Source organism: Epinephelus lanceolatus, chromosome 17 (assembly GCF_041903045.1).
Source record: "Epinephelus lanceolatus isolate andai-2023 chromosome 17, ASM4190304v1, whole genome shotgun sequence".
NCBI lineage: Eukaryota > Metazoa > Chordata > Actinopteri > Perciformes > Serranidae > Epinephelus > Epinephelus lanceolatus.
This window is the reverse complement of record NC_135750.1, coordinates 14,668,794-14,740,882: the sequence shown is the minus strand read 5'-3', so window position 1 is coordinate 14,740,882 and position 72,089 is coordinate 14,668,794. Positions and strand designations below refer to the sequence as shown.

Genomic DNA, 72,089 nt, shown 5'->3' with positions numbered 1-72,089 from the left:
CAGGGATGTGGTCCTTGTGCCAGACAGAAGCTCGTCCACCCTAGAGGGTGGATCATAGGGAGTACCACCAGTTGGTCCAGGAGCTTTGCCTCCATGATGGCCATTTCTAGGCATATTTTAAGATGACTCAAGGGCAGTTTGACCTGCTGTCTATCGTCAGGCCGTACAGCTCTGGGTATCCAGCAACTGCTACCACCAGTTTCTCCTCCATTGTTTACCAACTGTAATCCTCTTGTAGTGACCACCACAGAAGGCCCGCCTTTCAAATCATCCAACTGGACAATGAGAAAACAGCAGAGATGACGTGGGGCACTTTTCCGCTCTGAGCTGACATTTTTTTCAACTCAAGGAGCTCAAAGCACTCCAGCAAGCGCAGAAATGTGAGGCGCATCGCAATGCAAAAACAACAAGCAAAAATCTTCAATCTCATTAAAAACAATTACAAAAAGCCACCTCCAGCTGCTAAAAAGCTTTTGTGTGATCGGGGCCTAAAGCATATAAACATGTTCTCGTAGAATCCTTAAATACAAGTATGAAGCTGGAAATGAAAATCTGGACCCCTTTGCATTCCAATTTCCAAGTTGCATTGCATCGAGCTGTCTGCACTTTAGGATGAAGTAAAAATTCATAGGGTTTAAAAGTGAGTTTATTACTGTTAAACCATTGGGACATTTGATTAAACAATCATACTTCTTAACACACAATATGGACTTTATTGCATTCAATATAGTTTGTGTTTGTGGACTGAATAAATATGTACAGAAAAATGTATTCAGTGCAAAATTTAAAATTATGTGGTGTCAGAGTCAGATAACAGAGATGATGAGAACATGATTCACGCAGATTCTCAGTGTCATCTTTGCACGGTCACTTCACAGTCCCCCTTTCCATGAAGAGCCCTCCACTCCTGCACAGTTACGCTGAATAATCATCAGTTTGTGTCCTTGTTACCAAATTACAAACAACACATGCTGGCAACGCTGTGAGGCTGTACTTAGGCTGAATGACTACACTAAAATGCTGGTGTTTAGCAGGTATAATGTTTGCCATGTTCATTATCCTAGTTTTATGTGTTAGCATGCTTACATTTGCTAATTGTCACTTAACACAAAGTACAGCTGAGGGGATGTCATTAGTTTCTATGGTATTCCTTATTATTCCCGAGAGGGACATGAACGTTTATACCAAATTACACAGTAAATCATCAAAGAATTGACAAGACATTTCACTAAAAGACCCCAAATGTCAAACTCTCGATGGCGCTGGGAAAAAGTCAGGGCATCACCAAAATTTTGTGCCAATACATGAGGTAGAGGTTAAGATATTTAATGAAAAGTTTATCTGCTGGCGGCCAATTAACTCATTTGGATTCATCCTCTGGAGACCATGAATGAACATCAGATTTCATGGCAATCCAATAAATAGCGGCTGATAAATTTCAGTCTGGGTTAAAGTGGTGGATCGACGGGGCATTGTAATGCCGTCAGGATGGCTGAAAAGTAAAATGATAAATGAAAATGTCACCGAAAAAGCCATTTGTAATAAGATCCAGAAGACAGGTCAGTAATATAAAATTACTAGTGGAACACAATAGTTCAACTGACATTTTATTGGAGCAGCACATAAAGCCAGTCACAGAGCACAATGCTGAGGAAATAAGGAGGGAGGAATTCAGTCAAGAAAATTTGGCTTTGGCCATCCAGAGGGTGGATGAGACCATTAGAATTGGCTCATGATCACTGTGATGAGTGATGAAGTGATGTTGGAGAGATGGAATCCTTGCTGATTGCTGATTGCTTCAATGCGTTCATCCCTAAAGCTCCATAATGACAAGAGAAGTGCACATTTTTATTAAAGTTTTATGTCTGTTATATCAGATATATGTTATGTATTTCTTTTTATAACCAAGCTCATTTCCAGGCTCAATCCCTTGATGGGAACACCTTGCACTTTGGATAATGACCTGACTCTTGCACAGGTTATTTTCTTTTCCAATTTCAAGTTTTTTATTATTAGTATGTTGCTTGTTGAGCTGAGTCAACGTCCATATCTGGTTGCTTCTCATTAGAAACAGCAGCGGAGAGCGAGCAGAGTGAAATAGTCCTGGTAATAGCTAGTGGTAGTGCTCTCCTCAGCAGATAACGTCCGCTGGGTCAGACTTCCTCAACAACGAACCCCTCATACATAAGAACACTGTAATTTTTTGCTGCCTTTACCCAGAAATGTTACTGCTTTTGTTCCCACTAGAGCCACAGTGAGAGATTTACAGCTACTTTTTCTAGATCTCGTTGTGGCAGTATGTACGTGGAAAATTGACTTCGGCTTTTGTTCCCACAAGACAGACAAAGAGGAAATTGCCTGAGCATTTACAAGTGATGGTGCATGTGGGAGAGGGGTTAATTGTCCATAGATGTTGGTGGTACTGTCTCTGTTTTTCAGCCTGTGATGAATAGAAATAACAGGAAATCCAGGAAGAGGCAAGAGAGTTTGCCGTGATAATGGACCTCTGTAAATGCAGAGTAAAGTAGAAGGTTGCCACTGACATGCTGAAAGCTCGGCATTCTAGTTAACAAAAAAGCATCCATTGTGACACAAGATCACATCATTTACATCGACCTTCATGTGTGATTGACATTATGCTCTTTTCAGTCAGCTCCCACGAGGACGGCAACACATGACTATTGATTGTATGGCTCATTATAGAAAAATACCTGAGGAGAATAAGTTGGTAAGAAGGATAACAGTAATAAGACAAGAAATCTGAGATCTACTGGGATAGAGATTACACTTCTGATAGCAGACGCCACCGGAACTGAGGTCAAAGACACCTTCACTGTGATGGAGATGATTTATTGTCCTTATTTCATTAAAGAGAAAAAAAGCAAGACGGCCAAGAGGATTGTGTGTGTTGAATAGTTTCCATTCCTTTATGCTTGTGGTAAAGTGCAATGTATTCAATCTTTAGAGGAAGTGTAAGTGGTTCAGTGCAGTTAGAGCGATAAAACCAGACTGTATCTCGAGTCCCTTGGCATATGAGAAGCTGAGCGCACAATGATGGCGGCAGACAGTTGGAGAAGAGTGAGAAGAGATGTGCAATTTGCATCACAATAAGGATACAATTACGAGTATGTCATTAGTCTTCTTTAAGGTGGAGAAGAAAGGGGAATAAATGAGACCAGCCGTTTATACAACATTTTACATTATGCTACTCCTTTCACATAATCCCCGTGTGTGTGTTTGATCATCATCGTTATTAACAGGCCTTTTAATGAGCTTCCATTTAACTTCAGTGTGTTGAGGATGGGTTTGAGTTCTGGACCAACTGAGGCAGGGACAAACACAGGTATGAAGTTTGAGGGTATTTAATGAAAAAGGCAGGCAAAAGACACAGGTGGTGGCGACAGGAGACAGGCCGGCTTGGGAGCTGGGAAGGCGTCCGAGCTTGCCAAAATATCCAGCTTCACACAGGAAAAAAGCGCTGGAGAGCAGAGGCACTGGTGGCTGACGCAGGCAGCGAGGCACACACTGAAAAAACACGAGAGAAACACTGGTAAGGAGCTGAGAAGTTTCTGACAGCGAAACTCTTCAAAATCACTGGAGAACAAACTGCAAAAACCGTGTGACACTATCGAACAGGACGGAATTATCTGGCACAGGAGTGGAGTCATGACCAGGCTTATGTGGAGGGTTGATTAGTGGAGATTGCAGCCAGGTGTGCCTCGTCTGCCGAATCTCAGGGAGAGAGAGGAAAACCAGCCACACCTGCCACACACACACACTGCAGGGAGAGTAAAACAGAATGGGGAGGGGAAGGAGAGAGATAGAAAAAAACCAAAACAAACCTAACACAAACCAAGACCACAACACAGTGTTTAATTACAGTGTACTTGTTATGTAAGTTATTGAATATTGAGGTACGGATTGCTAGTGGACACATTGGAGATATTTCTAGAAACGTGAATGTTTTAAGTAAGATTTTATTCAGTTTCATTCATTTTATGGATCCCACAATTTTGTATAATTTCTTGGAAGGGAAATGATTTTCTAAATTCATAGAAATGACCCTAAATTTCAGGAAATGACTATTTTATTTGATATTAAACACTGGGAAAATGAATACAGTGTCTGATACCCTTCAGAGTAATTAATTCCTATCAGCTGTCTTTTAGTCTGTGCAATGCAGGTCAGCTAACACGAAAAACATGACATTTGTCCTCTGGCATGCAAAAAACTCAACATAATTGGAGGATAAAGTTTCCAAATCAGAATCAGAAACACAACAATATTAAGAGTGCTGCTCCTCTAAGGTGCTGGCAGTTAAAAACCACATCCTCCATACATTCAACCATCCAGTCCACACAATGATAGGTAAGAAACTACACATAGTACATATGTGAATATTGCACTCATAGTGTAGTAATTATACCCATAAAAAAGATTCATCCTGTGTGTGTGTTCCAGTGTTAAATTAATTATTAATGAATATTCATTGTAGTTTAAAAGTAGCCTTTCTTTCAAATACATTTCTGTGGAATTAAATAAGTGCTAAGACAACAATTGTGTGCCTATTAAGATTGTTTTCTGGGAGTTTTCTTGGGATTTATATTCAGGAAATTAATGACATGTTTGACTGGAATATTGCAGATTTTCATTTACGAAATAATCAGTTTCAAAAGAATCCCCCACCAAATTAGATGGCCATAAATCTGGAGGAGAGACAAGTAAAATTCAAACTGAAGAGGCAGAGGCTGAGGTATGCTGACTTTTAGTCTCCAAAAAATTCCCATGATGCAACAGAGATTATTGCAGTAACATTTTTGTGAGTCAAGTTTTCTTTTAAAAAATTATTGCCCTAAACAGCTGTTAAAGGTTCTGTACACAACATTCAGAGCATCAATATAGCAGCAAATCACTATTTGGTATGTAAATATGTAGTGCAGTGTCATCGCTCAAGTTTCTTAGGTTCTTATGTTTTTTTTTTTTATTTCATTCATTCATGTTGTTTCCTGTTTTACTTTGAAACTCCTACCTCCTCTCATTTCAGTTCACTTCACTTCCTGCCCCTGTGTGTGTGTTTTCCCTCCCTGTTAATGACTTCACCTGTCTGATTGTCTGTCCCGCCCCGATTAGCCTCACCTGTGTCTCGTTATCCTTCCCCTCACCAGAGTGTTTAGTGTGTGTCTTGGAGGCCGTTTACACGTTGCCGGCTATTTTCATAAACGGACATTTCACCGTCTCCGTTTTCAAAAAGATCTTCGTTTACACTTACCCGTGTATATATACACAAGAGCATGCCAAACCTGTAGGTGGCAGTGTAACGAGAAGCTCAAGCCTTCCATGTATTCATTGTCACCATAGCAACATAGGTCGCACTTTTTACACAGGCGCAAGTTCTGGCGCATACTGTGACGTCGGCTGCCTATAACTCCGTTTATCTGCGTTTATCTCAGTTTACATGCAAACGCGCAACCGGAGTTTTCCAAAATCTCCACTCTGGCCGGAGTTTTTAGAAAGACTCGTTTTCAGAGGAGAAATCTCCGTTTGCGTGTAAACAAAGGGCACAAACGAAGGAAGATGTCTCCGTTTATCAAAATCACCGTGTACGTGTAAACGGCCTCTTGTTTTCTCTCAGTCTTAGCTCCTTGTGTGTCCTGTCTGTGTCCTTTTCTTGTTGTTTTTGGATTCAGCCTGTTTATTGACTCTGCCTCTGCCTCATCCCTCCTGGATTTGTTTGCCTCCTTCTGTGTACCAAATCTACCTTTTGACCAGTAGAGACTGTGTTACTTCTCCCAAACTATCTCCAGAGTTGTGCATTTGAGTCCACTCTCTCCTGGTTCACCAGTTGTTACAGTCCATTTTGTGTTGTAATTGTAATATATAGGCTAGCTAGGTCTTTGATGCTGCTCTGCACTGCACTCATACGGTGGTTACTGCTGATAATGGGATAATGGCGTCACAGAAGCATAGTACCCATCCTCCAGTTTTCCCCTAAGGTTAACAATGTTAGCTCTGTCAGTACTGTTGCCATTATCATCGCTGTTTATGGACTTAGCAACATTAGCTGCTCGCTGCCAGCTCAGCCTCCTCCATGTTAAGAACATAGACTGTAAAAATAATGGACCTAGCTCCTGTAAAGTCACCCATTTGTTTGTGACCCTGTTTGAACAAGAGGCTGGCACTGCTGAGGAGCGAGGGGTGGATCTGACTGTGAAGCTGAGGACACTTTCAGGAGACAGCCTGTCACTCAAAGCGGCCCCCCTTTAATTATACGCAACTTTGAGTCTTAACAAAATGTAAGTGGGTGAGTTGCATTAAAATTCTCCCCCTGTGCAGTTGTCCTGAAGGTGGAAATTAGCTAAAGAGATCAAAACCATTGTTAGTAACAGGCTGTACACATTTCTGCTGTGAAGTTGGGCATTTTAACATGGGGGTCTATGGGGACTGACTGGCTTCTGGAGCCAGCCAAGTGGCCGATAGTTTTTGGCACTTCCTTTTCGGCATCATTTTTCAGCTCCCGACTCTGAATCATTTCTTTGAATGTCACCTACAGCTCCTCTAAGACTTTAAGCAACTGTTACCACACACTGAGCATTAATCCACATAACAAGTAAACCTATCTCCATATGTACAATCGGCGGACTGCCCCTTTAAGACATTTGCCTGGTTATGAGCAAGACCAGTGTGTGTGTATCAGTGCATTTCCTCTGACATTTCAGCACCCCACCGAGAGACCTTGTCTGTAGAAAGTGGGTCGTTAATGCGAGCAGGGACTATGAAGGGTGCCGTCATTGATGGTATTAAAACTACTCTGTACAGTGCACTTTATGAAGAGCCCTTAAGCAAGGTGCTCAAGTGTTTAACTACTCCAAAGTCTGTGAAAGATGCTCTGGCAGGAAAGGCCACAAATATGAAGTGCATTGAAGGGTCACTTGTGCGGACTTGTATCTATATATATATAGGCTACTGTATGTGCATTCATGTGTGGCATTTAAGCATACATTCAGTGTAAATTCTTTTCCTACAGTTTTTTGTTTTTGCAGTCTGCCAGCAATCGCATCGATGCAGTTTTATCTCACTTTTGTGGAGCTCCATCTATGGTAAAATAATAGTCACAGGGGTATAATAATCAAACTCTGATAGCCAATCTTTTAGTGAGCAGACCTGGGAAATGCAAAGCAAAGCACTAGCAGGAGGAAAGGGCAATGAAATCAGGTGGATAGATGGGACTATTGCCTGACTGGATGGCTCCTGTGCCCCACAGTCCCGCTGAGTGATAGCCCAGTAAAAAATGGAGTCAGCGATACTTTCAGTGATTTAAACCAACTGCCTAATACGAAGCCCGTTCCCCACCACCGGGCGTCAGAGGTAGATAGAGAGAAGAAGTAAAAACAAACGACACCCAGTAGGGTTGTTAAAGCGATAGCTGGTTAGTCGACGGACAAACCGTGGTGGCTCATTGGTCAGCTGTCAAACTGCCGGCATTTGCTGCGTGGCTGGTTCAGCGGTGGCCAAAGTAATGAGGTGGATGGCAGCTTCACAGGACTCACTGGTCATTTGCTTACTGATGCGCCGCCTCGACCAACTGACTGGTTTGTTTTTCTGGCTTGCTTCCTGTCTGTTTTCTAGGGACAATCCATGACTTTAATTTTCCCACTGCCCACTTCTCACTCTCCCGCTGTGCTGTGAACCACATCAGCAAAATGCAATGTTCCTCTCGGTCAGATGATGAGAGCCGGTTAGCCATTCATCTAGGTGTGAAATAGCCTGAGGAAACTCCCGCTCTATGACAGCGCTGATCTGCCAGGGTATCAAAGCCTGAAAGACTTAAAATGGATTTAACACGGCTCTGAACATACAATCTCACTCCTTCTTGCTGTGTGGGGTTTCATAAAGGATTTATGTCTATTTGCTCGTAAAAAGTCATTATTTTCTCCATTGGCTACATGCTACGATTGGTGAGGAGCCTGTTCGCTCAAGGATTTGATTATGACCTGGGAAAATCCACAAGCAGTAGCAAAGATAAAACAAGACTCTGGCCTTTGGCTTTTTCCCCTGGAGCATTGACAAGAACAGCACTGTACTATACAAAGCAGATAACCACAAGCATGACTTTATCAAATGAATGGAAATCACATTTCCTGTAGGTACAGATACAGAGCTGAATCTCGTTCTTTATGTCATGCCTGTTGCAGAAAATGTGATATTCTGTGACGCTCAAACCCTTCAGAAACACATCTCAATGATGTACAAAACATGCACTTTTAGATATCAGATCATAAACATATATGTGAATGTGCAGAATCTTTGTTCACAGGCATCGTAATGAGATGATTAACCTTATTAGATATGTCTAATTTAAAGAAAACATGAACAGAATGTGCAGATTTGCATAAGTAAGCTAACAGCTGTTCCCCGTATTCGAAACAGCATGTTAACATTCTAATCCACACAGAGGACAGAAATGGACGACATCATCACATTTCTGCAGGATTTTTAAAAACAAAATGGTCTTTAATACTCTAATACAGACTCTCATTTTTTCTCCAAGACAAGACTTTGAAAAATGAGGTCATTTAACTCAGGTTTGCTTGATCAGCTTTGGTTTGGTTGATTCCCTACAGAGAAGGGCAGCCTCACAACATCACGTCTGAACGAGAGCACCGTCTCCTCAGGAGGAGGCGACATTCAATGCCACTTGATAGTAATCGCTGTGACAGGACTAATCATGCTGCCAACTCCAATAACATAATGCCTGGCTCCCTGACAGCCTCACACATGACAGGACGGAGTTGACAGCATGCACGCAGACATACATGCCACGAACGCGCCCACGCCTTTCTGAGACTGATGACGTTTACTCACAGTGTGTGAACACATTTAATCCACAATGACCTCACAGACTGTCTGGGTTGATGAAACTTTCCTCAGTGTTTGGAAATGACTTCATTTTATGTGACAAAAGAATAAAAGCTTCACTGCAATCAATGCAAACCGGTGTGATATAACAGAATAGTGTGGGCCCTCTTTTACTTCCCCTGGACACTTGGTAATATGTAGCACCATATGTCAAGCGAGCGGCCACTTGCTGAGCGAGGGGGCAGGGTCACAGAGGAGAGGAGGAGGACTGAAAATGAAACACCTGCTGTTAAACGGGCCCAAGAGTTGAGAATAATACCTGATGTGAAGCACTTAAAATGGTGAGGGATAAAGTGTGGGTGAGTCAATCTCATATTTAGCCTTTAAATATTTAATAGCAGAAAAAATGATGAAAGCTTACACCGATGCCCTTTCAATGTACATAACTGCTCCCTGACTCCCTCAGCCCTCTACCTGCCCATCTTACAGAAGTCCACTTGAGTTTCAAGCTGTTTTCATCAAAGTATTTCCCACGAGGGAAGGTGCCAAGGAAAAATCAATTACATTAAAAATCATTACACCTCCTTCACAGACAGAGCGGACATTTATCTTGCCAAACACATTTAGGTGTACTGGTTCCAGGGTCCTGGTATTGTGCATGCTGGCCCTCTGGTACGCTGCAGTGGGATAGTTAAATTGGAACAGAGCGGTCGTTAATGTTATTTGTTACACCTGTGCTTTCACTGCACCGACATCTCAATGCAATGCCAAATGCAGATACACACCCTGAGCTGACGCAGCACCTTTACAGCTGAAATATGGAGAACTGTCACAGTAGTAAGTCTTTGCATTACAGTGATCATTTGGTGGTAAATTTCTAGTTCGAGCAGGTAACAAGTGATTGATGGGGAAAAAGCTACAAACTCAAACTGATGGTTGCTGGATTTGAATAACGCCCACCCCTGCAAAGTTTATTTTGGGATGATATCCTCATATTTCATTTTTATTGTTCATTTGCACTACTCATCTTTGCGCAGTGTATAGAGAGGAAAAGCTGTTGTGTGTCTCAGGAAGACTCTCTTGTATATGAAGAAAGGACACACTGCAATGCAGATGATGCTTTATTCAGATGCAAGAACAAAAGGCATTCAGTGAGGCTCTGAATTACATTTTATTCCATAGACAATGCACTGATTAACAGTAAAATTATATGTTTTGTGTTACAGAGTGTCGTACATAAAGTAGAAATTATCGTCTGTACATTAGATTACAAGCAACGTCATTTCAAGACTAGAATACAGGTAATGAGCAAATTATGTATGTAAAAAAAAGAGTTTAATGGTGGCATGTGTGCAGATCATGGACAGCATGAAATTATACATTATGTATATTTTTAATTTCTAATCAAGAGAATATTCTGTATGGTACACCAAGTGTCGCCCACTGCACAATGACTCTTAATGGTACAAATGCCAAAAGTCACCTTTTGTGCCCGAGAATGTATCGTTATCTTCGTCTCATGATGGATAAACATCACTGGCAGGTTGCTACACCAGCCTCCACCATTCCCAGCCTACAAAGGTGACACTTGCCCCCTCAACATTTGTTTCCTGCACATAATGTGTTTCTTGTGAGATGAAACATTTTGTACATTTTGTCGCATGAGATACAGCATGTGACACTCGATGCCTCATGTAGCCAGACTCAGCTGCTGTTTCTGTAATATTTCAATCTCAATTTGGCCTTGTGTTTTTAAAGGAATACTTTTCCAGCAAAGTGATCATTTGTGTATCACTTACTCACCCCGTGCTGAGTTCAATTCATGAAAACCACTCAGCCTTTCTTGCACACCTCAGGTGAACGAAAAATACAAAAATGGATATAATTCTTGAGGAACTGAAATCATACAAGGGCACATTTAACAACAGCAAAACTATATTAGAGCATCCACTTACAAAAGCTGTGTCACAATTCAGGGGCTGCAGCCTTCGAAGGCTGCATTTGAAGACTGATAGTGTCACATTGGTGCAACCAAGGTTGTCCCATTTTGAAGGCTCCTTCAAATGTGGCTGAGAAATGCAGCCTTCTTTGCCAGAATTTGGAGGATGCAACGGATGAATCCTTTGTGACCCAGCCTATCCCAAGATGCACTGCGCACTTATATATTAAGTTAAGTTAACTAACAGTTGTTAACTAGCTAATGGTTAACTGTTAAACAGCTTTAACAATCTCAATTCACCACAGTCCATCAGCCTGAAATATATCAAATGGTGGTGTCTATGGCGGTGAATCATCTCCTCAAGTATTAAATAACATATATATCGTAACAAGGGTGGCGCTGTGGCGCAGTGGTTAGCACTGTCACCTCACAGCAAGAGGGTTCCCTCCAGCAGGGAGCCCTTCTATGCGTTTGCATGTTCTCCCTGTGTCAGCGTGGGTTTTCGCCGGGTACTCCAGCTTCCTCCCACAGTCCAAAGACATGCAGGTTAATTGGTGACTCTAAACTGTCCTTTTGAACTTCAGTTGTCGATTCAATTGAGCGGAGTTCAAACGCACACACTTGCCTAGGCGCACTACTCTTCTGTGGGTAAGGCTGTTTACCTACAAGTCTTTCAAATAGTACGGTTTTAGCAAACATGCATGTGTTAGGGACGTACTGAGCATACGACTGGATAAATGGAGAAACAGATATTTCGATATAGTTGTTGTTGTCAAAAGCGGACCCCTATGACTTTAATTCATCCAAAATTTTCTAAGGTTTTAGATCCTTCGTTCACCAGAGGCATGCAAGAGAAACAAAATTTTCTTCATGGATTCAACGTAACATGGGGTGACTGATTGATATACAAATGCTAATTTTGTGGGTGAAGTAACCTTTAAACATATTTTCTGTCATGGTGGCTGGTCGCCTGAAATACTGCAAATAATAACAGTCTATTGTATATTCTTTCAAAATTGACTGAAAGCAGCGATACCAAAAACAGACCGTCTGTATGTACAGAGTGACATCTTGATACACAAGTTTTAAGTCAAAACAAACAAACAAACAAACAAAAACAAAAACCCTACATGAAACAGATAAAGTTAAACTCTGCATTCATTTTGGAATTCACAATTTAAGCTTTTACACACATTGTTTTCCGGTTAATATCTCTTCAGTTCACGAGGCAGCTTCAATATGACAAATATTTAGAATCGCAATGACTTGCTGGTCCACCGTGATCATCAGAAATCATCTTCTGGCAAATTCATGGTTTCATGTTTATAAAAAAAGCAACAGGACACTTAAAGTATTTTACATGGGAGGGTAATACAATCATGTTCATCTTTACAGATCATTAAAAAAAATACTGGTACACAGAATATCGAGTAGAGCTACTGTAAAGGCAACTGGCAAGTATAGCATACAGCACGATACGTCAAGCACAAGCAATTCTAAAGATTACAACAGATGTACAATCCTGCTTGGCTCACTTGTTAACTTATTCAGAGGAGAAGTAACTCCAATAAAACCAATTGCTGTTATAATGGCTGTTACGCTGTGGTTAATCATATACTGGTAGACACACATGTTCACACTATATGCCACAATAGCACGCTCTGTGAGCTGCGCAAACAGGCTGCTGCCATCGCCTTTGCTGGTTTAGAGGATCCACAGTTCAGCACAAGGATCCAGTGTGATGCACACAGCTGGTTCTCACTCTGTACATTCAGAAGTTTGTCAGATTCAGCAGAGAGAACATAAGGCGCTCTACTGTATGTGTACTTAATGATAAAGTCCAGCAAAAGCGTAGAAAACAGCTTCACAGAGACAGAACAAAGATCGAAGAAGGAAATGAAAGGATGGAGACTGAAGGGGCAGTATATAAAACAAAGGGTTAGGTGAATGGAGAGGAGGGAGCACAGCTGTACGTCAACACAGTCAATTTTCCTGAAGTGACCAAAGCCAGCACGGTGCTGTGGAGATCAATCAATGAGAGCAGTGTTAATAGGGTGGACTCCATACAGAGGGTGGACAGGGAGCACCGTTTGTGCTGTAAATGACTTTGAATAACACCTCCTGTCCAGTGATGTCTTCATGTGGTGAGGGAGCCGCAGAGCCTCTCTCACAAGTCCAAAATCAGATCAGATTATTTACCGTCCAGTCAACTCCCATTAATCCACATTTCCTGGCACCTTACACTGTCCTCTTGCACGTACAAATAGAAAACATCAGGAGGAAAAGTGACTGACTGGACTGAAGTCATATTAACTCTGCAAACAAGACAAGTATCTGCGACAGGAGAACGGTTAGGAGAGGAGGTTTAGATCAATGAGGCAGCTTTGTCTGGAGCGTACAAAAAAAAAAAAACATTAGTGTGGTGTGTGGGCGGCTTTTATAGATTTTTATAGATCTGTCTGTCTTTGTTTACTGCACATGTTCAGTCTGTATAGTCTATCTTGTCATAGTAATGATAATAATAATAAAAACTAAATAAAAAATTCTATAAAGCTGTAATGCACAATTTAAAGCAACAGCTTCTTCAGTCAGGAGGGGCACTGTAATGATACTTGGTTTCTGTTTTAATCTGTCTTAAACCCATCTCTGTATGTGTTTCAGTAAGAGTAAAAGCCTTGCTCAGCCATGCAGTTAGTAACAGTTAGACTGCCCGGCAGGTGAACGGCCTGACCTGATGCAGCGCTGCAGTTAAGCTTGCGACACATCGTCAAAACAGTCTGTGCTATTGAGTCTCAGTCATGAGCCTGGATTGTTTGTGTGTATGAGTTGTTTGCGTTTGTGTGGTCAGAGCCCTGTGGTGACCTGCGTGACCTCTGAGTTGAGATCGTCGTTGGCAACGCCGCCACAACAGCGAGAGTCCACCGACGACCCCTCCAAGGCTAGTCATACCTGCAGAGAGGGGTTAAAAGCAGATAAAGTATATTTATGTTAGGTTGTATACAGTAGATGTACTTTTACATGAATGCCTGCTCACAGCCATACATCTGAAGTGAAGATTGAAAGCACTCTCATGTCTGTACAGTCAATCTGAAGCTACAATCTAAAGGCTAGGACACATGCTGCATTTTTAACCTGGAAAATGTGAGGTTGTGCACTGGATGCTACTCTTGTGTCTACTCTGTGCCAACTTTCAAGGTCGTAGAGGGAGGCTGCATCTGGAGTTACTAAGCAAACCATTACCAGCATCATTTCATAGTCTGTTTACTGGAAATCCTGAGTTGGAGCTGATCCTCTTTCAGGCGTAATTTTTGAAGTGTGCATTAGGCCTAAAGTGTTGTACATGGAGCAGATGTAAAGCTCTGAGTAGCCCTGCACTAAAATGATCCACTTCTTCTCCATATTTACCACAGACTGATATTTACAAGAGAAAGGGAAGAAAACACCCAGCTGTCATTGGTTGTTTGTTGTCAGATGACATGAGGTGCACGTTGCTGTGTCCCAAAAGCTGAACTTTGTTTATCTCAGCAGCCGTCACACTCTGGGAAACAGGCACATGGAAATGCTGCTCTTGCTTTTGAGCACGCCCTCCATACAGCTACATTGAAATCAATGGATTTGAAGATGTAAAAACATGGCATGTGTACGAGTCCTTAGCTTAACATAAGGACTGAAACAACTACCTTCAAGCATTTCTGAAGCTCACAAAAAAAGTGGTTCTATGGGAGGTTATGTGCCCGACTATTTCTTGGCTACTCCCTTGGCCAGGTCTCTCTTGTAAAAGAGATTTTCAATATTAATGGGACTTCCTGGTTAAATAAAGGTAAATAAATAAATAAAAAGTGACCTCTGTGCAGTCTCCACTGGAGACCTGGCAACCTTAGGCCCTGATCACATGTGTTTAAGCAGCATTTTGTAATTGTTTTTAATAAGAATGGAGCTTTTTGCTTGTGATTGTTGCGTCGCGATGCGCCTCGCATTTCAGCACCTCACTTTTCAGCACTGTAGGTGCCTGCATTTTTGCTGGAGTGCTCGGAACTCCTCAAGTTGAAAAAACCCGCTCCACCTCATCTCTTTTTTTGACATCTTTTTCCCTATTGTCCAATCGGATGATTTGGTGGTCATGACAACAAGTTTACAGCTGGTAAACAATGGAGGAGAAACTGGTGGTAGCGGTTGCTGGATAGCCGGAGCTATACGGCCTGATGATAGACAGCAGGTTGTCATACCGCCCTTGAGTCATCCTAAAATATGCCTGGAGACGGCCAGCATGGATTCGAAGCTCCTGGACCAACTGGTGGTACTCCCCATGATCCACCCTCTTTAACAGGCTACTCATGTACCCACACAGATCTCCTTTCCCTGTGGCAATACTAATTACTGTGAAAACGAAATGGTAGATTGATTACATGGGAAGGTTAGTGTAAGGACGTGATGGGGTGGTTGCTTGGCAACAATAAAAAGGTGCAGCAAGTTTTTTTTTTTTTACAAGTGGCATTTAATTAAAAAAAAAAAGGCAGTGCGGCACGCTTCGCATTTTGCCACCAAGCATAGTGTTGATCTTCTCATGTAACACTTACAAGAAAGCAAATTTTTTAAAATGTTGAACACTGACTGAATCTACCTGCTGATTGGACCTTTCTCCTGTGTTTGCACTGTGGTGTTCGCGCTGTGGGAGCTTGCGGCTGGTGGCTCCGGTCCGGGACGAGTTTTGCATCTCTAACACCGAGGGACTCGGGGTGCAGAACTCACGGAAACAACGCTTGAAGTTCTCATCCAGGTAGCCGTAAAGAACCGGGTTCAGACTACTGCAGGGGGCAAATACAAGGTCACAGTTTAACACTAGAAAATAAGCTTCCCCATAAACTCACCAACATCATTTTTACCTTCATATACAGTTGAACATGGGTTGTATAATTTACAAATCAACTTAGGTCATTATATAAAACCATGAACCAACAAATGCACATTCTCACAAAGTCAATACCATTTGCTCTTATCTGTAAAACACACAATTCTTATCAGTAGCTCCTGTTATCTGCGCTTTACTCGGCTTTAATGATTTATCTCCACTTATCAAACCCACATTTTTACTTTGAATATATTTGTCTGAGGCTAATGCGAGGTGTATACCTGTTGGTGTAGCCCAGGGCAATGCAGAAGTGCCAGGTGATAGTCTGCAGCGTGGAGCTGGGGATATTGATCAGAGCTGTGAGGATGACAAAGATGTGGATAGGCGTCCAGCACACAATGAAGACTGCAACCACCACCAGGACCATACGGGTGATCCGACGCAGGTTTCTGTCCTTCTCCTGTGTGAGTATGTGAAGGAGGTAAAACGTTTAATGTTGGGGGTTAAGTGGGAGTACGAGATGATTGATGGAGAAAAGAGGAGGATGCACAGAGAGGAAAGTGGGAGGAAGGCAAGGTAAGGGAAATGAAAATGATGAAGCAAGAAGTACAGAGGAGAGTGGAGGATGAGAGGAAGGATGGGGAGAAGATGGTTAGCGGGGGATGAGAGGAGAGGTAATGTAGGAGGATCAAAGGGTGGAGAGAAAAGAAAAAAGATGGAATGGGGGAAAAGTGGTGAGAAGAAGTGCAGAGGCAACTGAAGAGCTATGAGTAGGAGCACATCATATCTGCAACCACTTTGATTTTCCATCTGCATCTACTGTTAATACATCCACAGAACGTTCTGCAGCCAGCATCTGGTACATTTTCCAAAAATTACTGTTGTTGGTTCATTTTGTTTTATACTGCAATGAATTAAAACTGAGCCACAACCTCAGGCTTAAGTTGGTTTTCCCTAATTACTTTCTCTGGAGAGCAATGAGCGCACTGTTTTTGCATGCAGGCTCTGGCCAGCCTTGTCTTTTGCTTCATTGCTCTGAAAGATAAAATCAATTAGTTATTTTGTACATAGCGTAAACCATGTAGCTGCTAGACCCAAGCTGTTGAGATTTCACAAAATGTTCACTAATGCTTGTGTTCGAAAAGTCCAATTTGCATCTAATTAAAAGCCTCTGGCACAAAGTATACAACATACCTCACTATGTGCACTAATTCTTGCTCATGTTTGTATAAGATAAACAGATTTCTCTTAACCTGGGAGCCCGATAGCATGCGCACACTCTTCAGCCGGAGGATCATAAGGCCATAGCAGACGGTGATGATGAGGACAGGCATGATGAAGGCAAAGATGAAGACGCAGATCTTCAACAGGGTGTCCCAGTACCAGGAGGGGTGGGGGAATATCAGTTTGCAGTCAACGATGCTGGATTCTGTGCAGCATGAGGAGAGATATACGTTAACGAGTAAACAGAAGCACAAACATACATTACTTCTACACAAGCAATTTCACAAGTACTTATTTGTCCTAATTTTCTCCAGGATAAAGGAACAGCGTGTAAGATTTAGGAGGAATTAGTGGCTTCTAGTGGTGAGGACTGCAGATAGTAACCAGCTGAAACTTTCCTAGGTTATAATTCTTTTACCAGGGACCCAATTGACCTTTCGCCCCGCCTCTTTGTGATGGTCCGACAAGCTGTCAGAGTAAGCATTGAGCCCACGCTGTAACCAACTGCACTCCCTGAAGAAATATTATCATATTTTTGGAAAAATGAAACAGTAATTCCAGAGAGAAGCAGACAGAGGAGTCTACAGTCACCCTGACCTCCACTGCCAGACGGGCAGGGATCTCCGGAGGAAGTCAAACAACGTTCATCTGCGCACACTGCGATGACACACAGCTGGCTGAATATCAGTAAAGTTTCCCTGCTTCCCTTCACTGGTTCCTGTACAGCAGGCTTGGTCTGTTTTTTCACTGTTACAATCATTAAAAAGCAAAAGCAGCATGTGTATACATTCAGTAGGCTATATCTTCAGTAACTAGCTAGCTAACCCTACACTTTTCAGGGTTTGATTTTGGTTTTGGAACGAGGGAAGAAACGTTTATCTTTTTCCAACCTCTCCAGGGAACGAGTATCATTAATACACAACTGAAAATAAAGAAAATCTGAAACAACTGCATTAGAGTCAATGGAGCACAGCTGTGTTATTGTCGGAACCTGGTCTGAGCTGGCCTGATGCTACGTTATGATTGGCCAGTCTGTGTCGGAGGACAGGACTTAGCGAATGGTCAGTTATCCCGAGAGGTCTCTTTCTTTGATTTGAACCACTTAATACACTGAATCAAGAGGTTTCACATTGAAATCCTTTTTCCGATGCTACTCGTCGCAGAGGGGCTTTGATTTAGGGTGGCCAATGTGAAAACACAAATGGCCCTCTCTAGAGCCAGTGCTTGGTTTGTTCGTTCTGGGCTTCTGTAGAAACATGACGGTGCAACATGGCAGACTCTTAGGACAGAGACCCGGTCCCTACGTAGACACAAACGGCTCATTCTAAGGTAAAGTAAGGTAAAGTAAGGTAAGGTAAGGTAAGGTAAGGTAAGATTTCAGGTGATTTTACACCAGTGAAAACATACTTATTATATTATATTCCATTTCTGCTGATATATCCTCCTGAATCCTCCACACTGATCTGTAAAACTTTGACCATAAAGCATAACATTCCTGCTTGGAGTCTGACCATTTATTTAATTTCATCTCAATATTCCATCACCTCTTTGCCAAAATCTCTCATAAAGGCAGAAATGCCATTAAAAACACCACTGTCATGTGCCCTATGGCACTAAAGCAACAACATCTTTAAGCACCACACAGAGTTACAAATTCACTGAGTCAGTAAATCCCTCATTATGCTCTCTCTTCAAAACAGAGCAGGATCACACATTAGCATTTTCAGTGGCAGTTTTCCCTCCATTTCCTCTGCAATTACGCAGAGACACCATCAGAGAAGCCTGACTGCAGGTAGCCTCTTGACTATGTAGATGGTTATATTAGTTACCAGCCAGGCATATAGCATTACATGTTTCTTTTGTGCCATTACACAAAGGAACCTAAACAACTCTCATGGATTGTCTCCTTTTATAGATCCTGCCTGAGTATATTGCTCTTAAGGCTGGAACGCAGAGAATGAACTGAATGTGTTTTACTCCTGTTTTGTGCTTGTATTGCGAGACTTTGTCTGCTAAAAAAGCGCAGTCATGAATGGTTGCTACTTTTTGCACTTATTACTTTCTCTAACGGTTACAGCGGTGGAGGCCATGAACATGACAGGCAGCCCGATGGCCGAGGAGAGGATCCAGTTGCAGACGTTGACAATCTTGGCGTTACGCGGTGTCCTGAAGTCCAGCGCTTTGACTGGGTGGCACACAGCGACGTAGCGGTCGATGCTCATGGTGGTGAGCGTGAAGATGGAGGTGAACATGTTGTAGTAGTCGATGGACATCACCATCTTGCACAGTATGTCTCCAAACGGCCAAGTCCCCATCAGGTAGTTGACGCTCTGGAATGGCAGCGTGCTGGTGACCAAGGAGTCGGCCAGAGCCAGGTTGAAGATGTAGATGTTGGTGGCAGTCTTCATTTTGGTGTATCTGCAAAGAAAGCATACATTTATTATGAGACAACGGGTCCCTAGGCAAAGACATGTAAAACTTCCCCCTACAAAATGGTGACTGCATCATCTGTGGCTGTTTTGAGTGTCTCTTTGTAGTCATTTTGTGTCTCATTTAAAGTCATTTTAAGTGTCTTTGTGGTTGTCTTGTACGTCTTTGTTGTATATTTGTGATTATGAAGTCTTTCTGTAGTTATTTATGTGTCTCTTTGTATTTATTTTGAGCTTCTTGTCATCTCATTGGATCTCTTTGACGTCATTTTGTGTCCCTTTGTAGCTGTTTTGAGTCTCTTTGAAGTTATTTTGTGTCTCTTTGTGGTTGTTTTGAGTATCTCCGTGGGCTTTTGAGTGTTTTTAAAGTCATTTTGTGTCTCTCTGTATTTATTTAGAGTCTCTTGTCACCTTTTTGGATCTCTGTAGTCCTTTTGTGTCTCTTTGTAGCAATTTCGAGTCTTTGTTGTCATTTTGTGTCTCCTTGTAGTGTTTTCGAATATATTTTGAGTGTCACTTTGAGTCACTCTGTAGTCATTTTTAAATGTCTTTGTAGTAATTTCTCTTCGTAGTCATGTAGATTGTCTTTGTAGTCATATTTGTGGGTGCGGAAGGTGGGTACGGAGGGTACTACAGCACCCCCTATTGACAAGGGGTGGAACAACAAAGTCTGTAAACAGTGGGCTATTTTACCATCACTCATGGGGTATTTGAACCTTTGTTTTAAATTTTGAACACGATTATATGATGAAGTGCCTGTCAGAAAATAGAATATAAAAAGAGATTTAAAATGCAGGACTTTTATTAATACCTTCAATCTGACATGACAATGTCATCACGTCAGCTCAAAGTGCAAGAATCAAGGTCAGCTTATGGGTCAGCTAAACCTGGGGACATTTGCAGTAGTGAGAGCTGATTAATAGTGCGGACAGGGTGAACAGGTTGAGAAAGATCGGAACATTGCCAGGAAAGTTTTGGAGCTGCTTTTTAGATCCATAAAATATCTTGGGCATGAGGGACTTCCACTGCAGGGACATATGCATTGGGATGGAGGTTCATAGCAACATCATTCCAAAGGAAATATTAGAAATTTTGTCACATATAGTCCACAGAGAAGTTGTGTTTGTGGTGAGGGAGTGCACATTTTTTTGGCGTAACGGACCCACCGATGTAAGTAGCCTACGTCTGAGTAATTTTCCTGAAGGTCCTCAACCCAATTGCCAGAATAAACATGAATTTTATGTTTCTGGAAATGACGGATATGTAACATTTATACGTTAATACGTATAGGATATGTTGAAACTTCCTTACATTTCAACAATACTGTGGCTAACATGGCTATGTTTAGGCACAAAAAAACCCCACTTGGTTATGATTCGAAAAAGTTTTTGTTTTGGCTTAAAATACCTCTTTTGTTGGCACAATCATGGCTGGAAATACTACAGATATCTCATTAAAAAACACCAGGTTTTGTTGTTTGCTGCTCTCGAACAGTTGTCTGCTGTGGGCTCCTGCTGGCAGCCATCTCACCTAAGTGCATGCACATACATAGTTATGTGCGCACGTTTATGGCAGCACCCCTCAAGGAAAATATGTTTCTGTGTTCATGGTTGTTTTGTGACTCTTCAAGTCTCTGTGAAGGAGCAAAAGACACAATCTGAACAACGCTGAACCCCCTCAAACTCGGAAATATCCCTGGTACACTGGTCTGCAAATATGAATCAATAAATCATCATATTTATACACACAAATAAAAAGTGCAGTGAGGTCAATGTTGTCTTTTTGTCTCTGAACCACTGGAACAGCACGTACAACAATCTGGAAATCATCCAGACATTTGCAATGGAGATGTACCCTTTGAAGACATAAGAGACAACACTACAAGGACACAAGTAGAGTGCCAAGAAATTATTTAAATGTGTTGAGTTTGTGTTTGTACAGAGCACGCTTCAACCATTGATCTCCTGCCATTCGAGCAACATTTGCAGAATGTGAACGAACAGCTGAAATTATTCCATAACTCCAGGTGTGTTGCAATCGCAGCAGGAGGTGCCTCATGAGCTGGGCAGAGCATCATTTGCGATGTTTTGTGAATAATTCAGACCCCTCGCATCAGCTACCAGCTCATTTTGTAATGGCAAACTTCTGGTTTAATCAGTCCTAATGACTTTAAAGGAAGCTGTCCGCAGGAGTAAAGCCCCAGAGTCCTTGAGCTTTCAAATTCAATTCACTAAGAAACTATCTTCCTGAGTATGTTTACAGAACACACTGTGCACAAATGTTTGCTGAAATTTAAGTTTCAAATTATTCTAAAAAGTTTTGATAAACAGATACAAAAGTTAAACCTGAAAGGACAGATAAGTGTATCCCTGAGTCAACTTGCCTCTCAGTAGCTTTGAGTTACTATCCAAAAACAGGTGATCAAAGGATTTCAGTGATGGTGATGGTGGATAATTGGTCAAAGAAGAGACAGGTAGTTCAAAGAGAATAGAGGATAGGGTGGTTCATAAAAATAGCAGATAGAGCATGGATCCATTAGTACAGAGGATGATGATTATAGATGTCTCAACTGTTGAGAGGTTATGCCAACAAAGAAATATATGATATTCAATGTTTGCTATGTCAAAAAAATATAAAAGAATCTATCTTGTGCGTCATAACCCACAGCAGGAAGACCCCAAATGAAATGTGCAAGAAGCAACAAACAGAATCCAGTTATTTTACTTGTGATTAAAATGCTATTAAAGCTGACATCCATTATTCATGAGAAAACTGTAGTCAAAATGTGTTTTTTATGGATTAAAATGAAGTTTTAGCCACAGCCTGCAGCACACGACCACATCTGAATGCTTGTCAAGTCTAGGCGAAGTATGACATTTTAATCAAGCTGCTTTTGTTTTTCATAATGTTAAATGTGAGACAGATTGCTACTGCTGGATCCCCAATGAGGTCAATATGCCTGTGGGTTATTATGGAGCTCTGCAGAGAGCTAATCAACCTACAATGAAAATATTATGAAGCTATTCAGGAATTAGAGGATGCTACCTGTGAAAGGCACTTAAATTCTGCTTTCACTGATTAATTATGCACTTGTTTTCTCATCTAAGTGATAGTTAGACGAGAAGATTGATACCACTCTCCTGTCTGTTCATTAACCTCCTGAGACCCAAGCTGCTGTTTATTTTAGTGTGTAGTGAAGTATACTGTTTATTTCAGATCTTCAGAAGCTTATTTCAATGTTTGAACATTGCTGTTCGAAAGCGAAAGTGCAAACAATGCAACTTTTGTCCAAAGCTGTGTCTCAGTTCAGGGGCTGCATTTGATTGCGTCACATCGGTGCAACCAAGGCTGTCCCAGGCCGAGAAATGCAGCCTTCTTTGCCAGAATTTGGAGGATGCAACGGATGAATCCCTCTTGGCACAGCCTATCCCAAGATGCATTGCCCGCCGATGACGATTATACTAGTTAATTAGTTTAGTTTATTAGCGGAACTCCACCAGCTGGTGATGCATTGTGGGATTTATACTAGGCCAAATACCGCTCAGGTGCGGTCTTACCGTAAGTGTGGGTAAAGTACAAATCAAGCGCACTGCACTTTTGGTCATCGTAGAAATGGGATAGACTTGCGCACTTACACTAAGCACATGGATGCGCAGGTCAAGTGTCCAAGTGCGTAAGTGTGATCAAGCACGCATAATGGGACAGGCTCTCACTCCAAGTCCGAAGCGCACTCTGGCACAAAGCAGACCATTGGTAAATTCGGAGCGCTGCTGGAATGCACCGTTGAGCTCTTGGAGTAGCAAAGTGCACTCTGGGCACCCTGCCTGGGGAGACGGAGCAGCAGAGTGTCAAAGGGAGTGAATGTGTGATGAGCTTAACCGTTCATTAATTCATGTAAAAACAGAACGCTCCATTTCCTCGAACAACAGGGCTCTCCTTTTAGTGTAGAGCATCAGATTGCATTAACAAACACACCCATAATTGACGTTTTTACACTTTGGTTTTCGCAGGTGTGATATAAGATATCAATTAGAGAGTTTTAGAGATGCAGCTGACTGTTGGTTTATATCTATTCCTTTAATTCAATTTCCAAAGGCACAACAGTGATTACACTGTTACCCCACTTCTCAGTGTAAAGACTACTTAGACACATCCCTGTTGTAACATTATTGAATTAATCTGGATGTGCAAAGTGACAATGATACATCACCCCCCCCCCCGGCCTTCACTTTATTAAACCCCAGCTGTCATTCTACCTGCAAGGTAATTTACTCCTGTTCTGTTGCACCTCTCTCCTCAATAATCCTAAATCCTCTTAGCAACCAGAGATGACAGTGAGTTCATTAAATTCTGATTAACTTTAACACTGACAGCTCAGTGTGTTTGTTATTTCAGGCTTTATTTGAGCGGGGACCAACGAGACACCTCGAGATGCTGTAAAAGCTGTCACTCTACACTGAGTAGTGTTCTGGAGCTGGTGGTAATTTCCAACACCCCGTTATTGACTTTGAGCCTGTCGTTAACATGGCTGCAGATGACAGCTTGTGTTTCTCCTGTGTGTTGTGTGTCTGAGGCTTACACATGTCTGGCATGCTGTGTGGGGGTTAATGGCCTCATCTCCTCTAAATTAAGTGAATGAGGTGTTTTATTAATGAGTTTTAAGCCTCTAATTTATTCTACGCCCTTGAGTTTTTGTCACGCTGATGATCACCCATTTATTGTCACCATGCTTTGGTTATATAATATTACCAGACGTCTCTGCTGTCTTTATCATTTAGATTTCTCAAACCTGGTGTATTACTAAATATACAATAGGAATAAATATTCAGTGGAATTAACAATTCAAGAGGAACATGTTTTAGCTCACGTGTACATGTTCTTGTTAACATGTTATATCAGTGTTTCCAACATATTGCACACATATTATATTCCCAAAACCACTTCTGTTGCTAAAAACTACCTTGCATGACTCTTCCTTTGTTGAGAGGTCAGTTGAGTCAAATAGCACAGACAATTCACTCATTGACCCTTCCAACTGTGGTTATAGTTGCCATGTCAAGTGTAAAAGTGGAACATAGGCTGACAGGCTCTTTTCCACAGAGAATATAATGAGGACACAATGCTATGTGTAATTATCTCTCCTTCCATCAGTCAAACCTCTAAAGACCACGACCTCTACCTAACCTTAACCTCAAGTGCTTTGAGAGCCTAAACATAACTATAAAACATCATGCTTCGGTTGAAATGAGCGGATATTGAAGAAAAAAAAATGTATACGGGATTTTTCTAAAAATCAATGTACTGACTCATGCAAAATGACCCAGTAGAAATGTGTGGCGGTGTATTTATCTGTAGAAAATAGACCTGTAGCCAAGTCTGATTTGGCCTTTTAATACAAATATTCAGCTCTTTGTTCCTTTGTCCATACAGAGTTTGAGAGTTTGAGTGTGTTTTGGCAGGATGTTCAGGGTGACAATGACATTCATGTAATATAGTAAACAAGCCAAGTTGGCCCTCCAAGCTAATGCTAATGTGCTAACTACATTAACAACAGACTGGAAATGTTGAAATGTTTTTTGCTGGAACTAGATATCAAACAAAAGCCAGAGGCTGTTTTGTGTTATGTTGCTGTGAACTACAAATTCACCATTTCTATGCAGAAGGCAGACAATAAGGCTTTTTGTTGGTTTCTTGTGTTGTGTTTTTTTGTTGTGTTTTTATGTTTGGGGCTTTTGCTTATCTATTACAGACAGCTTGAGAGCAGGCTGACCAAATGTCCACTTTTCACGTCCTATCCGGGGCGTCCGGGGGGTGTTTGTAAATTGATGATAATGTCTGGTTTTCCTTGTGTGTGTGTGTGCGTGCGTAATCCCAGAGAGGCTGCCTTATCGGTGGATCTCCAACACTCACAACGAGGAAGCAGCAGACACCAGTGGCGAAGCATTATTCTAAGCTTCCAAGATGCTGAAGTGCAAGTGCAGCTTTATAGATGAACTGCAGAAAAAATTTACCAATTTACCGTCCCGACCCGGTCAGGATATATGGGAGGCTGAGTGCACTGTGTGCAAAGCTGGCACATATGATTCTGTGTTTAATCAAGATGCTGGGGACCTCAAAGTTGGATTTTCTAATACAGAAGAGGTATTATTTAGAACATTATTTCATATTATTTATTTGTCCAGTAAGACTTGAAAAGATAGCTATTATTTTACAAGTTGATTTTCTAATACAGAAGAGACATTATTTCTATCATTATTTCATTCCAGAGATTTTACATTTATTTTACATTTAGATTTATTTTAGTACAATTGAAACTTGTAAAAAGATTATTATTTTAGGCATAATAAAAGCAAGTTGAGTAACCTCTGAGAAGCCTATCTAAATTGTCTGTCTGTCTGTCTATTTTCTATCCATGCATATAAACTTTAAATATATTAAAATTATAAGGCATCTTTGAGTAAATTGCGAGTATCATTTAAGTAGGCTATCTCGTGGCTGGGACGAGTGTCCTCTTTTTGGAAATCAAAATATGGTCACCCTACTTGAGAGTGACAAGAAAGGGGGCAGAGAGAAGGGGGATGACATGCAGCAAAGGGCTACAGGTTGGAACTGAACCCCCAGGCTGCTGCAAGGACTCAGCACACTCCACCAGGTGGGCTAGAGGTCTCTCCAAGACAATATCATCCAAGAGCCTGGTCGGGCAAAGCCTCTCTTCACTCAGACTCACCTCGGGTCTGGGTCCACAGCTACCTGTTCCAGTACCAGTTAACCCTACCAAGGCCTGTACAGTAAAATCAGACACCAGACAACTGAGAGGGGCACGAGTATGGAGGTTACTGGCAGATCTGAATCAGTGTCTATGCTTCCCATCTGAGATTGCCTCCACTAACCTCAGATCAGACCTTGTGCTTTTCCTGTGGAGGAGGCCCACGAGCACTAGAGCCTTAAGTATGCCGAGCTGGCAGCTGATGCTAAGCAACACAGCTGGAAAGCAAAGGTTTGCCAAGTCGAAGTGGGCTGCAGAGGCTTCATATGCAAGTCAACTACCAGGCTGCTCAAATAAATGGGAATTTGAGGCCAAGCCCAGCGTCACACAATCAAAGCCCTCTCTTTGTGGCTATGGATTAAGAGGAAAGATGCCACTTCGGCCCCGAAATACTGCTAACAACAGCAGGGTACAACGGAGTGGGGGCGCACCTGGGACGCCAGGTGTTGCCGATGAGCCCTCTGGAGGTGTTGTGGGTCATCGAAACACCAGTGAAGGAGGGGACCCAACTGATGACCCCAGTCAAGCTTTTACCCTCCCTAAACTCTCAACCCCTCTCCCCCAACATGGCTCCAGCTCTAACCCGCAATTGCATGCATGCGCAACAACAATTGACCAGTTAAACTCCACCTCGATTAAAGTTAGGTAAGTTTTTCTCCTCATCAAAACGAGGGAGTAGGGGGAGGTAGAGTCTATGGCCCGGCCCAGCGGGGGAGGTCAGTCCAAACAGACGTCTCCCCTTGTCTCTGCCTTGTCTCTGCCTTGTCTCTGCCTTGTCTCTGCCTTCCCTATGCTCCTTCTTACTTTTCTGTCTACCTTTGCTCTTTCCTACTTTTCTATCCATCCAACCCTTTGGCTCCCACTCGGACCCCCAGACGGCACTATTACTCCCACTCATTGTCTCAAGTATGTGCATCAGGGATTGTTACATCTAGTCCTAAACTGTACAGTCCTAAACTCATTTTGCAGCTAAAATGAGGACCCTGCACACTGATTTTGCTGTGGTCGGGACGTCCTTGTGCACAGTGCACAGGTGAGGTTGCGTCTTTATAAAAAGGTGACTGTAAAAATTGTAACTGATAATTCCTGCATATACCTTTAAATATACATTTCTGGTGAATGCTTGGTAGATACATTTATTAAAAATGTTTTCTCATTATGTTGATGACAAATTAAATTCAGGTGGCATTACAGTTCATTCAAATGTATTTGTTGTAGCAGTATATAGAGATAATTTCCAGGATGGAAAAGAGAAGAGCTACCCACCTGCTGGTATTTCATCAAATTTAAAAACATCTTTATGAGCTGAGCATAGCTTGAATGATTATTGTGTTGTATTATTATATTCTACTGAGGAAATCTAATGCAATATTACTTATTAATTTCCATGCCTGCAGCAATCATTTGATAAGTATCATTCATAAGGAGGACACAAGCTTTATCTCTCACAGATGGTTTCTCATTTCAGAAGAAAAACCTGACAAGAAAATTGAAGCTGTGTTCTTTTCACATAAACAGAAGATAACAACATTGTCTCATTATATTTCAGCAAACAAACCACACATAAAAATGTTTACAGCAAATATTTAGCCTATTACTGACGGGAAGAAAGAGTGACAGTGAAGCCACAAAGAGACCAGACAGACATAACCATCTGCAAAGACTAAATCTTCATTACGCTGCCTGTGTGTGTAAACAACACTTGACATCAGAAATAGCTCAATCTGCCTCTAAACCACCTTGACTTGGCGTTTTCCTGGACCACTGATGCACAGAGGCGGCAGATAGATGTACCGTAATGGACCTTAAAATCACCCGAAACAGTCCATTCAGTGAAATCATGTATAATTCATGGCCCTCCATCAACCCATTAGCTGTGGTTCCCACCTGAGGGAGTGTGATGACTTCTCCTTCCTTCTGTTTTCCATCTTCATTTCTCCTTAAATGATAAAAAACTGATTTGATAATGACAGTTAATCATCCCTGAGATGATTCTGATGAGAAACTGGTGTTACAAATTCATCACACACAGTCCAAGTCAAAAAGAAACATCAGCCTTGTCCCACAGGCTATCATGATGCGTTATTAAAACACCAAATAATTTGACACATACAGTACAGGCCAAAAGTTTGGACACACCTTCTCATTCAATGTGTTTTCTTTATTTTCATGACTATTTACATTGTAGATTCTCACTGAAGGCATCAAAACTATGAATGAACACATGTGGAGTTATGTACTTAACAAAAAAAGGTGAAATAACTGAAAACATGTTTTATATTCTAGTTTCTTCAAAATAGCCACCCTTTGCTCTGATTACTGCTTTGCACACTCTTGGCATTCTCTCCATGAGCTTCAAGAGGTAGTCACCTGAAATGTTTTTCCAACAGTCCTGAAGGAGTTCCCAGAGGTGTTTAGCACTTGTTGGCCCCTTTGCCTTCACTCTGCGGTCCAGCTCACCCCAAACCATCTCGATTGGGTTCAGGTCCGGTGACTGTGGAGGCCAGGTCATCTGCCGCAGCACTCCATCACTCTCCTTCTTGGTCAAATAGCCCTTACACAGCCTGGAGGTGTGTTTGGGGTCATTGTCCTGTTGAAAAATAAATGATCGTCCAACTAAACGCAAACTGGATGGGATGGCATGTCGTTGCAGGATGCTGTGGTAGCCATGCTGGTTCAGTGTGCCTTCAATTTTGAATAAATCCCCAACAGTGTCACCAGCAAAACACCCCCACACCATCACACCTCCTCCTCCATGCTTCACAGTGGGAACCAGGCATGTGGAATCCATCCGTTCACCTTTTCTGCGTCTCACAAAGACACGGCGCTTGGAACCAAAGATCTCAAATTTGGACTCATCAGACCAAAGCACAGATTTCCACTGGTCTAATGTCCATTCCTTGTGTTTCTTGGCCCAAACAAATCTCTTCTGCTTGTTGCCTCTCCTTAGCAGTGGTTTCCTAGCAGCTATTTGACCATGAAGGCCTAATTCGCGCAGTCTCCTCTTAACAGTTGTTCTAGAGATGGGTCTGCTGCTAGAACTCTGTGTGGCATTCATCTGGTCTCTGATCTGAGCTGCTGTTAACTTGCCATTTCTGAGGCTGGTGACTCGGATGAACTTATCCTCAGAAGCAGAGGTGACTCTTGGTCTTCCTTTCCTGGGTCGGTCCTCATGTGTGCCAGTTTTCTTGTAGCGCTTGATGGTTTTTGCGACTCCACTTGGGGACACATTTAAAGTTTTTGCAATTTTCCGGACTGACTGACCTTCATTTCTTAAAGTAATGATGGCCACTCGTTTTTCTTTAGTTAGCTGATTGGTTCTTGCCATAATATGAATTTTAACAGTTGTCCAATAGGGCTGTCGGCTGTGTATTAACCTGACTTCTGCACAACACAACTGATGGACCCAACCCCACTGATAAAGCAAGAAATTCCACTAATTAACCCTGATAAGGCACACCTGTGAAGTGGAAACCATTTCAGGTGACTACCTCTTGAAGCTCATGGAGAGAATGCCAAGAGTGTGCAAAGCAGTAATCAGAGCAAAGGGTGGCTATTTTGAAGAAACTAGAATATAAAACATGTTTTCAGTTATTTCACCTTTTTTTGTTAAGTACATAACTCCACATGTGTTCATTCATAGTTTTGATGCCTTCAGTGAGAATCTACAATGTAAATAGTCATGAAAATAAAGAAAACGCATTGAATGAGAAGGTGTGTCCAAACTTTTGGCCTGTACTGTACACAGATACACAACTGTGTCAGTTAAACTGTGGTAATTCTCTCATCTGAATATATTTACATAAAAAAGTAGGCATTTTGGCAAAATTTTAATTATGATGACTTTGGTTTTACCCTTTCTTTGACTGAAGACCCTGAATAATCTTCTATGTGCGCTGTATGACAAATTACTGAAATGAAAATTACAATAACCTCTAGCATGGCTCCTTATGAGCCTCATCTGTTGCTGAATCTGTAATATGGAAACAGAGAAAAAGCTATTTATTTGTTCATTATTCTTTCCTATTTTGGGCACTCGTCATGTTTTGCAGAATGAAAATTTCAGTGGTGACGCATTTAGACTTTGGCATATTAAAGGAATTAGAATTTTGATGATGCTTTATTTAGCTGTGAGTAAATAAATGGTTTATAATCCAGCCATTTATTTTAATTTTTTCAAGCCTGCACAAAGCATTTAAAGAATATTTTATTCACAAGAAAAAGCTCCAGAGAATGAATTCTGTTATTTGTTGTGTTGACACTGTAAAAAACGAGAGGGGTTGTTGTTTTCATATGTTGTGGTGTTGCTATGTCTTACAACCCCTTTGGACCCGTGTAATTAATTTCATATTGTTGTGTTTTAGTACTTTGATGTTCCATTTTCACCTCGCCTGTGTTTACTCGGCACAAGTAAGGCGGACCCTTAGGATATGTTCAAAAGAGGTATATATTGATCTTGCACTTTTAGCTGCAAAAACATGTGTAACATTTAATTGGAAATCTGAATACCCACCTACGATACCTCAAGGGCTGAGCAACATCTTAGGTTACATCTACCCTGACATATATTCAATGTAAAAAAAAGACTTTGAAAATCTGGCTCCCACTTTGTTTTGGTTTCCTGTGCTGCTCTGACAGCAGTAAATAAGAAAGCAGTCCCAAGCTGTCCAGTTAGGAGGCAGGTTGGGATGGTGGACTGGTCACAAAACACAGGACTTTCCCCACACAGGACATTCAGAACAAAATGGAACAGGCAGGAGTGAGTCTCTCTCTTGACAGGATATTTAAAAATAGTAGGTTGTACATTCAGTTCATTGCAGGCAAGTGCAGGGACTTAATGTTGCCGTGGCCCACAGGAACGACGCTCGGTGACGCTTTTTTTTTTTCTCCAAGCGAGGATTAGAATATAAGCAGTTTACATAATCCCGTCAAAATGAATACAAACACTTGAAGATCCACTCATTTCTAAAAGTCTGTGTCATCCAAGAGAGACAATTAAAGTGGTGTTTGGCCTAATAATTGGGGAAAGTGAAAATTGGCACGTTCAATCTGAGAACGATGCAACGTCTTGCTACGGTTTGGGTTGAACAAGTCTTCTTCAAAACAAAGTGTAATGGGCTTATTGATAACCTACGCTTTCTTTCACTTGGAGGGTGTGTCACAAGTGTTACCCAATCAGCAGCTACATGTACATGACATGACACAATTAGGAGTGGTCTGTAATGTGATTTTAAGACATATGTCTCTTTTGCTATTATTACTAACGTATCAATGTGAAGTGGCACTTAAATAAACATTTCTACTCCACTCCAATCCAATAGATATATAATGGTAATTATTACAATATCATATCACAACAACAGGGATCAGCAGTAATGATAGACCTAATACTCGCCTTGAAGTTCATAATTGGATTATCCTTCATCTGAAATGTTTGCCTTGTCATCCTGAAAAGCAAGGCAAATATTGCATCACTGTAATTAGGATTATTGGGACTATAATTAGTTTCCACATACCCCTTCACTTGACTGGCATGTTCTCTGCTATTCTGGATAGCAAGGGAGGCGACTGTAACATTGAGCCTAGTATTAAGCACATATTTAAACCGATTTCTGGTTCTGGTGCTTGCATAACACAACAGGGTGTTCAACGTACCACCGTTTTCATTTAAATAAGGATTTTGCTGTGTTTTCTCGGGGCTGAATGTGCCACGGGTTTATATCAGTATGTCCTCTCAGCAGGGCACAAGCCCTGTTAAGATGTAGGAAGACAGGTAAAATAGTTGTGCAGTAAATGGCATTCAATTAAATCTGATGCACTTTTCATTATGTGTGCCTACAGGTCACAAGTTATGATGTCAGCAGTTACTGAGAAATCTTTTTGTACTGTAAGTCTCCAGCTTTCTTTAGTGCAGGGCTCAACAATAAGGATTGCCCGATTGCCCGGGGCAAGTAAAACTCACGGTCGGGCATGTAAACTAACAACTCACTTGCCCCATCGGGCAAGTTGCTAAAAATAGTAAAAGTTAATAACTAATTGATAAAATAAATGTATTTTAAAACGTGCTCTTCTGCTCTGATGCAGCGGTCTCTCTGCCTGAAGTCACAGGCACAGCTGTGTAACAATGTCCTGCCCACAGCCCCCATTGATATTATTTTGCGCGACGGACGCTTCATATAATAACAGAACAATATACTATTTATGGTGTTATGCCATCGTGTCATTTCTGTCTCTACATGGTCACGCATTAACAATTCTCCTCTGCTCTCTGTATCGCGCACGGCGGAGTTCCGCCACACACACAGGTGATCACGCTAGAGCGGCTTGGGCGCATTTTCCTGACCAAACCTGACCCTGAGCCCGGTGCAGTTTGTCAGCTGACAAAGTTATTGAAATGGACAGTGTGTAAATAACCAACAGACTGCTGTTATGCACAGACAAACACGCTGCTCGCACAGCAGCTCTCAGCACGGCACTCATGCTGAGCTTGTGTTGTCTTCAGGCATTGTCACGTAAATAACAACTTCCAACACTTAAATAGGTCATAGCACAAAACAGCAGCATGTCATGTGACTTTTTACTTTATTATATTCAATACAATTGTATGTTCCTAAATCTTGAGACACCTCATATGTAAGCTAGACAGACATTTCACCTGCTCATTACTGTGCACACATGTACTGTATGTACTTAGTCCTAAAGAGCCCTTCTGGTGCCAGTAGATACATAGAAACATCCCAGCAGGCTGTGCTTAGCAAGCATACAAAAAAGCTTCACGCATGTGAAAATTATTTTTCATGCATGTGCTTCACCTCTGCTGCTACAACTCCATCCTAGGGGAAACACTGCTGTGTGCGTTTTGTGCAACAGGTGGATGTGGTAGTCTACTGGTAGAGTAGAGAGAGAGCTAAGTAGCGTTGAAGTAGAGTAGAGCAGGGCAGAGAGATGGAAACAAAATATATTAAACCCGGTGTTAATACAGCAGAACTGGAGAGAGGGGTGAAAAATAAATAGAGGTGGGCATGGCTCAAGTAGGGCGCAAAATTATAGACAGAGAACGATTGACAAATTTTTCACTTTAAGCCCTGACACTGTCATTTTTGTGTAGGAATTAAGCTACAATACATGACATATGTTGTTTTAATTAATAAATACAGTGTGAATAAAGATTACATAACATAAAAATAACTGCAGTCTTTGTTATTTGATAGGCGCTTAAATTAAACAATTTTTATAGGTCAAGTAAAAACTGACTTTGGGCAAGTAGACCTCTGACCAACTTGCCCGACTGGGTAAGTGAAAAAAAACCTTAGCGTTGAACCCTGTAGTGTTTTTGTTTCTTTCTTCATCTTAATTGAGTTTTGTTAAACTGCTTTTTAGCCTCTATTTCAGTGATTTTTTTTGTTAATAAATGGCACCATTTTGCACGTACGCCAGCCAGATTTTAATTGTGGTATTTTGAGTAAACAGACCTTTTAAACACTGTTCACATACATATTTAGACTCTAAAACTCTCCACTGGTGCTCTCTGTGTCACTGGGATGACTCAAGCTACCCCCCCGCTGGTCAATAACAAAGAACGGACATTGGCCCAGTTATTTCTGGCTGGGATTAATGTCCGAGCCTTGAGTTTGATTACAGACAAAAATGAAACAGTGACAGACGTGAACGCGTGAACCGGAGAGAAAATACATTCTGCCCACACAGCATGTTCACGACTCATGAATATGGTATGCCGCATGCAGCCGCTCAAATGTGCCTGAAGTTGATAACTGTCTGTCTTCATGTGAGGCTCGTGCTCACCATGGCAACAACATTGACCAGACAGGGGAGGATGTGGCAGGCGTGATTATAATAACAGAGCATAACAACATAATGACGGTGACACGTGTGAAAATTGATATTTGTGCTAACATTGCTTGGATTCAATGTGGCAGCAACAAGAGGAACCTTTTACGTCTTTGTGGGCAAACAAAATACACGTGGCATGTACTTATTGTGTTGTTTTGGAGGTTTGGAAATCATTTGGACTTTTTTTTCTGTGTTCATACGTCCCCTCACTCCCACTAGCTGATTCAGTGTGATGGCTTCACACTGAATGTTAAACCTCTATGGAAATCTAATTCAGTGTAAGTTTAGTTAACGGCAAAATAATAAAACATAAAAGCAAAGTGATTATAAAAAACGAGCTGAGGCTATTAATTTATGTTAAGTGAGACAGAAAAAACACAAGGGGTTATAAAAATACTACAGGATTAAGATTTATTACAGTTTACAGCTAATGATCTGCTCATGGTTGCCTTTAAATAAACATTTCTGTGTTTTTGTTGCCTGGCGCTTTGTTGAATGTGTCAAATTCATAGTTTTGGAATGTTAACAGACTCCAATAACGTGGCTGGATGGTTAAAGCTACCCAGTAAACACCACTGTGAGCTCCTTGTTTCTATCTCTGCAGCAAGCCTGGAGTGAATCAACAGTTTTGTCACCGTATTTCAACAAATGTCAAGATGCTACACTCGTGGCCAACAGTTTGGAACAGAGGGTGATTAATTTTCATGGCTCTTGTTAACACAGCAAGATAAACATAATTCATCACCGATGCCGGCCGGCGTATGTGTGGCTCTGTGTATGATTCATGGGGTGCTGCTGGGTGTGGATAAACCATTAAGGTCTGGTTGGAGAAACAGAGGCTGCTCATGTGAACAGACATCTGTAAGCCTCCGGCTCTGACCAATAACACTGTCCATGCACTCTGCAGGGAGCGTGATGGATTAGGGTGCTCAGGGTGTGACTGTGTGCATGTCTGACTGCCGAGCATGTGTTTCTGAGATCTGAGCTCTACTGTATATATGTAGTATTCATGTTAGTGTACGATGTCCTCAATCACTGTTATAGAATTATTATTAAGATATTTATATTTGTAGATTGTATGGACAAAAAACTGGACCGCGCAATTTATGTTTGACTGATGTACTTCATTACATACCTGTCAATTTAAGGCACTCCATCACACTGATGATGATGTAAAATCCAATACTGCCATGAACAAGTCCTTCTCATTGATTAGTGACATTACCCACAATGACCTCATTCACCCAGAGATTTTAAAGGGATAGTCACCATGTTATAAACATCATGGCAAAATCTGAAGACAGCTTGCAAGTTTATATTGTCTTAATGCATATACTGTAGTATTAACATGCAACAACCGTCAGAAATCTTTTTTAACAGGAGTCTGTGAGGCTGTGATACTTATAGATCAGAAAACTGTTAGATCGATAAAAAGAAGAGTAGATAGACGGACAAATGGATAGGTAGGGGTGGGCGATATGGCCCTAAAATAATATCATGATATTTCAGGGTATTTTTGCGATAACAATATTCTTGATATTGAATATAGTAATCATAATAATATAGTGAAAAAAAATGTATATATATATATATATATATATATATATATATATATATACATTTTTTTTTCCACTAATTTGTCATACGGTCAAGTATATATATATATATACAGTACAGGCCAAAAGTTTGGACACACCTTCTCATTCAATGCGTTTTCTTTATTTTCATGACTATTTACATTGTAGATTCTCATTGAAGGCATCAAAACTATGAATGAACACATGTGGAGTTATGTACTTAACAAAAAAAGGTGAAATAACTGAAAACATGTTTTATATTCTAGTTTCTTCAAAATAGCCACCCTTTGCTCTGATTACTGCTTTGCACACTCTTGGCATTCTCTCCATGAGCTTCAAGAGGTAGTCACCTGAAATGGTTTCCACTTCACAGGTGTGCCTTATCAGGGTTAATTAGTGGAATTTCTTGCTTTATCAATGGGGTTGGGACCATCAGTTGTGTTGTGCAGAAGTCAGGTTAATACACAGCCGACAGCCCTATTGGACAACTGTTAAAATTCATATTATGGCAAGAACCAATCAGCTAACTAAAGAAAAACGAGTGGCCATCATTACTTTAAGAAATGAAGGTCAGTCAGTCCGGAAAATTGCAAAAACTTTAAATGTGTCCCCAAGTGGAGTCGCAAAAACCATCAAGCGCTACAAGAAAACTGGCACACATGAGGACCGACCCAGGAAAGGAAGACCAAGAGTCACCTCTGCTTCTGAGGATAAGTTCATCCGAGTCACCAGCCTCAGAAATGGCAAGTTAACAGCAGCTCAGATCAGAGACCAGATGAATGCCACACAGAGTTCTAGCAGCAGACCCATCTCTAGAACAACTGTTAAGAGGAGACTGCGCCAATCAGGCCTTCATGGTCAAATAGCTGCTAGGAAACCACTGCTAAGGAGAGGCAACAAGCAGAAGAGATTTGTTTGGGCCAAGAAACACAAGGAATGGACATTAGACCAGTGGAAATCTGTGCTTTGGTCTGATGAGTCCAAATTTGAGATCTTTGGTTCCAAGCGCCGTGTCTTTGTGAGACGCAGAAAAGGTGAACGGATGGATTCCACATGCCTGGTTCCCACTGTGAAGCATGGAGGAGGAGGTGTGATGGTGTGGGGGTGTTTTGCTGGTGACACTGTTGGGGATTTATTCAAAATTGAAGGCACACTGAACCAGCATGGCTACCACAGCATCCTGCAACGACATGCCATCCCATCCGGTTTGCGTTTAGTTGGACGATCATTTATTTTTCAACAGGACAATGACCCCAAACACACCTCCAGGCTGTGTAAGGGCTATTTGACCAAGAAGGAGAGTGATGGAGTGCTGCGGCAGATGACCTGGCCTCCACAGTCACTGGACCTGAACCCAGTCGAGATGGTTTGGGGTGAGCTGGACCGCAGAGTGAAGGCAAAGGGGCCAACAAGTGCTAAACACCTCTGGGAACTCCTTCAAGACTGTTGGAAAAACATTTCAGGTGACTACCTCTTGAAGCTCATGGAGAGAATGCCAAGAGTGTGCAAAGCAGTAATCAGAGCAAAGGGTGGCTATTTTGAAGAAACTAGAATATAAAACATGTTTTCAGTTATTTCACCTTTTTTTGTTAAGTACATAACTCCACATGTGTTCATTCATAGTTTTGATGCCTTCAGTGAGAATCTACAATGTAAATAGTCATGAAAATAAAGAAAACGCATTGAATGAGAAGGTGTGTCCAAACTTTTGGCCTGTACTGTATATATATATATATATATATATATATTAGGGAAAACAGAACTGCAACAAAATAAGTGATATAGTTTTACAGTTTGCTTCAAATACTCAGTAAAAACTAAATAAAAAAAAATCTTTAGTTTCTGAACAACAGTAACTCAGAGTGAGATTCAGATTCTGTATACAATATTAATAGTTCAACAAAATAAAATCTACCACAAATGACACATTTACACAGCTCCCTGGGATCTATGTATATAAATCTTTAAGCAAACTCCTAAATGACTGAGTTGTTTTTTTCCCACCTGGACCTTTATGCTCTGCCATTTCTCCTCTAATCATCACGCTGTAACCTGTGACAGGCTGTTATGATACCACAACTATCGCATAAAACATTCATGCAGTTTATTCCACAAGATGCTTCTCTTTTTGGAACCACCGCGGAGTCTGTAAGAATTTTGTTTTAAGCCATGCTTGTTGTTGCCATGGGTAACAGTATAACATCAATATGTCAACAAGTCAAAATATCAGGAGTATGACAATATGATTTTTTCATTTTTTCACCATGATTTTCGCCTTCGGCAATCTCAGAACACATCGGCTATCGTCTCATGAGCTCCTGTGGGTAATGGCCAATATTTAGGGAGATCAAAGACTTCCTCTTCCTTGTGGCGGCCATTTTGGCTTATCTCTATAAACAGATAACTGCGTATGAATGATACATTTAAAAAGCTAATATAAGGCTATATCGCCACCACACGATCACCAACAGCTTCCCTGATTGTGTTTCAGCCAATGACTTCTCCACATGACCTGTCGACCTGCTGCTCAAACTCGACTGGCCAATACGACTCCAGCTATAAATGGGAAACAGAACACCTCTGATACCAAAATCTTGTCCTGTTGCTGACAGATTGTGCATACATATATTTATTGAGATTACATTTTTTGGTATCTGTTTTATCTGCTGTGAATCCAGGCTCACTACGGCTGCCAACGGTTTGAAACTCACACTATTATTTTCGGTGAGGTATCCCTTTAAATGTAACTCTCAAGAGGGTCATTTAAGTTTCATTTAACATGACTATAAAAAAGGATCAGATTACTTATAGGATGCATAATTTAAACTAAAGTAGTTTATGTTTTATTAAAGACTTGATGTGATAAAATGCTTGATTAAATATGCATTACAGCTCTCGACAGTAAAACATTTCCCATAGAATGATTTGTCTGAGCCATACAGAATGTGAAGGCGTTAAAAGTTATCTCAGTGTTAAGGTCGACATTGGGTTTATTATGTTTTTGATGTATTAGGCGTATGGAAGATCCTGAGAGTGATGTCGCTGTGAAAAGAAAAAAAATAACTGGGAGTAAAATAAATAGCAGGAGGCATTAGCCGCTAGAGACAACGAATAAATAATTTCTCACTTGCGTCTACATGACAGTGGTTACTTATGGCTTTATTAGTGCTAATATGTTTGCAAACCATATTTCCCTTATGGCTCAAGCTGGATTGCAGTAATCCCCACTTATTGTTTTTTCTTTCACTCTTAGAAATCATCTCACTAAATGGAATGTATTAGAAAGGCACTGCTGGGACTATAATGCAGAGGAAACAGATCCCAATGCAGCCTTAAATGTTGGTAAATGGACACACAGATGTAGCACTTACACCCTGACACTGATATAAAGGCTCTCAGAAATGGTTTTAATGTATTACAATGACACTTTAACTGCTCACGGCAAGTTTAAGGCAACAAAAGGCTAATACTTGAATAGAGAAAAGAAGCAGTTAATATCAAAAAGTGATATTTGTTAAATTACCCCTGAATCAAATGATACGTGGTTATGTGAAAGACTTGCCAGCATAATACCCATCTTTGCAGCTCTTTGCAGCTTCCTCAAGGCTCAAATATTGACCAGTGAATATTGAAGTAACAGCCGTTTTTGACCACAGAGCTGCAAAGGAATTAACTAGGATTTAAAATGTATTCCCCTCTGAGTTTAGAGGTGGAGGAGAGTGACAAATCTGCAGAGGACAACCTGCAGAAGGCTGGATGGTTATTTATTTCTGCCGCCATAAGGTTTATTTGTCATGGTCCTAGGATTTTGTAGTGATTTGTTCCCTGTTTTGTTTTGTAGGTTACTCTCCTCGTGAGTTACGTCTTAAGGCCCATTTATGCTCCCTTTATGTATGAAAATGTATACGTCCGTTTCAAACGATGTTACCGTCACTGCCCACATACTTCCATGTGTCCCTTACGTTGGCATGGATGTTAACCAATATATAAGCTTTGTGGAAACGTGCAGAAATACGGACAAAATGAACGCAGAGCACGGACAGAAGGCTCCGTCCGTATCCGGATCCGTATTTAATGTTGAGCATAAATGGGCCTTTATTTTACTTCCTACCTTTGTCTGTTTCCTGCCTGTTTTCTTACACACCTGCTTTGTATCAGTCTCATTAGTCCTTCCCTGTTCCAGAGTTTTCCTTGCGCACCTGTCTTGTATTAAGTCTCCTTGCTTCGCCCCTTTTGTTACCTACCACACCTTCATTGGGCCTTTCTTAAACCAACCCCTCCACCCTCTCCCTACCTACTTCCATTTCATTTTGGTTCACCACATTGAGTGCCATCCCAACCCAACAAATGGAGTGTAGAAGTGTGTCATCAGCGAGCCTGAATCTATGCTGACTTACTATGTGCAATGCCGTACTGTGTTCATCATGGAAGACGCTCCATACAAACGTAAATTGCTCAAACTAGGGCAATCATTTACAGGCCAATTATCATACAGACATTAACAGCTTAAAGGTCACATTGTATTTAGGATAAAATATACCCTTCTCCAGTCGCTAGAAAACAGTCACGTTCAGATGATGTATGTGTTGTATATTTACAGGGACTGTTATAAAACCGAGCAGCTATTTATTTATCTATATATCATAGTACTGAGTTAGTCATCTGTAATGATAAAAGGATAATACACAGAAATCCGGGTGAACAACTGCAATATATACAGATCTATATGAGTGCTACAAATCCACTGAAGAACATAAAATCATAGAAAGTTTTATTTTTTTCCCCTGGTTATGAAGTTACAACATTTTCTCTTGCAAAGTAAAGTTTGTCCCAAAGCTTGCCACTGTATTTATTGCCTACACCTTGATGAAGGGTGCCTCACACTCTGCGACAAAGTGGGAATAGGTAGGGTGCGGTTTTGGAACGGCTTGTTGTCTCCAAGCCAATCCTTGAGTTTCCCTCTCTGCCTGTCCTCTCTAGCTGTGTCTTGTTCTTGTAATTAGCTATTTTAATGTATATAACCGAAAGGAAATATAGTACGTAGTTCTTTGGATCAAAATGCAGGTTTAGTTCCTAAGTTCTTTCCAAGAGTAATTTACCAAGGTTGAAAAACAGTGTGTTGCTGCTGTTCTCAGTTGTACAGTAAGCTGGCAGTTGCTTAGCCACACCAAGTAAATAATGATCCAATTACTGTGAGTTTGTTTTGGAGTCTTCCAGAAGAGAAGAGTGAAACATCCAAAGTAACTTCTCAAATCTCTCCTGCAACACGTTTCACTAAGCAGCTCTTCATTTGCGTGCGCAGTATGTTGGGAACATAGGCTTGGTTTAATGCATTACTTCCAGTGGAGGTTCATGTCGATGATGACTGATTTTTCAGTGCTATACTCATAAAATTGACTTGACATTAGCGGCTCCTTGAATGACAAGAGGAATAAAGAAAGCAAGGGACAAAAGCACATAATGGAGAATTTGGGTACAATAGAGTCGGGATATTTGAGGCAACATGTTGAGCGACTGGTAATGGGTTCTCATCACAGCCTGAAATCCAGTTTTGTAGAAATGATTCAGCACAAACACACAGAGATTCATGGCTTTTCAGTCATCAAACAGCACTTCCATGTCTGAGCTGGCCACTTCATTAAACACTTTCAATTTTTCATCATTACAAGAAGTGTGTGTTGTCATAGAAACTCAATGGGTGATAAAATTATTATTACGCTGAACCCTTGAAATGGGATTTTTGTGTGTTTGCCTGCCAGAAAGACACAGTTTAATGATAACTTCATCACTTCTGGCTCTATTTTAGAAGAGCCATCACAAAGACGAGCACAAAGCATGAGGTCATGTGTGCGAGCTCAGTGAGAGCGTAGCCAGGAACACCTAATATTTTCATTCATATAAGCACCAGCGATATGTGCAGGAGCGTTGGCTGAAGTGGAACAAAGATAGGAGGGCGTGGTGATCATTATCCTCTCTGCCAAAAATACTAAAGCGACAGGCAAAGCATATTTTTGGATCAAGAAAGTGGCAATATGTTGCGCTAGCTGCTTTAGTAAGCAAAGTGAGCTCTGCGTGAGTTCTTTCTCTTTATTGCACCCTCAATTTCTCTTTTTAGGTTTGCATTATCATCAGTTTATACGTCCCTATCTCCACTGCTCTAATTTAGTGCGTGTTTGCATAGGAACTTTATGCATCTATGTGTGTGACAATTGTGTGAGTGTGTATCAGTAAACCACCTGCCACTATGAGACCTCTCTGAAACTGACTCGACAAAGCACATTTCCTGAGCTGCATCTTGCACACACACCGAGAAACAGACGTGTAAACACACACATGAAACACAGAAACTGGCAAATCAATAATAGAAGTTGCTACACATCAAAACGTCAGTAAGACAAACAGCCTGGCTGAGCGTGTTTCAGGCTGTCAGACGGATTCTTGTTGTGACAGATGTGCTGCTGCACAAGCTGAGGGTCCACGCTCAGACGGTCAAAGTGATGCATTCCTATAAAACTCACACACTCTCCAACACACATTGTTGTGAGGAATTATGGACAGAATCATGCATGCAGAGTGACAAATGTACCGAAACATTGCAGGACAACATCCATCAACAGTGAGAGGTGACATATTGAACGCTCCTGATTGCTCTGACTGAAACTGACCCGAGGCGTTCAATATCCATGGACACACAAAGACAGTCACCAATGGGCTGAAGACTCTGCAGATGTACAGTTGATCTGCAGTCACTGTCAAAGGTCTGAGACTCTTCTACTATATGCACACATGGCTAATGAAAGAGGTGGTACAAACAAGGCCTGGTAATTGAAATTGTCCCCAGACATGAGCAGACACTAACACATTTCTCTTCTGTTTCTGTAGCTACTTCATGATCTTCTTCTTTACAGTGTAAAGGATCAAATTATTTTTCATTTGTGCTCTGTAACACATTCTCACATTAACTGCAGCCTTCAATCTGTGTGTTGACTTGTAATTTTTTTTAAGCACATATATTTTTCCCCAAACCGTTTAGTGCAGCAGCAGTTTGATGAATTATCTGTATGAAGCAAGTTTCACATCCCTGACAGTTGATCGCCATATTGTGGTGAAATCAAGCAGCAACCTCCAGGGCTGCTCCAGGGCAAAATCGAACGGCCACTTGAGGCTGGCTCCAACTTCACAGATCTCTCCAGCTTATTTTCCTGTTTATGACAACTGTTCAGGGTGAATTTTTATATAACTCACCTGTTCACATTTTAAAATGACTTAAAGTTACGCATAATTAAGGTTGTCACCGCTTTGAGTGACAGGCTGTCAGCTAGTTGACATCATGGTATATGAGTTGAATCCTCCCCTTGCTTCTCAGCCCAGGTGCTACAACAAAATATTGGCGTTGTGTGTGTCTGCAAACCATGAATACATAACATTTGCAAGTTTCATGGTAGATGGTGTGACGACTACATGAAACGTCTCTCAAGCTGACGACTGTCAGAGACGGACAAACAACAAAAGTGTTTTTTAGTGAGTCAGTTTTCAGCAGCTTTTCAGCTCCGAAATGTGGGTGTTTTTTTAGAGACCTGTCACTGTGTTTCCTGCATGGATTAAGCCATGAAAAGTGGTTGTATTTTACCTGGACATCACATTACTGCTTTTTCAGTGGGGATTGTGCCCCCAAAAACAGGTATTTTAAGCCAAAACATTGTCGTTTCCTAACAATAGCCGAGTGTTTTTTGTGCCTAAACCTAACCACACATTAACCACAGCGGTGTTGAAATGTTAAGTTTCTGTTAACATAAAGTTTTATTGCAACATAATAATGTGTACAGTATCTGTGGTTTGCAGAAGTAGAATGACTGTAGAAGTAGAATACGACTGGGATGCACTCCTCCACAGCTTCACCCTCTCATCCAGATATGGTCAATGTCATCTCGGTTGGTTCTTGCACCAGAAATCCAAGAAGGCGACAGCCAAACTCGAGGCTTCAAAACAGCAGTCCACAAACCAATGGGTGACGTCACAGTGGCTACGACCATTGTTACAACCCATTTTCATTCCAAAATCTGTTGAATACCACTGCTTTGTCAGTGAAGCCACCTTTCGTAGTGGTATGATACGCCAGCGTCAGTTTGTAACACAGCCGGACATAAGTTTTTGTAGTATTAAGATGCACCACTGGTCATATGAATGGCAACTGTCCCAGCAGTATGATCGGCAAATGGGTGGCATCAGTTCATAACGCTGCCAGACAGCACCTGTTGCAGCTGTATGCTACACCGCTGGATGGTGTCAGGTTGAAATGCTGCCAGTAACGATGTAATATAAGGAGCTGGAAAGTTGCTATTGACTATAGAGTGGGCGGGAGGAAGAGCCAACAAAGCCTGGACGAGCCCAGTATTTGCTTCCTGTCTGAATGTAGAGCCAACCATGTTTTTTCGAAACCTAACCATGTGCTTTTGTTGATGTCCTTCCGTTGGTAGCACTGTCCCAAATGTCAACAGCAGATACAGGAGGTTATCTAGCGCAGACGATGTGGACGTAAAAGGCCACTGACAAAATGGCAACAAAATAAATGGTATAAAAGGATTAAATTGAATCAAATTGTTGCTGTGCTTAAAAGACTTTATGTTATTGTTGTCTGATAATTAGTTGAGGAAAATAAAAAAGAAGAAACAAAAAAACAGTACATTAATTTTTTTAGGACACAGTTGTTCAACTCGCAGTGAAACCACAAACAACCCAAACTTGGCCTCATTAAGAGATGCTTGAATTTAGTTTGCAAAACACTTCAAACATCCTCCACATGGGAATAGCCAGATCACAATGACATAAATCACAAACATCACATGTATTCAACGACCACTGCATTGTGTTCTGCTCATGTGTTTGACAGTCGCTGCCCACTTCATTATGATTCACTCTGATAATGGTTTTCCATTACTGGAAATAGGATAAAAAGAAAAAGGGAACCAATTTAGGCCTAACCCAGATCCTCTGGGATGCTGGTAATAAAAACAGGGACCTCAAGAAGCGTCTATCATCTTGTTGCTCAGAAACATCATTGTTGATGTACAGAGGATCTTCTTAAAAGGCTCTCTCTGTACCCTTGGCTCCCGTTTGTTGTACACAGCAGTGAAAAGGTTTGGCTGCTCTCTGTGTGCGCCATCTTATACTTGAGAGGATGTCATCTTCTGACCTAGTTTGTTTACTTTGTTTGACCAATCATGGCATTTTGCAACAGCGGGCCATTCTTGTGGAAAACCATGTTTTTGAAAAGCCAAAAAGACGCACGGAAGGCTTCATACAGCTGCAAGTAGGGGGGTGTAACAACATCTTCAGATTGATTTGGAGAACAAATCTGCGATACCCTCTGGTGCTTTGAAATGCCAGCCTTGATGGAGAAGGACATGTTTAATTGTACCTGTCAGAGAGAATAAAGAGCAGAATCAGGGTAAGTGAGTGAGTCACTTTGTAATTGACAGATGGACAAAAGAGCTGAGAGCATCCATCAATCATCAAGCTTTTGTTCCCTTCTCTTCGGTTAGTCATCGCTCCTTCGATCTGTCTCTAATGTTTACGGTGTAGAACAGTGACTATCACTACGCTCCTCCGATAAATACCTTTTTTTGTTTCTCCCGTGATCTCTTCAGTCTCCATTGTCAAGGTCTGTCAACGGAGTGAGTGATGAGTGATCTTCTCTTAGACGTTTTGTCATATGAATTGAACTATGTCCATATAATTAGGTCCGGACATTGTTCTGAGTTTCCCCTTCACGCTTGTGGCACACGACAGGAGATTGCCCATATTAGATGTGTTCTCACCCACTTGAAAAACACTTTGATCAATTGATTTAAGCAAGTCCCAAATCTCATCATCTATCCAGTTAAGCCTAGTTCACATTACACAATTTTCACCGCGTTTTTGACGTCGCAGAGGATCTTGAGAGCCACCCTGGGTCAGAGGTGAGTTGGCAGATAGTCTGCCACGACGAGTCCTCATGTGTGAACAAGCCTACGAGCAAGTCGCCCCCTCGTCTGTGACTGGGACTGGATATCTGGCATGCTAGAAAACTGGAGAAGTGTGACACGACTGACAAAGAGCATCAGCCAATGACAGGCGGGACATGTCCCACGTCAGCACACAGGAGAGAAACACACGTTGCCAGGTATGAACACTCAAAAGATTACGATAGCCTCTGCGATGCAAAATCAGGGTGAAAAAGGTATAATGTGAACTAGGCTTTAGACATTTTTGTTGCCGTCCTCTTACCCTTCTTCTTCACCTTCGGATGTTTGTCCTCTTCCAATTTCAGGCAAGTTGCATGATAAAAACATCACCAACACGCCCACTTGCTGTGAATTAGCTGTTCTATTCACATAGGGGTAAATCGGACATTACACAGACTTTGTACGAGGGAGCTGTCACGATTAAGTCTGCTTAATGTCCGATCCAATGGTTCAGACATTTTCATTCTCACCTTCAGCTCCTCCGGGCAATGTCAAGATAATTTCAGGTTTGTTCAGGTTTGTGCCTGTGTGAAGGCTCTGTCTTTAGTCTTTGATCCTTTTGCAGAGTTCAACAGGACACTTCCTGTTGAATCCAGGTTGACAGTGCTCTAAATCTCCAGCAGTGTCCAGTGATGTTAAGAAGCTCATTACTCATGGACACACAGGAAGGACAGCCTAATTACCTCTCTGCACTGTCTACTCATAATTGTCTCTCTAACAAGAAATTAGACGCTGAACCACCCTGTTATTTGCAGATACACAAATTTAGAAAGAGGAGCACGCAGAATCCCCTCCTCCCTCCCTCTCACAGTGAGGTGTCAAAGTCCGATACTAATAATGATCATTAAAATTCAGGCAGCTTTTTGGGAAATGCACAAGTTGAGCAATTAATCTTCATTAGCCGCTGATCGTTTCATTGTTGCCGCGGGCAGGCCCTGAATCCATTTTTCCTGACTCGTTTTGTGCCTGGTGAGTTTGTCACTATTCTAAAGCAAACAAAATAATTGTGGCATAAATTCCACAGGCAAGCGGCAATTATCAAACTGTCCACTTGTCATTGGTTAGCAGAAATCAAGGCTGTAGCACACAATGGCTGCAAGGTCAGCGCTGTACAGCTGAAAACTGAGGTCAGAACGCCTGGCCTCAAATGTTTACAGCTTGTGAAGAGGTGAGAGAAGGATGTGCCAAGTACTGTGCACACACACAAAGGAATGCAACTCGAAAAAGACAGATGGTTATCTGGGTTGGTAGGAGGTTCAGGGCTGCTGGAAGCACAATGTCTGCTGTTTGTTCAGTCGGTGTACCATCACAGCTTTTCTCTGTATACCTGGAAAAAATCCATAGGATGGATGCTCCCACAATGAGTCAGTCACCCTGTGCTCACAGTCAAATGAGGAGAACGCACATCTATTATGCACGAGGATGCTCATGAATACACATGAAAGGTATATTGAAGTGAGCAAGGTCTATTCACAAGTCATCAAAGCGAGAATTAAGTCAGTGAGCGTTGAATCGTATGCATTTTTTCTTGCTCAGAAATACTATGCATGCTCGGTGAACAATTTGTGTGAATGAGAGGAGGGCCATTCTCTTTTATCCCATACACCTCCTGTTAGCTGTAGCTGATAATCGCAGTGTGTAAAGCAATTCTAGGAATTTAAATGCAGCGCCGCTAAAAAAAAAAGATTTTTAGTTTTGTATGAAGTGTGGCTGTTTCTCACAGTCATTGCTGTAATCATTTCTCCTGTCCATACTGGCCTTCAAAAGTATTTCACTGTAGAAAAGGTTGTCTTTTTATAAAACTGAGCTGCCTATATAAGAGAAAGATGCACACACTTTTGAAATTGGTGCTCTCAGAATGCACGGTGCTGAACCAGACCAACAAACACTCTCACTGGGAGGTGATGTAATGCAAGTTGCTTGTCCGAAAAGCAATATGGTGACCAGCTGGTAACAAACAATCTCATTTTACAGTTAAACAGTAAGTTAAAATATGTTTCTGAAAACCTTTTAGTTGAGGAATGGGCAACGCAGCAACAGTATCTTGGTTTATACAGTATATAATAAACACTTTCTTTTCACAAGCTCCAGCTAAACAGTGCACAAAAATGTTCCTGAAGACACTGTAGGTGAGGAAACAGGCCCTACAATGACAGTGTCTTGGTTCATACTTGATCAGCGCTGCCTAGCTTTACCATTTGGTCCGCTTCTATAGCCTCTGTGTGTGTTATTGTGGCTGGCATACAAAAATGAGGACGTGCAATCTGTAGTTCGAGCAAAAGCCCTAGAGCCAGCAAAAATCTGCAGGATGACGTGATGGCAGAGAGATCAGGGCGCTGGCAAGATGGAGGGAAGTTTACCACACTTCATTAACACATACTACCCACAGTTTTATGATGCAAAGCTGGTTGAAAAACGGAAAAAAAAAATCCCTTTAAAGATGTCCCTCTCTAGAGCGTGTCAGTGAAAGTGAAGGGGGCCAATGGAGGTACTTGTAAACTTACGTACCGTGTAAAATTGTGAACTTCAGCTGGAGTTAATATGAGGCTTCAACTAGTGATTATCTTCCAAAGTTGCAGTCTTTTTAGTATGCCTTTCCCTCTTTGTGCTTCCCTGGACCTTTTCTTGCTGAGTGGTGGCTGAAAGGAAATTGGTACAGAGGGGGAAGACTGATTGTCCAACTCAGACTGTTAACTTCAGCTGAACTTTAGAAGTCATTAATGCAAGGAACGATTTTGTCTTCCCATTACTTGCATTGAAATTGCTTTAGGAATGGGTGAGAGAAAGAATTACAGCGACCAATTCCTTTTCAGTGAATACTGTATATGGTTATGTCGCTATTATTTTAAGCTAGACCTTTAACATATCCTTTAAATTCACAAAGATTCAAAGCTTTTTTGTTTGCTTACAACTGATAAAGGCACTAGAAATGATTGTAAGAAAAGGCCATAAGATGTCTGGATTGTTGCCGAGCATTAACCCGGCTGTCGAGAGCACATCAAAAGGCTGCAGGTTAGTTGTTTGAATTTCAGCCCGAGACTATTTGTCATGTCGGGCAGCAGGAGCCACTAGAAACCCATTAGAGAGAAACATTAGCGAGGATCTATGACATTAGTCCTGTGAAGCAAATTGTGTTGACTCTCGTCATAACATCGTATTTCATGAGAGAGGGCTCAAACTCTCCCATGAACAGCAGGGACACAGATGTTTAAAAGAAACTTTGACATCAGAGAGCAGGGTTGTGGAACATTTCTGAAGAGGTAACAGAATTATGCACATTTGTTGTGCTGCTGCGTGCAGCACAGAGAAGCAGCAGTTAAGGGCATCCAGGTCAGTGGGTGCAGATGTTCAAAAGCCTCCCAAACATCCAAAGTTTCAGAAATGCTTTAGCTGCCGAATGTGACCTACCAGGTACAGCTGCTCATCTTGCTGGATGGCGGATGGAGGCAGGGGTTTGGGATGAGGTGGTGGAGTCATTTTGCACACACCAGGCTCAAAACGCCTCCCAGTGTTTCCATGGTAACAGGAAGCACTTTGCATATTCCTTGTGGAACCCAGTGGTCTGCTGTTCAACTGCAATTGATTTTTCCGACTGAGCGTGCAGATCTCTGGTTGTGGTTGTTTGCTCACAAGAAGTTTGCGGATGTGAGTGCGGAGCGAACAGACGAGGGACAGGGAGACATCGAGAGGACAGGGAGATAAAGAGTGAGGGGGAATTGTTTTATGGCTTTAAGGTTATCAGCACACAGACAGTAAGGGGGAAAACATCTCTCATCCACCGCTGTCTCTATTTAATCTAGCAAAAATGCATTCAAGGCCACAACTGTAAAGTGGGGACAGAGAGCTCAAGGCTACATTTCCATTTAACAGTAAATATCCACAGTGCATCATTAGCTAAATGGCTATTTACTCTCAATCTGCCGACAGAGAGAGAAAAGACCGAAAGACACACAGAGAAAAGCGAGAAGACAAAGAGGTTGATGAATGTTAATGACCCTGATGGACTGCGGTTCTCAGAGGAATGAGACACATCCTTCACCTTCTTCCTAATTCTCTTAAAGTTTCATTTAGTGAAAATCCACAAAACTTTTCCACAGCCACGCATGCCTGCACACATACACACACTGCTGGTCGAGTCAGTGCCATTTTCTTACTGTCATGAGAAGGCAGGGGACAGGAAACAGTCAAGGATGAGAGAGCTAAAGCTCAAGTAATGCCCTTCACATCTATCATCTGCTTTGTGAACAAACTACTTTGGAATACATAATGCGAGCTTGTATACCCACTCATACATCATAAACACTCTTGTATCCTTGCCAGACAGCTGCAGATAGGCCTACATCATGCCCTCAAAATGATGCTGGTGCACAACTCATACTTCAAAAGGTGATTTCACTTTCCTTTGCCCTGTGCTCTTCCTTCATTTTCCACTTAATGTTGTTGCTAAGTGCCAGTGGCAGGGGTGGAAGTAACCAATTACATTTACTCTTACTATAACAGTGTTTTTTTTCCTCAAGTAAATTGCTTGCTACATTTCAAGTCTTAATCTGTTAGAGTAAGAACAGGAATCACACGGACATTATAATAAAGCAGGTAACGGTGGAACAGAAGCTGCAGCAGAAAATAATTAGCTGCTGGTTTGTCTGCAAGAAGGCAGAGCTGTCGAGAGCTTCATATCCAGAGGGTTGACACTCGGCTCTTGGTTAAGGATGACATCATTATGGGTCAGGATTAGCATCACCTCTGCATCTCCTTTAATCATAATTTAATGCATCTCCCGCTGAGTGCACTACGTGTCTCAAAAACCCCACGATGCTGTGTGACCAACTGCCACATGCTGGGTCTGGCTAACATGCTAAATGCTAAGATGCTCATGGGAGATCCTCCTCATTCATCTTAAAACTTTGATGAGTGCAACAGGAAAGAGAGGCTACGTGGACTGGTTATAATGGCATGGAGACTGAGTGGTTGGTTATAGTGGGGCAGAGAGGCTGAGTGAACTGGTGATGCTTTTGAGGAGCACAGATGACGTTCAGACAGGTGAATACAACAATAAAGGTTGTGACTCATTGTACAGATAAGTGCATGTGTTGCCTAGTGATGTGTGCATGTGTGCTACGCAAAGCAAACTCTCTTTTTGCTTTAGTGTGAGTGTTTGTGAGCTGTGGAGTTTGTATTGTCTGTACATCTCTGTGTTGGCTGCCTTGGTGATGCTTAATTCTGCTGTTAAAGTGGCAGGTTATTTAATTTAGGCATCTTAATAATGCTTCTTGCGCCTGCTCTTTTTATTTCCTATGCTTCATTATGGTTTAATTAAGATTTTATTCAATTTTGTCCTGCTTTCTGGTTCATTCTAGAGAGGCAGCTCTGAAGAAGGTGGTTGAATATTTATTTTTTTAATTGATTCATTTGTATGCATAGGCTGCACATGCCTGTCTACAAAAAAAGGAATGTATTGTTCAATCTATAGACTGTATAAAAATAATGAACATAGCTACGATGACGTCACCTATTGGTTTGTGGACTCCCATTTTGAAAGTCTGGCATTTTAGCTGCTGCCATCTTGGATTGTTGGAGCCAGAAGTGACCATAATTGGAGGAGAGGGTGGAGCTGTGGAGGAGTCAGGGGTGGATCTGAGTCACAGACTGTGGTGATGCCTTGCAGATAGCCTGTCATTCAAAGCAGCCCCACCCTTACTTATGCATAACTTTAAGCCTTAATAAAATGTACACGGGTAAGTAACATATTTCTTTTCTGGAGATCCACAGTACTCACATGAGGCAGGGGAAAGGTTAAATTAGAATACAAAAAAAGAGAAACAAAACAGCAGGTCAGGTCCTTCCAAAATGATATCTTTTATGATCCACTAGCGACTCAATGTCCCATTTCTATTTCTTCTCATTGTATTCCTGTTATTACGTGTCAACACTGCAGAACATGGTCAAAATCTTATTAAGATCCAAACCAGCACAAACTTCAGATGTCTTTATGCACGACGTTGGTCACAGTCTCCTTTAGTCATGCGTACAAAACTGCCTTACAGCACCATATCTGGCGTAAAAAACCTTTGCCTGTATTCTAACACATAAATTAAGTATATATAAACATAACCTTAGCATAGTCCACTACCATACACTATTCAACATATACAGAAACGGTTGTGCAAACTTAAATAATAGCAGAAACTCTATGATATGTCATATTAACAAAGGCATTTTTACCAAATATGAATATGTGCTTAAGTGTCTCTTACAATTGTCATGAGCGAGGAAATTCACAATAAAGACCAAGACCATTTTTGTAACAGTCTGTAAACACGTTTATTTCTGCTGATTATCATGGCCATCTAGGGAATTTTTTAAGTTTTGGAGTCTGCCTCAAGAGGCCATTAGAGGAACTGCAGTTTCTGGCACTTGAGTGTTGGCTTCATTTTTCAGCTCTGAAAGTTGTTGCTTAGAGCATGTTGTCCCATGAGTCTGTACGCTTTGACATGTTAATGCACTTGATTTCGTAGCCTAAACATATTCTTTAATTCAACAGTTCTTTCGCATAACATCATCATCATCATCATCATCATATACCCTCCATTTAAAAATATAATGCAGCAATATTTACTCTCAATTTTACTTTTAATTGGGTAAAGCATATTACTGCTCTTCCCATCCGTGGCCCAAGGGTCAGATCTGCCAAAAGTAATTTGGGGCAGAAAACATCCTGCATAGATGCAGACAACATCCTGCATAGATGCGTGCGTTCTTTAGCAAAACAGATCTATTTGGGGAAGCACTCAGATTGAAGGGGTTGATGTGTGCACTCTGGCAAATGAGCATTCACTTGATGCTGCATTTGCCCTGGAAACAGTGGAGAAGCAAGGAGAGCTAGGTGTAACGAGGTAATGTTAATATATTACAGCAGCAATAGAGAGGTAAAAATCCAAATAAAAGGTATTCTCTTCTTTTACCACTCTAACTTATCTAACAAAGTGGTACATTTCAGTTTCAAAGCCATTTAAGTGCCTCTCTTCTAAGTTCAGTGCACCAAATCCTCCAATCGGCCACTCTTCACTGATTCTATCAGACGTTCAAAGTGGGTAATCACAAGGTGGAAAAATGAAGGTGGACCTCTCTTAGCTTTATCTCCATCCTCCTCAGCTTTCTCATCGCTCACCATCAGTCTCTCTCCCCTCAAGCCTCCACTCGTGTCCATCTTCTTTCCAAGTTCAACTCTCTCCTTTTTTGTTCTCATTCTCCTCTCCCAACTGCTTCATCTATAGACTTTTATTACCTGAGAAAAGCTCTTCTGGATTGACACAGCATCAGCTGGGGAGCATTTGACCAGCGTATAAATGTCTGATTTTCATGTGTAATGAAAGGCACCACCTGTGAAATCCACCTCAGTGAGCATAATAGGTGATTTTGAGTCTTAACACGAAAGCGTATTTACATTCTGAGTAATATCAATATCAGTGTGTGAAAATGGGAAATATGCAGCTTGTGTGTGAGTTATTTCTCCCTGCAAGATCCTCTAGTCAACTGGTTTCTCTTAGAAAAGAAGAAAAGTTAAACTCGGGTGTGACTGCAAGATTTCATTTGCGCACCACTCATCATCATCGCTTACTCCTTGTGACAGATTATTAAGGTGAATAAAAGTTCCTCCTGTGATGATATCTCAAGAGTATGACGTGTTTGAAACAAAGTTTTAAATATCAGTTAATGAGACGGTGGCATGAGAGCGGCCTACATTTGGGGAGGGAAAGCAATCTGAGACACACTGGAATGTGTGAGTTTTTAAAGCTGTTCTAAGTTTTATGGATCAATTTTGGCTCACCAGTATTCTCACCTTTCATGTAAAACCAGTAATGCTGTGGTTGATTTAAGACCTCTCACCTAATTTACATGAAAGGCAGAATAAACACAGAAATAAACAAGGAAACAAGAGACACTGGAGCCATTGTATGTGCAAAGACGGCAGCATCTGCCTGGATTCACGGTGCATAATGTTTTTGTTTAGCACTCGCATGGGAGTGATGTGCAGCATCTTTATTTTCCAGGTTGGTAATGGTACTGTGGATGAAAGAGGCGGATAGAAAGCGAGCGTGTGCTGTGTCTGTACATCCAACACATCCTCTGTTGTTATGGATATCGGCTGTTGCTGTGTGGAAACCCTTCCCTCTCCATCCCCTCGCTCGGCTCGCTCTTTGCGCGCTGCTGGAGGGAACCTGCTGCGCGGTTGGAGGCACTTTACGCACGAACGGCAGCTGAGCTGGCAGCACTGTCAACACCGCATTCACGTGGTCTCCCTCGGCCTCATGCGCACACTCTCACACACACTTTAATGTGCAAAATGGTTAATGGAGGCAACAGGTTGCCGTAGAGTCATTTTATACTTAGAAAAAGATCTTCTTAAAAGGTTTAATTGTGCGCAACACAGCTGAGAAAACACATCCACGCATATTATGTTTTTACAAGTGCTTACCTTACGATGATATACATGACCAGCACGTTTCCAACCAACCCCACCACGCACACGATGGAGTAGAGAGCGGTGATAACAATCGCTATGATAACCGGGTTGGCGTCGTCCTCTATGATGCCGGTCAGTCCGCGTTCCCTGTGGCATGGCGCCTCCGTGAAGCTCGTGGTGTTGTTGCCGTCGCTGAAGTTCCCACAGAAGCTGCTGTTGGTGTAAATCACGGGGATCTGGCTCCCGTAATTCGCGTCCGAGCCGTTGCTTCCGCTCTCCATGGTCCTCGTTCAGTATGTGCGGTAAGGTGCTGCGCGCGTCTCTCGCCTCCCCCTCCGATGTCCGTCGGCGGACTCGGTGCGTGTGATGCCCCGCTGGGTGCCTGTCTGTTGTTTGCCTGGAGAAGCGCTGCGTTTCCGGCGCGGGACGGACCGCCGGTGAATGTCACCGTGTTGAAGAATGTGGCCGCGTGTGATGAGGGTTCACACCAGCCTGCGCGAGACTCAGTTCACTAGGGACCCCCCCCCCCCGCGCACGGAACAGAAGCGACGACGTGAAAATGAGTTTGTTCGCTCTTCATTCCTCCCTCGGTTCCTTCCTCCCATCACACTTCCTTTCCTTCCTTTCACTCACATTTGTATATTCCATCATTTTCATTCCCTCCCTTCCTTTATTTATGCTTCTTTCCTTCCTCTCTCCCTTCCCACCTTTTCTAATATTTCCTTTCCTTCCAGCCTTCTTTGCTTGCTTTCTGCCTTCCATCCTTTCTACCTTTCTGGCACCTTTCCTTTCTCACTCCCTTCTTCCCTGTCCTTTCCCCCTTTCTCTTGTCTGTGTTCATCCCTTCCTCATTTTGCTTCCTTTCTCACTCATTTCCTATACTTCCACCTTTTGTTTACTTGTTCCTCTTTATTTCTTCACCATCTCTTTTCAGTAATTCCATCCTCCACTTCTCTCATCTTTGTTCATCCCATCTGTTTCCTTCCTTTTCTCCTTTTTCACCTACCTTCCATTGTCTCTGCCTTCCTTGCACCTTTCCTTCTTCACTCCCATCTTTCTTGTCTTTCCACACCTTTCCCTTATCTATGTTCATCCCTTCTTCCTTTTGCTTCCTTTCTCCCTCCTTTCCTACAGATCCACTCTTATTCACTCCTTCCTTTTTCCTTCCTTCCATCTTTAATTCATTTCTTGTTCCTCTCTTTATTTCCTTCCCATCTGGCTTCTTTTCAATACTTCCATCCTCCATTTCTCTCATCTTTGTTCATCCCATCCTTTTCTCATTCTTTTTCTCTTCCCTTTCTCGCTTCCTACCTTCCATCCTCTCTACCTTTCTTGCATTATTCCTTCCTTACTCGCTGATTATCCCTTCCTCCTTTTCGCCTACTCTTTCCTTTCCTTTATGCACATTTGTTTATTTCTTCATTTCCTCTTTCTCGTTTTTCCTTCCTTCCTTCCTTCCTCCCATTTCCCCTTTTGTTCATCTTTTTTCCTCCCTTCCTTCAAGCCTTCCTTGCTTGCTTCCTACCTTCCATCCTCTCTGCCTTTGCTGCATCTTTCCCTCCCTACTCCCTTCTTTCCTTAAACCCCACTTTCTCACATCTCTGTTTATCCCTTTCTCCTCTTGCTTCCTTTCGCTCACTCTTTCCTATACTTCCTTTCCTTGCTTTCTTACACATTTATTTCTTCATTTTCTTTTTCCCTTCCTTTCTTCCCTACTTGCCCCTTTCCTTCCATCCTCCCTTTTCCCATTTGCTCATCTTTGGTCCTTCCTTCCGTCCACCCTTCCTTGCTTGAAACCTGCCTTTCATCCTTTCAGCCTGTCCTGTATCTTTCCTTCCTCACTCCCTTCTTTCCTGTCCTCCCCCCTTTCTCTCATTTGTGTTCATCCTTTCCTCCTTTTGCTTCCTTTCTCCTTCCACTCCTTCCTTTTCTCCTTCTTTTTCTCCCCCCTTTCTTGCTTCCTACCTTCCATCCTCTCTACCTTTCTTGCATCTTTCCTTCCTTCCCTTTTACCCCTCCTTCCTTTTGCTTATTTTCATCCACTTATACTTCCTTTCCTTGCTTTCTTGCACATTTGTTTATTTCTTCATTTTCTCTTCCCCTTCCTTCTTTGCTTTCTTGCTTCTTTCCTTCCATCCTCCCTTTCCCCTTTTGCTCATCTTTGTTCCTCCCTTCCTTCTACTCTTCCTTGCTTGCTTCCTACCTTTCATCCTTTCTACCTGTCTTGCATCTTTCCTTGCTCAATCCCTTCTTTCCTGTCCTTCCACACAGTTACTCCTTTCGCTTCCTTTCTCTGTCCTTCCTTCTTTCCTTTCTTCCACATTTAATTCCTTTCTTGTTCCTACTTTCATCCAGCATGTCTCTCATCTTTGTTCCTTCCATTTGTGTTTCTATATTCCCCTTTCCTTTTATTTTAACTTAATCTTCCGTGTTCCTTTCTTTATTTCCTGGGTTCCTCCTGCAGTTGTTGGTTCTGACTGGGGGGTTTAGTTTGTTTATTTGCATGAATAGTTTTACGAGGTGGTTTATATTAACAACACCTCTCTCTCTCTCTCTCTCTCTCTCTCTCTCTCTCTCTCTCCCTCTCTCTCTCTCACACACACACACACACACACACACACACAGATACACCATCTCTATCTAAAGAAACATCAGATAAAATGTACCATCAGCTTCTCCGTGAAGAGACAATGTGCTGGAAGCCATACTTCACCTATCACTACATCTTCTACCCAATATAGCAGCCAACAGCACAGTAATAATACAAGAGCATGTAAAAACAACTAAGGACAGTAATGGATGGTGAGGAGGAGTCATGGGATTATCTGTCAAGTTGTCCATGCATGTACATGTAGCGCTTTGATGAGTCTCCTCACTCCTGATTCCTGTTTTCTGTGCTGTATTCTAATCAGTGAAGCTGAGCGAGGGAATGTAGCACAGTGTAATCCAATAGGGATTGATTTTAATCAAGATAATGTCCCTGCTTGTCTCATTACAGTTTCACAGAGGCATGAAATGGGCAAAGATCATTGACTGAACGTGCTGGAGGCCTGCTTTGTGTAAAACGGTTCAGCATGAGCATAACTAGTACTCAAAGTCATTATTATAAGTTTCTTTTTCCAGTTGCCTTAATTAACAAAATCCACACAATAAAAAAAACTCGTTAGCTAATTGTATCAGCGAGTTGGCTGATGAAACCTGAGGAGCAGCAGGAATGGAGGGAGCTTTCTTTCTTGTTGCTGATAAGGAGCGAGAATCATTTTAAATGCATGCAGATGTTTTCAAATACCCGACGGCAGAGTTTCATTTAGTTGAGATGTGACATTACTTTGCCACCGCTGCACTGCTGTTTGGTTTTCACATAAAGAAATGTTGCCTTCAGCTCTGAGCTTGATATTTTACCTAGTAGATTTACTTCAGTGGTTTATGCCTGAGCAGTCTTTTAAATAAGGTCAACTTCCAGCTGAGCTGATAGGCGTATGATTCATCAGTCTGAGACCATGAGGTGTTACAATCCCTGTTAGTACAAACGGCGCAGATGGTCGTTAAATTTCAAGGATAGGTGTAGATTTTTCAAGTCTATCTCTGGACAAGAGGGAATTTCATTCTAAGAAGACTGTACTTTGGTAAAAACCCGCTTCAGTTGTCTGCCTCTCCGGCTCATATCAGCTCTAGCTCATGCTTTAGGGGGCATTTTTGCATTGACTAAGTGAGTCACTTTAGGGAAAGCGATAGCCAGTCGGAAGAAAATGTTGGCAGTGAACATTTCTGCAAACTCTGAATATGTAACATTTGTATGTTTCAAAAACAGATATTTTTTAGCAACATGGCACCACATTTCCAGCCACAATTATAGCACCAAAATTGGATGTTTTTTTAACAAGACATTGCAGCATTTCCAGCCCGATCATGCAAAAAAAAAGAGTATTCTTTTGCAAAACATCATGGCATTCCCAGTGCTATTGTGATACCAAACCACGTGTGTTTTAGCAAGAAAGGGCAACATTTCTAGAAGTGCCTGTGGTGACAAAGCCAGGTATTTTAAGTCAAAACATTATCTTTGTCCATGCCCTAAAAAAGATATTTTTAGGGCATTTTTGCCTTTAATTGATAGGATGGTGAAGTGTGAAAGAGAGAGGGAGTGACATGCAGCAAAGGGCCACAGGCTGGAGTCGAACCTGGGCCGCTGCTGCAACAGCCTTGTACATGGGGCGTCTGCTCTATACACTAAGCTACCGATGCCCCAGTGGTGTTTTGTGTCTGAACATAACCACATGTTCCTCACAGCATTTCAGGAGGAATTCAGCAGGAATTCAGACTAATGTGCAATAACAATAATTAAAGTATAAAACAAGGACTAGGAAAAAAAAGGACACAAATTAAAGATCAGAAAAAAATATAAGTATTAAAATGTCAAAGTGCCTGTGTCTCGTATGCTGTGTTGATTTTATAAGCAGATGTTTTTAGGGGAACTCTTGTATTTAAGTAAACCTAGCTGAACAGAAATAATCACAGCACTGTGTCAGAGCCACCATAAAGAGGAGGAATAGTTACAGAAACCAATAACTCCTTTAAAGCACATATGGGAATGTGAGTGTTGTTCTAAGACACATAAAATTCTAAGTTTCTGCCTTTTCTAAAATAAATTATAAAAATGAATTCCTCCTGCGCTGTGAAGTCTTTGAATAAACAGTTATTTATGCACACGTAGGTACAGAGATACTTGACAAAGCCATTAAGGGAGAGAAGCTGTAGGTGCTGGACGCTTTATAATTCACACATTTTGTAATTTCTTAGTTATTGCTCTGAACTGCTGCCGCCACCTTTGTGTATCTCGAGTGAAGTGGTTGGAGGTATAGGGGCTTTATTCTGTTGCCATAGTGAGGATGAGCATTACATTTCACAGAAGCAACACCTTCACAGGCTCCACAGGTGAGTTGTGGGTTTATGTTTTTGTGTGTGTGTGTGTGTGTGTGTGTGTGTGTGTGTGTATCTGTAACACAACAGTTGCTAAGCCTGCAGGTAGAAACTGGATAGGTTTCCCTCAGTGACACTCACAAGTCTAATGCATTTCAGGTTGAACTGAAAATCCAGACCTGTCCCCAAGGAGTCAGATTCAACACTCCAAGAGGGTACAGAGAGGGGTAATGACCATGAATCACATTGTGTCTCTGTGACTTTTGTTGCATGATGTTCCCCATCTCTCTCTCTGTGGTGAAAAACAAAAACACTTCAAGTTCGTGGTCAGTTTTAAAACCATACAAAAAGATTTACAGAAGCACGATGATAAATATTAGCTGCCATAGGTGAAATACAGCCACTCACTTGTAAATGCTCCCATGAATTTATATTTTTAATTAAAATCAAGGTGACCTTATATGGTAATTAAAAACATGTATTCATGGGAGGATTTACTAGTGTGCAGATCTTTTTTACAGTTTTGAAATCATCCAACCGTGAGCTCTCACACAAGGACAAACACTCTGTACACACAAGCACAAAGCTGTTATTAGCTTATTGAGCAAACCTCTGCACCCTGTTTACACCTGGTATTAACAAGGGTCTTGGTTAAATGGAATTGCTCAGCTCTAGTGTTGTAGTACTCAAGATCGGTCTTGGTCTCGAGACCATTTTTTGAGGGTCTTGGTCTCGTCTCGGAATCAAGGGCATTTTTAGTCAGTCTTGTCTCGGGTTTTTTGAACGAGACCGGTCGAGACCACCACTGATGCTTTTTGTCCATGCTTTACTGATAAGAGTGAAAAAGACCATCTCAAAAACAGCTAATAACTTCAAATCATTGGTATAGCATAAAGATTTCCCCCAGCTGCAGCTGCTACCTGCCCGGTGTCAGTGTGAGTGACTGACACGCCCCCTTCACACAGAGGATGGAGACGGCAGGAGGAGAGGCTGTGTGAAGTCTAAGATTTGTTTCATTGTGCTCTGCAACAACAGAGCAGATATTGTTTTTGTTGTTATATTTATTTAAAAGCAAACTTAAATACAAAAAACTCACATTTTGATGTTTTGTTATGATTTTCCTTTGATATAAATTGTCTTGGTCTTGTCTCGGTCTCGGTAATGTCTTGGTCTCGGTTGGTGCGGTCTTGACTACAACACTACTCAGCTCTAAAGTACAGGTGTGAATGCACTTGATGCATCCTCAAAGCGTCTTAAGATCCGATCGCTCAGACCATAATCAGAGGTGGTCTTGGCTGCATGTGGCCACATTCTTTCAGCAACGTGTGCGCTAAAGTGTCCTGGGCCACACTGAAGGATGGCTGTACCATTTTGCCCGTGCACCAAGGTCTTTGCAAACTTCCACTTTATTAGAAGTGCACTAGTACTGTTCGTCGTCGTCTTCTTCCGCTTAAAACTTCAGGCAGGCCAGGCACAGGCAGTACATTGCTGCCTTCCACAGGTTAAAACAACAACGCATTTGGCTGACATACAGAAATGATGTACATGCTTATTTGCATATCCGATCACAAGTGGTGACTCAAGACGCGTTTGGAGACACAGCCCATTCTCATTCTTAAATCTTACGAATAGGAATAGGTATACTGCTGCTTTGTCAGTGATTTCAGTGTCAGACACCTGATGCCGAAAGCCGCAATGTAATATAAGGAGATGAAAAGTATAGGGCAGGTAAAAGGGGTGAAGATGGGTCTAACAAACCCTGGACTTTCACATGGGAGCCTTCGCATATGAATGTACAGCCAAACCATGATTTTCCAAACCTCATCACATACTTTTGTAGACATCTTTGGTTGCCATGTGCTTTTGTTGCCTAAACCTAACCGGCGTTGGGAGTGGGCTTCCTGAAATGTCAGCAGCAGATGCAGAAGGCATCTGGCACGTGTAAGGTAACTGACAAGGCGATGATGTGTGATGACCAGGGATGGGGACGTGTTGGGAGACACATTCTAATGCCAGGTGTGAACAGACAGACTGTGTGATGTCCACTTGGGATCCAATCAGCCAAAACACGTTAACACCAGGTGTAAACAGAGCCTGTGTTGTCAGTGCATTGGCTTGCAAAGACTTGATTCTTTCAGTGTGTCACAGTCTGCTCTGTATCCTGATGCCTTTTGATTTTTTTAGGAAGACTGGACTAAGTTGTATGGGTAATAGACTATAGACTCATTTAAGTTGCCTATACTAGTAAGTCAGCTTTCACTCTGTGGGGTTATTAAGATATTAAGAGGACTGTGTTTTCTGGGTTTTTGGTTTTCTGCTTACTGTGTTCAACCCCTCCCGTGCTCCTGTGCTACCTTTCCTTCATTAACCCCCTTTCCCTCACCTGCCCTGCATCAGCCTCATTAGACCTTCCCTGCACTTTTTTTCCCCATCCAATCAGCTCCCTGCCTGAGCACCTAATTCCCCTCACCTGAGCTTCTCCACCTGCACTTCATTCTCTCATCAGACTGCTAAGTCCTGGTTTTCAGTTCAGACTTTTGTCTTTGTAGAAAATCACATATGACTCTTCCATGTTCTTGGATTGTAAAGTATAGATTGTGAGGTTTCACAGAATCGAGCAACAAATAACTAAACCTGGCAAGAGTATTGGAAAATACTCAGCGAGGCACAGCCGTCCTGTGACTGGTGTCTGTTACCAAACACAGAAACAGACGCATGCATCACCGATTTGCCAGAAGTAGTCTGCCAACTGCCTCACAGTGCTTTGCCAAAGATCTTCTTATGATACTCAGACTCATATCTGTTTATACAAGACAAATATTTATTCATTCTAGCTGGCTATGCGTATTTGTCACATTGTATTTGATGAAATATGTTTTATCCGGGGGAGTTTACGCAACCGTCTTGAGGCACGAGGCATGTAAATCTGCACACTGCATGGTTATTGTAATGTTATCTCCAGTGACTCGTGTTTTGCATCCAAAACAAAGACTCAAACTGAAGTGTGTTTGTTCTAAGCAAGTAGAGATCATCGCCGCTGATGTTTAGACAGTAGAAGATTCTCCCTTTGTGTCAGGAACAGGATCAGTAGCGGAAGAGACAAGTGTTTAAAATGCAGAAGACAAAGAACAAAACAACAGAAATTCTTCACAACAACTCCAAATACCAATTAGCAGCTTTTGTCGTCTGTAAAAAGAAAAAGTCTGGCAATCAGCATCGTGCTTGATATCCGAAGAAAACGGAGCTCTCATCTGAGCCCAAACTGTGGGTGTATTAGTCAGAAAATTAAAAAAAGGCGATTTATTTAGTAGGTCAAGAGGAACAGAGTCGAGAAATATGATTGCATCTGACAAACAGCACTGATGCAGAGGGACAGTGGTCATAAGTTAACCAGCCAGCATGAATGAATCAGATGTTTTTCAACCAAAAGAACCAAACAGAAAGAAAGGGAACAAAAACTGCAACTATTTCCTGCATATTCATTTCTGTTAGTATAACAATTAACACAGTATGATTGCATTGGTTATCATGCCTTTTAATGGTACTGTAGTCTGACTCACGAGATGTAGAGTGTAAATATAATCCTGACAGTGACCAGCATTCTCCCTCCTTTCTGCCCTCTGCTTGTACCTGTATTTAAAATCCCCTTCACTACAGGAAATAACAATAACCTGCGAAATGATGTGTTGAAAATGTCAAGTTCTAACAAACATTTGGGTCGTGCAATAAGCCATGCCTGCTTTGTTCTTTCTGTGAATTGCTGCAAAGATCTACAACTTGTGAACGCACCTTGGAAAAGCCCAGACTCCATCTTGCCGGACACTAATGTCTGATGTTGATCCATTTTTTCGACACGGGCAGTTGGAGTTGATTTGCTGCATATTTTTAACCTGGCAGCGGTATGCGCCAGTGACACTGACTGCACTAATGTACCGATCTGTTCCAAGTGACACAAGCTTTTGTGATATTGTTGCTGTAGTCAACAGCGTGGGTGACTTTAGTCTGGCTGTGCACCACTGGTCTTATTTTCTGGTCATAGAAAACACAGCGACTTCTCTTCTTCAGATACAGTTGTCATAATGGTCCAGTGAGCTCCTCCAGAGCTAAAGCACAGTCATGGTTCATCTCTGGGGCACCTATTATCAAATCATGTTTGTCTTAATTATCATCAAAAGTTGAGTCACACAGTGACATACATCTGTGAGGCCTACTGTTTTTGTGGGGCCATTTTAATGACAGTGCTCGCCTCCCTTCATTCAAATGTTCCACCGAAACAAGTTGACCCCGACATTCTGCAAAAGCACAGTGGCTGCATCCTTGGCTTAGCACCACCCATGACCACTGTGATTAGTTTAAAGCCATACAAACAAGCCAGAGCATTTTACCCTATATCAGAATGATAATGAGTGCCTCGAGACCTTTCTATAGTGCTGACACAGGGTTGGGGAGATAGGTCTGGTGACACAAGACTAATGGTTTTGTAGTTTATCTTAATGATGAGAGATGCTGTTGAAGCTGCTGTGTTATTAATGTCTTAATTCAACTTAAATTCGCATTTATTTTTAATAATAGACACCTGACACTTTGACAGATAAGGTTGCATTTTTCCTTACTGCAAATAGCACTGCAGTATCTGTCAGTGTTGTTCAAATCTACTGCAGGAAAATACTGGCTTTAAATGAAAATATTAGTGCTGTCAAAGTTAATGTGTTAATATCAAGTCAATGCAAATTCCTTTTAATGCCACAATTTTTTTTTGACGTGCAATCAAAGCATGTACCTTCTGTAATTACGACCCTCAGCCCACTCAGTAGTTTGGGAAATCACGAAGCAGTGCAGCAGTAACAACGTGGATGGCAAGCAGAAACAAACTCTGTGAGCAGAAATGGATTAAGAGACAAGTTCAGTTTCAAAGCCCGGCCAGATGGCTCTCTCAACAACATCAAAGTTATTTACATTTACTGTCAATGGGAATTGAGTTGCCACTGGAGTACATTGAGCTGCTTAAAAAACATGGGATGTATAACTAACCTTTACAAGTGTAAAGCTGGACATTACATTGTGCTAGTGTTACTAAGGAGGTCAGTATGTCTATCTGTTGTTGCTTGTTGGGCTCGAGTCTGCCATGGTGTCCTTTCAGCATATGTGTTAAGCATGCAGTACCTTCAAGGTTATTGTGGAGAATATTCTGGACAGTGTTTGTCATTATTCTGGATTGTTGCAACATACATTTGTTGGGTATCGGCAGTCTCCTCCCTCTTCCCTTATGTCCCTCTCCCCTGTCTGTGTTCGCCTCTCCCTTGCTGCAGGACGTGGCTGGCCACTCTCCCTCTCCTGTTTGTCCCTGCCTTCTCTGCCTCCACTGCACACCTGCCGTCAATCAGCCTATCAAGAACTCACCTGCCTGCTCACTATAAAGACTCCAGTTCAACTTCCAGTATTCGTCAAATTGTCCATTCCCCATAGTGTAACTACTCAGACTCTAAAGAACCTCTGTGAATGCTTTTGCTGCCTGTTTTTGCCATTTTGTTGGCTCTTTTCCCTGACTGCTGTCTCCTGTGCTTCAGAGGGATATTTCAGGTAGGAGGTTCAACATACTGAGTCTAACCCTGAACTCTGAGTTGATTTACCCTGAGATGGGAAACTCTGAGTTACCGGTTCCAGAACAGCTGATCTGAGTTAGTTCAGTCAACTCTGAGTATGTTCACTCTGAGTTAAGCCGACAATACAAAGCCATCATCAATGGAGCTCTGACTCCACGATTCACCATGGCAACAGGTAAATAAAAGACAGCGCCTCCATTTTAATCCAGTGGATGTAGAGATATTAATGCATGTGTAGCAGACGGTGCACGTTTATCTTTAAAAGAAGAGCCTGAGTCAGAGCGAGAAAAGTGTAAATAAGTTAACCATAAAGTGTAGATACATCACATTATATTAATATATTTGTTCAGATTTAATCTGGTGGGGAAAACACAGGAGGCAGCAACTGAAAAATAGGAAGATTAAAACATATAGGCTAGGCTATAGATCAAAGACATAAAGACATGACTGTAAACTCACAGCCTGTCGCAGTAATAATATGTTTGGTGATTTGCACTTGAAAAGATGTTAAGGTTAAAATACATAGATTTTAAAATGTTGGATGTCTATTTGTATCTTGACTCAACAGCATTCAGTGACTTTATTTCAGCTACAAATGTAGTAAATGTAAAGACACTGAAATGCTGCACCATTGCTCACTCAGAAACATTAACATATAATCCCCAATATTAGGCTATAGGAATTATGTTCCATCAGTGCGACCAATGACATCAGTGATAGAGATCATTAGTCATTGATACTACGTGTCTAAAGCTTCATACCGATTTTTAAAATTTAAATAATTAGACCCACACATTATGTGCAATAAACATTTGGGAGCTGCTCCAACAGACTGACAGTCTGATCCTTGTGCACAGTGTTATAAAAAATAATAAATATAAAAAGGACAGAGGTTTGATTCTGAGCTGAGGGTGAATTCTTGCTGTGTAATATTTGAATGTTAAGACAAAAACTGATGTCCAAAGAAATGATTGATGTGCATAAATTCAGTAACTTAAGACAGTCCTGAGTAACAAACTAATATCCAGCAGGATTTAGACTGTGACAGACGGTAAATCTCCGCTAATTAACGCGCTTCAATACAAGCTTTGACACGGACTGAATGAATGAGGAAATGAAACAGCGTGTAAGAGGGAGGAGACAGAGAAAAACTCAGGGTTTATTGAAGAAAACCTGCCAGCGAGCAGGTTATGTTCACAGACTCAGTTGCCATGGTGATTGACTCAGAGTTTGATTTACCTCTCTTTCTGGAACTGAAAACCCAGAGTTTCCCTCATTTCAGGGTTAACATACTCAGAGTTTTCACTAAACCCGCTTTCTGGAATATCCCTCAGGTCTCATCTCTGGTCGTAAGCCAGCATCGTCCTGCTTTGTGTCTGTCCCTGAGACTCTGAAGATTGTGTGTTTGGACAGAGACCCTGACTTCTCTGCCTGCCCACTACCCCTTTATTTTTGTAGAGTTTTGTTTGGTGATATTTTCACTTGGAACATTCCACTGGATTTTTGTGATCCTCTGACTTTTGTCTCTGAGTCTGAATTGTTGCATAGTGGGTCAATTCAATCAATCAATTTTATTTATAAAGCCCAATATCACAAATCACAATTTGCCTCACAGGGCTTTACAGCATACGACATCCCTCTGTCCTTATGACCCTCGCAGCAGATAAGGAAAAACTCCCCAAAAAAACCCTTTAACAGGGGGGAAAAAAAACGGTAGAAACCTCAGGAAGAGCAACTGAGGAGGGATCCCTCTTCCAGGACGGACAGACGTGCAATAGATGTCGTACAGAACAGATCAGCATAATAAATTAACAGTAATCCGTATGACACAATAAGACAGAGAGAGAGAGAGAGAGAGAGAGAGAGAGAGAAGGTGCCCGGTGTATTATAGGGGGGTCCTCCGGCAGACTAGGCCTAAGTCAGCCTAACTAGGGGCTGGTACAGGGCAAGCCTGAGCCAGCCCTAACTATAAGCTTTATCAAAGAGGAAAGTCTTAAGTCTAGTCTTAAATGTGGAGACGGTGTCTGCCTCCCGGACTGTAACAGGAAGAGAATTCCACAGGAGAGGAGCCTGATAGCTGAAGGCTCTAGCTCCTGATCTACTTTTGGAGACTTTAGGGACCACGAGTAACCCTGCGTTCTCAGAGCGCAGTGTTCTGGTGGGATAATATGGCACTATGAGCTCACTAAGATATGATGGAGCTTGACCATTTAGAGCTTTATAAGTTAACAGTAGGATTTTAAATTCAATTCTGGATTTTACAGGGAGCCAGTGCAGAGAAGCTAAAACAGGAGAAATATGATCTCGTTTCTTAGTTCCTGTTAGTACACATGCTGCTGTATTCTGAATTAGCTGGAGAGTTTTTAAGGACTTACTAGAGCTACCTGATAATAGAGAGTTACAGTAATCCAGCCTAGAGGTAACAAAAGTGTGGACCAATTTTTCTGCATCTTTTCGGGTCAGGATAGGCCTAATTTTCGCAATATTACGCAGATGAAAAAATGCAGTCCGTGAGGTTTGTTTTAAATGAGAATTAAAAGACAAATCTTGATCAAATATTACTCCGAGGTTTCTTACGGTAGTGCTAGAGGCCAGAGCAATGCCATCTGGAGAAACTATGTCATCAGATAAAGAGTCTCTGAGTTGTTTGGGGCCAAGAACAATAACTTCAGTTTTGTCTGAATTTAACATCAGGAAATTGGTGCTCATCCAAGTTTTTATGTCTTTAAGGCAGTTATGGAGTTTAGTTAATTGATTCCTTTCTTTCCTATTCAGTACTTAAATATAAAAACATTTGCATAAAGCAAGCATATTTGTCCACTCCCATGTTGACAGGGGTATTAAAAACTTGAAAATATCCTTATAAGGTACATTTAGAATGGATAAAAACTGTGAGATTAATTGCGAGTTTACTATGGACATCATGCAATTAATTGCGACTGAATATTTAAATCAATTGACAGCCCTAGAAAATGTACATTAATGTTAATAAGAAATAGCTTATCTCCAGACAAGAAAGTCCGTATTGGATGTTTTTTGCAAAGCCCTGCATATGTTCAGACCCTATCTATTTGTAGTTTTCACTTCCACAATATCTCTGCATGGTTAGGGAAATTACTTTTAAGGCAAATGCAATATGCTAAACTGGGAGAGGAGATGGCAGTAGTTTTTTAAGCCCTGGGTTGTCTCTTTAGACTTGCCTCTCGGGCTGAATGCAAGACTGAGGACAAAGAAGTCACACAGCTCTTACTGCTGCTCATAAACATTATTACTGTAAGTGCAGAGTAAAAACTGAGGGCAATTCAGAGTATCTGCATTTTTATCAGCTCCTAGCGTCTCTCATCTGGATGATAACAGCTGGAGAATTAAATGACAACAGTTTAGAGAGATTTTTGTCGAGTCATGCAATCAAAACCATAAAACTGTGAGTTTTGTGAGGCAGCTATTTCCCACCCCCTCGTCCTCGAAGGAAAGTTTGCAAAAAGTTTTCATTTTGAGACCAACTTTTCAGCTTTTATTCACACAGAATGACACAAATGCAGGACGGGAGGAGAATATAATAAAGTGAGAAAAAAAATACCCAAGCGGTCTCGACAGATGAAGGACTTCAGGGGCTTCATGAAGTGCTTTCATGAATTTTATATTTTCCTTGAGCTGCATATTATCTCAGGTTGAATTCCGCAGTTGATAACAGCTTGTTGTACTGTATTGTTGCCTTGTCCTGCTCTGCTGCAGTAAGTCTGTGGGCCGTGAAAATGCTGATGTGTTAAAACGAGTAATTCCCATGAAGTTAAAGTCTCTTTGAAAGTCTCTCTGTCTCTTTGTCTTGGGCAGCTCCTCTTTCTTCTGCCTTTAACAGATTTATGGATCATCACTTTGATGGAATATTTTACACCCTTTAAAGTGAGGGTGACAAAGCATTTTGTCATTGATTGCCACTAATGATGAAATATGTGAGCAGCATATTGTGAACAAGGCTTTTAGAAATGAAAGTGAATGATGACAGGGAGAAATGTTAAATGCTGAAGGTCAGTAATGAATCAAATGATGTTATATTACACCTTAATGGCCTCTAGAAATAAAGAACTCAGTGAAATGAATTATTCAAGCTGTACAATGTATTTTTTTTACTCTGCAATGGACAGTCCTTAAAATATGTGCAATACTGAAACTGAAATACACAGTTTGAATAAACAATTAAAGTTTGTGTACATTAAAAAATACTTTGAATACAACATTAAAAGTGTACAGCCATGCTAGCAGCTCCATGACACTGTCCTGAGGCACAGTGGTGAGCTAAATGCTAATGTCAGCATGCTAAATGTGCTAAAATTCAACCCAACCCAAATTCAACCCAATGGCTAGAATCAATGTAGGCATTGTACGTTTCTGGAAATCACAGATATGTAACATTTGTACATTATAATGTAGTGGATATGTTGAAACTTTATGTTACAACAGCACTGTGTGGTTATGTTTAGGCACAAAAACGACTTGGTTTTGGTGAGGAAGAGATCATGTTTTGGCTTAAAATACCTGCATAATTGCTGCTGGAAATTATGATATACTGCTAAAAAACACCCAGGTCTGCAGCACAAACTCTGCTGGAAACACCATGATGTGTCACTTAAAAACACCCACGTTTCTTGGCACCATTGCCACTGGAAACACCAAAACACTAAGGTTTGGTAGCACAGTTACCGCCAGAAGCATCATGATGCGTCGCTTTAAAACACCCACATTTAGTGGCACATTTAGTGTCGCTTAGGGTAGAGTGTATATTTGATGGAAAGTTTAATGGCCAAGCTCCAACTAAGGACTGATGTTTTCAACACTAAGTGGACACCGGTAATATTATAGTGGCAGAGACTGATTACGGACACGACTTCTCCGTAACCCCAGTGGACAGGAGGGGTTTGATTGATACTGTCCACGTGCAACTGAAGCCATAAATACAGATGTGTATGTGATTGTGTAGAAGTACATGTAAAGTGGTGACACAGTGACAACTCATTCATCTTTTTTTTTTACCTTCTTGTCTGCCATAAAAGTGCTTGGTTAAATATATGGGTGATAGCGTATAAGGATTAGATTATTTGGGTACCTGTGTCTGTGCTGCCTCTGTAAATACAATATGAACAAGATGGGTAATTGCAAAGCTTACACCTGTTATGTGATGCATCATGTTTGTTTGTTCCCTGATATACAGTACAGGCCAAAAGTTTGGACACACCTTCTCATTCAATGCGTTTTCTTTATTTTCATGACTATTTACATTATAGATTCTCACTGAAGGCATCAAAACTATGAATGAACACATGTGGAGTTATGTACTTAACAAAAAAAGGTGAAATAACTGAAAACATGTTTTATATTCTAGTTTCTTCAAAATAGCCACCCTTTGCTCTGATTACTGCTTTGCACACTCTTGGCATTCTCTCCATGAGCTTCAAGAGATAGTCACCTGAAATGGTTTTCCAACAGTCTTGAAGGAGTTCCCAGAGGTGTTTAGCACTTGTTGGCCCCTTTGCCTTCACTCTGCGGTCCAGCTCACCCCAAACCATCTCGATTGGGTTCAGGTCCGGTGACTGTGGAGGCCAGGTCATCTGCCGCAGCACTCCATCACTCTCCTTCTTGGTCAAATAGCCCTTACACAGCCTGGAGGTGTGTTTGGGGTCATTGTCCTGTTGAAAAATAAATGATCGTCCAACTAAACGCAAACCGGATGGGATGGCATGTCGCTGCAGGATGCTGTGATAGCCATGCTGGTTCAGTGTGCCTTCAATTTTGAATAAATCCCCAACAGTGTCACCAGCAAAACACCCCCACACCATCACACCTCCTCCTCCATGCTTCACAGTGGGAACCAGGCATGTGGAATCCATCCGTTCACCTTTTCTGCGTCTCACAAAGACACGGCGCTTGGAACCAAAGATCTCAAATTTGGACTCATCAGACCAAAGCACAGATTTCCACTGGTCTAATGTCCATTCCTTGTGTTTCTTGGCCCAAACAAATCTCTTCTGCTTGTTGCCTCTCCTTAGCAGTGGTTTCCTAGCAGCTATTTGACCATGAAGGCCTGATTGGCGCAGTCTCCTCTTAACAGTTGTTCTAGAGATGGGTCTGCTGCTAGAACTCTGTGTGGCATTCATCTGGTCTCTGATCAGAGCTGCTGTTAACTTGCCATTTCTGAGGCTGGTGACTCGGATGAACTTATCCTCAGAAGCAGAGGTGACTCTTGGTCTTCCTTTCCTGGGTCGGTCCTCATGTGTGCCAGTTTTCTTGTAGCGCTTGATGGTTTTTGCGACTCCACTTGGGGACACATTTAAAGTTTTTGCAATTTCCCGGACTGACTGACCTTCATTTCTTAAAGTAATGATGGCCACTCGTTTTTCTTTAGTTAGCTGATTGGTTCTTGCCATAATATGAATTTTAACAGTTGTCCAATAGGGCTGTCGGCTGTGTATTAACCTGACTTCTGCACAGCACAACTGATGGTCCCAACCCCATTGATAAAGCAAGAAATTCCACTAATTAACCCTGATAAGGCACACCTGTGAAGTGGAAACCATTTCAGGTGACTACCTCTTGAAGCTCATGGAGAGAATGCCAAGAGTGTGCAAAGCAGTAATCAGAGCAAAGGGTGGCTATTTTGAAGAAACTAGAATATAAAACATGTTTTCAGTTATTTCACCTTTTTTTGTTAAGTACATAACTCCACATGTGTTCATTCATAGTTTTGATGCCTTCAGTGAGAATCTACAATGTAAATAGTCATGAAAATAAAGAAAACGCATTGAATGAGAAGGTGTGTCCAAACTTTTGGCCTGTACTGTATATGATTATATTTGCTGAATTTGAAAATAAAAGTCAAGTGCAACAAGATGTGTTGCTAAAAAACACCCAGAAACTATTCAATGTCTCACAAATGAACAGCTGGTTTTGTTGTTTGTTGTTCTTCAGTAGTCTGCAGCTTGGCAGCCAAGGTGTCACACCGTCCACTGTCCCCTCCACCTCCTGATGATGAAGTCAGCTCGTATACCTGTAATCAGAACTACATTTGGAAGTGTTGATATGATATGACACGTATGAAACATGCAAATGTATCATATTTGTGGTTTGCAGAAATTAAAAATGCTGGGCTGTACAATAAGCTAACTAGGAAGAAAACAATGTACAGCTGAGGGTGATGGGAATTACATTTTCAAGCATTGAACAAATCAAGATGTTGACCTGATGATGCCGCTGGATGGTCAAAACTTAGGGATCACCAATCATCCTGGAGGAAACATTTATGTGTGTACAAAATGTGTCGATCCATTGATTTAGTGACAACTTTGACCTGCTGGTGGCGCTAGAGGAAACATAAGGGCATCAATGGAGTCATTAAGATTCATCCTTTGGGTACCACGAAAGTCTGTACAAATGGCGATCCATCTCACAGCTGTTAAGATCAGGCTGGACAAAAGTGGACATACAGACCAACAGACTGACAATGCCATCCCTAAAGCCACTGCTAAATAGTACACAACAATTGTTCATAATGAGAGTAATTGTAATACATAACATTTAACTTTATGTACTGCACCTCAAGTGTTTGCATCACCACT

General features: G+C 41.5%; 1 protein-coding gene across 1 annotated transcript; it reads right to left on the bottom strand.

Moving 5' to 3' along the window:
- Nucleotides 1-12,742: 12,742 nt before the first annotated feature.
- Nucleotides 12,743-54,380, bottom strand: oprm1 (opioid receptor, mu 1). The gene is made up of 6 exons (XM_033613665.2): nucleotides 53,972-54,380; nucleotides 18,928-19,286; nucleotides 16,898-17,073; nucleotides 15,926-16,104; nucleotides 15,417-15,600; nucleotides 12,743-13,744 (listed from the first exon to the last, which is right to left on the bottom strand). The coding sequence occupies exons 1-6, from the start codon at nucleotides 54,238-54,240 to the stop codon at nucleotides 13,739-13,741; spliced, it is 1,173 nt and encodes a 390-aa protein (XP_033469556.1). The 5' UTR covers nucleotides 54,241-54,380; the 3' UTR covers nucleotides 12,743-13,738.
- Nucleotides 54,381-72,089: the final 17,709 nt, after the last annotated feature.

Excerpts from the sequence above, each read along its gene's own strand:
- oprm1 (XM_033613665.2), bottom strand. The coding sequence starts at position 54,240 with ATGGAGAGCGGAAGCAACGGCTCGGACGCGAATTACGGGAGCCAGATC. Across the intron at positions 17,074-18,927 it reads CGCTGTAACCGTTAGAGAAA|AATCCAGCATCGTTGACTGC; the intron begins GTAATAAGTGCA and ends CATGCTGCACAG. Across the intron at positions 15,601-15,925 it reads GCCCTGGGCTACACCAACAG|TAGTCTGAACCCGGTTCTTT; the intron begins GTATACACCTCG and ends TGCCCCCTGCAG.